Raw genomic sequence first — 72089 nt, 5'->3', positions numbered from 1 at the left:
ATTCTAGGCAGAAAGCGATATTTCCTTTGGCAATTTGAAAGCACATTTAGTACTGTGGTAGAGCAAGTGATAATTACTGTGACAGCCTGACACATTTTTCTTATAGTTTACACAGACAGAAAGGAGCACATGTTCTAACAGCTCCTTCAGACCATGACCATGTGTTACAGGGTGAGTGATTAGACTACAGCAAAGGAAATGAGCCTTGATGACGTTGAATGTGTTTGCGTTACACACTGCTATCTGAAACACCACACAGTGCTGAGTATTACGCATGGGTGTGTAGGAGAAGCTGCTGCATGTGTGCAAAGAGTGTGTTTCTGGAGACTGTGTATTGTCAGCTGCAAAAGTGATCTGCATGGAGACTTCCACAACTGCATGAAGAGTGCAGACATGTGTATAAGACTACATGTGTGGTAAGGGTTAATAAGACTTTTCAACATGTAGGAACCACCTCAGCCATTGCAAGAATTGATGAAAAATCTACCATGCGGTTTTCAAATGTGTTTGCATTGGCCTCACATTTTTGAGATACTGATTTCTGCTGAGTGCTAATCAACACATTTGAAGAAAACAAGCTGGCCCTTTCCTGAATATCCAAGTTTTACAGAACAACAGCAACACAAATTGGAACGCTGACAACAATTCCTGTGTGCACACAGAGTCATGGTGTGATTCTAGGCAGAAAGCGATATTTCCTTTGGCAATTTGAAAGCACATTTAGTACTGTGGTAGAGCAAGTGATAATTACTGTGACAGCCTGACACATTTTTCTTATAGTTTACACAGACAGAAAGGAGCACATGTTCTAACAGCTCTTTGAGACCATGACCAAGTGTTACAGGGTGAGTGATTAGACTACAGCAAAGAAAATGAGCCTTGATGACGTTGAATGTGTTTGTGTTACACACTGCTATCTGAAACACCACACAGTGCTGAGTATTACGCATGGGTGTGTAGGAGAAGCTGCTGTATGTGTGCAAAGAGTGTGTTTCTGGAGACTGTGTATTGTCAGCTGCAAGAGTGATCTGCATGGAGACTTCCACAACTGCATGAAGAGTGCAGACATGTGTATAAGACTACATGTGTGGTAAGGGTTAATAAGACTTTTCAACATGTAGGAACCACCTCAGCCATTGCAAGAATTGATGAAAAATCTACCATGCTATTTTCAAATGTGTTTGCATTTGCCTCACATTTTTGAGATACTGATTTCTGCTGAGTGCTAATCAACACATTTGAAGAAAACAAGCTGGCCCTTTCCTGAATATGCAAGTTTTACAGAACAACAGCAACACAAATTGGAACGCTGACAACAATTCCTGTGTGCACACAGAGGCATGGTGTGATTCTAGGCAGAAAGCGATATTTCCTTTGGCAATTTGAAAGCACATTTAGTACTGTGGTAGAGCAAGTGATAATTACTGTGACAGCCTGACACATTTTTCTTATAGTTTACACAGACAGAAAGGAGCACATGTTCTAACAGCTCCTTCAGACCATGACCATGTGTTACAGGGTGAGTGATTAGACTACAGCAAAGGAAATGAGCCTTGATGACGTTGAATGTGTTTGCGTTACACACTGCTATCTGAAACACCACACAGTGCTGAGTATTACGCATGGGTGTGTAGGAGAAGCTGCTGCATGTGTGCAAAGAGTGTGTTTCTGGAGACTGTGTATTGTCAGCTGCAAAAGTGATCTGCATGGAGACTTCCACAACTGCATGAAGAGTGCAGACATGTGTATAAGACTACATGTGTGGTAAGGGTTAATTAGACTTTTCAACATGTAGGAACCACCTCAGCCATTGCAAGAATTGATGAAAAATCTACCATGCTGTTTTCAAATGTGTTTGCATTTGCCTCACATTTTTGAGATACTGATTTCTGCTGAGTGCTAATCAACACATTTGAAGGAAACAAGCTGGCCCTTTCCTGAATATGCAAGTTTTACAGAACAACAGCAACACAAATTGGAACGCTGACAACAATTCCTGTGTGCACACAGAGGCATGGTGTGATTCTAGGCAGAAAGCGATATTTCCTTTGGCAATTTGAAAGCACATTTAGTACTGTGGTAGAGCAAGTGATAATTACTGTGACAGCCTGACACATTTTTCTTATAGTTTACACAGACAGAAAGGAGCACATGTTCTAACAGCTCCTTGAGACCATGACCATGTGTTACAGGGTGAGTGATTAGACTACAGCAAAGGAAATGAGCCTTGATGACGTTGAATGTGTTTGTGTTACACACTGCTATCTGAAACACCACACAGTGCTGAGTATTACGCATGGGTGTGTAGGAGAAGCTGCTGTATGTGTGCAAAGAGTGTGTTTCTGGAGACTGTGTATTGTCAGCTGCAAGAGCGATCTGCATGGAGACTTCCACAACTGCATGAAGAGAGCAGACATGTGTATAAGACTACATGTGTGGTAAGGGTTAATAAGACTTTTCAACATGTAGGAACCACCTCAGCCATTGCAAGAATTGATGAAAAATCTACCATGCTATTTTCAAATGTGTTTGCATTTGCCTCACATTTTTGAGATACTGATTTCTGCTGAGTGCTAATCAACACATTTGAAGAAAACAAGCTGGCCCTTTCCTGAATATGCAAGTTTTACAGAACAACAGCAACACAAAATGGAACGCTGACAACAATTCCTGTGTGCACACAGAGTTATGGTGTGATTCTAGGCAGAAAGCGATATTTCCTTTGGCAATTTGAAAGCACATTTAGTACTGTGGTAGAGCAAGTGATAATTACTGTGACAGCCTGACACATTTTTCTTATAGTTTACACAGACAGAAAGGAGCACATGTTCTAACAGCTCCTTCAGACCATGACCATGTGTTACAGGGTGAGTGATTAGACTACAGCAAAGGAAATGAGCCTTGATGACGTTGAATGTGTTTGCGTTACACACTGCTATCTGAAACACCACACAGTGCTGAGTATTACGCATGGGTGTGTAGGAGAAGCTGCTGCATGTGTGCAAAGAGTGTGTTTCTGGAGACTGTGTATTGTCAGCTGCAAGAGTGATCTGCATGGAGACTTCCACAACTGCATGAATAGTGCAGACATGTGTATAAGAATACATGTGTAGTAAGGGTTAATTAGACTTTTCAACATGTAGGAACCACCTCAGCCATTGCAAGAATTGATGAAAAATCTACCATGCTGTTTTCAAATGTGTTTGCATTTGCCTCACATTTTTGAGATACTGATTTCTGCTGAGTGCTAATCAACACATTTGAAGGAAACAAGCTGGCCCTTTCCTGAATATGCAAGTTTTACAGAACAACAGCAACACAAATTGGAATGCTGACAACAATTCCTGTGTGCACACAGAGGCATGGTGTGATTCTAGGCAGAAAGCAATATTTCCTTTGGCAATTTGAAAGCACATTTAGTACTGTGGTAGAGCAAGTGATAATTACTGTGACAGCCTGACACATTTTTCTTATAGTTTACACAGACAGAAAGGAGCACATGTTCTAACAGCTCCTTGAGACCATGACCATGTGTTACAGGGTGAGTGATTAGACTACAGCAAAGGAAATGAGCCTTGATGACGTTGAATGTGTTTGTGTTACACACTGCTATCTGAAACACCACACAGTGCTGAGTATTACGCATGGGTGTGTAGGAGAAGCTGCTGCATGTGTGCAAAGAGTGTGTTTCTGGAGACTGTGTATTGTCAGCTGCAAGAGTGATCTGCATGGAGACTTCCACAACTGCATGAAGAGAGCAGACATGTGTATAAGACTACATGTGTGGTAAGGGTTAATAAGACTTTTCAACATGTAGGAACCACCTCAGCCATTGCAAGAATTGATGAAAAATCTACCATGCTATTTTCAAATGTGTTTGCATTGGCCTCACATTTTGGAGATACTGATTTCTGCTTAGTGCTAATCAACACATTTGAAGAAAACAAGCTGGCCCTTTCCTGAATATGCAAGTTTTACAGAACAACAGCAACACAAAATGGAACACTGACAACAATTCCTGTGTGCACACAGAGTTATGGTGTGATTCTAGGCAGAAAGCGATATTTCCTTTGGCAATTTGAAAGCACATTTAGTACTGTGGTAGAGCAAGTGATAATTACTGTGACAGCCTGACACATTTTTCTTATAGTTTACACAGACAGAAAGGAGCACATGTTCTAACAGCTCCTTCAGACCATGACCATGTGTTACAGGGTGAGTGATTAGACTACAGCAAAGGAAATGAGCCTTGATGACGTTGAATGTGTTTGCGTTACACACTGCTATCTGAAACACCACACAGTGCTGAGTATTACGCATGGGTGTGTAGGAGAAGCTGCTGCATGTGTGCAAAGAGTCTGTTTCTGGAGACTGTGTATTGTCAGCTGCAAGAGTGACCTGCATGGAGACTTCCACAACTGCATGGAGAGTGCAGACATGTGTATAAGACTACATGTATGGTAAGGGTTAATTAGACTTTTCAACATGTAGGAACCACCTCAGCCATTGCAAGAATTGATGAAAAATCTACCATGCTATTTTCAAATGTGTCTGCATTTGCCTCACATTTTTGAGATACAGATTTCTGCTGAGTGCTAATCAACACATTTGAAGAAAACAAGCTGGCCCTTTCCTGAATATGCAAGTTTTACAGAACAACAGCAACACAAATTGGAACGCTGACAACAATTCCTGTGTGCATACAGAGTCATGGTGTGATTCTAGGCAGAAGGCGATATTTTCTTTTGCAATTTGAAAGCACATTTAGTACTGTGGTAGAGCAAGTGATAATTACTGTGACAGCCTGACACATTTTTCTTATAGTTTACACAGACAGAAAGGAGCACATGTTCAAACAGCTCCTTGAGACCATGACCATGTGTTACATGGTGAGTGATTAGACTACAGCAAAGGAAATGAGCCTTGATGACGTTGAATGTGTTTGCGTTACACACTGCTATCTGAAACACCACACAGTGCTGAGTGTTACACATGAGTGTGTAGGAGAAGCTGCTGCATGTGTGCAAAGAGTGTGTTTCTGGAGACTGTGTATTGTCAGCTGCAAGATTGACCTGCATGGAGACTTCCACAACTGCATGAAGAGTGCAGACATGTGTATAAGACTACATGTGTGGTAAGGGTTAATTAGACTTTTCAACAGGTAGCAACCACCTCAGCCATTGCAAGAATTGATGAAAAATCTACCATGCTATTTTCAAATGTGTTTGCATTTGCCTCACATTTTTGAGATACTGATTTCTGCTGAGTGCTAATCAACACATTTGAAGAAAACAAGCTGGCCCTTTCCTGAATATGCAAGTTTTACAGAACAACAGCAACACAAATTGGAACGCTGACAACAATTCCTGTGTGCACACAGAGTCATGGTGTGATTCTAGGCAGAAAGCGATATTTCCTTTGGCAATTTGAAAGCACATTTAGTACTGTGGTAGAGCAAGTGATAATTACTGTGACAGCCTGACACATTTTTCTTATAGTTTACACAGACAGAAAGGAGCACATGTTCAAACAGCTCCTTGAGACCATGACCATGTGTTACAGGGTGAGTGATTAGACTACAGCAAAGGAAATGAGCCTTGATGACGTTGAATGTGTTTGCGTTACACACTGCTATCTGAAACACCACACAGTGCTGAGTATTACACATGAGTGTGTAGGAGAAGCTGCTGCATGTGTGCAAAGAGTGTGTTTCTGGAGACTGTGTATTGTCAGCTGCAAGATTGACCTGCATGGAGACTTCCACAACTGCATGAAGAGTGCAGACATGTGTATAAGACTACATGTGTGGTAAGGGTTAATTAGACTTTTCAACAGGTAGCAACCACCTCAGCCATTGCAAGAATTGATGAAAAATCTACCATGCTATTTTCAAATGTGTTTGCATTTGCCTCACATTTTTGAGATACTGTTTTCTGCTGAGTGCTAATCAACACATTTGAAGAAAACAAGCTGGCCCTTTCCTGAATATGCAAGTTTTACAGAACAACAGCAACACAAATTGGAACGCTGACAACAATTCCTGTGTGCACACAGAGTCATGGTGTGATTCTAGGCAGAAAGCGATATTTCCTTTGGCAATTTGAAAGCACATTTAGTACTGTGGTAGAGCAAGTGATAATTACTGTGACAGCCTGACACATTTTTCTTATAGTTTACACAGACAGAAAGGAGCACATGTTCTAACAGCCCCTTGAAACCATGACCATGTGTTACAGGGTGAGTGATTAGATTACAGCAAAGGAAATGAGCCTTGATGACGTTGAATGTGTTTGCGTTACACACTGCTATCTGAAACACCACACAGTGCTGAGTATTACGCATGGGTGTGTAGAAGAAGCTGCTGCATGTGTGCAAAGAGTGTGTTTCTGGAGACTGTGTATTGTCAGCTGCAAGAGTGATCTGCATGGAGACTTCCACAACTGCATGAATAGTGCAGACATGTGTATAAGACTACATTTGTAGTAAGGGTTAATTAGACTTTTCAACATGTAGGAACCACCTCAGCCATTGCAAGAATTGATGAAAAATCTACCATGCTGTTTTCAAATGTGTTTGCATTTGCCTCACATTTTTGAGATACTGATTTCTGCTGAGTGCTAATCAACACATTTGAAGAAAACAAGCTGGCCCTTTCCTGAATATGCAAGTTTTACAGAACAACAGCAACACAAATTGGAACGCTGACAACAATTCCTGTGTGCACACAGAGGCATGGTGTGATTCTAGGCAGAAAGCGATATTTCCTTTGGCAATTTGAAAGCACATTTAGTACTGTGGTAGAGCAAGTGATAATTACTGTGACAGCCTGACACATTTTTCTTATAGTTTACACAGACAGAAAGGAGCACATGTTCAAACAGCTCCTTGAGACCATGACCATGTGTTACAGGGTGAGTGATCAGACTACAGCAAAGGAAATGAGCCTTGATGACGTTGAATGTGTTTGTGTTACACACTGCTATCTGAAACACCACACAGTGCTGAGTATTAAGCATGGGTGTGTAGGAGAAGCTGCTGCATGTGTGCAAAGAGTGTGTTTCTGGAGACTGTGTATTGTCAGCTGCAAGAGTGATCTGCATGGAGGCTTCCACAACTGCATGAAGAGAGCAGACATGTGTATAAGACTACATGTGTGGTAAGGGTTAATTAGACTTTTCAACATGTAGGAACCACCTCAGCCATTGCAAGAATTGATGAAAAATCTACCATGCTATTTTCAAATGTGTTTGCATTTGCCTCACATTTTTGAGATACTGATTTCTGCTGAGTGCTAATCAACACATTTGAAGAAAACAAGCTGGCCCTTTCCTGAATATGCAAGTTTTACAGAACAACAGCAACACAAATTGGAACGCTGACAACAATTCCTGTGTGCACACAGAGGCATGGTGTGATTCTAGGCAGAAAGCGATATTTCCTTTGGCAATTTGAAAGCACATTTAGTACTGTGGTAGAGCAAGTGATAATTACTGTGACAGCCTGACACATTTTTCTTATAGTTTACACAGACAGAAAGGAGCACATGTTCTAACAGCTCCTTCAGACCATGACCATGTGTTACAGGGTGAGTGATTAGACTACAGCAAAGGAAATGAGCCTTGATGACGTTGAATGTGTTTGCGTTACACACTGCTATCTGAAACACCACACAGTGCTGAGTATTACGCATGGGTGTGTAGGAGAAGCTGCTGCATGTGTGCAAAGAGTGTGTTTCTGGAGACTGTGTATTGTCAGCTGCAAAAGTGATCTGCATGGAGACTTCCACAACTGCATGAAGAGTGCAGACATGTGTATAAGACTACATGTGTGGTAAGGGTTAATTAGACTTTTCAACATGTAGGAACCACCTCAGCCATTGCAAGAATTGATGAAAAATCTACCATGCTGTTTTCAAATGTGTTTGCATTTGCCTCACATTTTTGAGATACTGATTTCTGCTGAGTGCTAATCAACACATTTGAAGGAAACAAGCTGGCCCTTTCCTGAATATGCAAGTTTTACAGAACAACAGCAACACAAATTGGAACGCTGACAACAATTCCTGTGTGCACACAGAGGCATGGTGTGATTCTAGGCAGAAAGCGATATTTCCTTTGGCAATTTGAAAGCACATTTAGTACTGTGGTAGAGCAAGTGATAATTACTGTGACAGCCTGACACATTTTTCTTATAGTTTACACAGACAGAAAGGAGCACATGTTCTAACAGCTCCTTGAGACCATGACCATGTGTTACAGGGTGAGTGATTAGACTACAGCAAAGGAAATGAGCCTTGATGACGTTGAATGTGTTTGTGTTACACACTGCTATCTGAAACACCACACAGTGCTGAGTATTACGCATGGGTGTGTAGGAGAAGCTGCTGTATGTGTGCAAAGAGTGTGTTTCTGGAGACTGTGTATTGTCAGCTGCAAGAGCGATCTGCATGGAGACTTCCACAACTGCATGAAGAGAGCAGACATGTGTATAAGACTACATGTGTGGTAAGGGTTAATAAGACTTTTCAACATGTAGGAACCACCTCAGCCATTGCAAGAATTGATGAAAAATCTACCATGCTATTTTCAAATGTGTTTGCATTTGCCTCACATTTTTGAGATACTGATTTCTGCTGAGTGCTAATCAACACATTTGAAGAAAACAAGCTGGCCCTTTCCTGAATATGCAAGTTTTACAGAACAACAGCAACACAAAATGGAACGCTGACAACAATTCCTGTGTGCACACAGAGTCATGGTGTGATTCTAGGCAGAAAGCGATATTTCCTTTGGCAATTTGAAAGCACATTTAGTACTGTGGTAGAGCAAGTGATAATTACTGTGACAGCCTGACACATTTTTCTTATAGTTTACACAGACAGAAAGGAGCACATGTTCTAACAGCTCCTTCAGACCATGACCATGTGTTACAGGGTGAGTGATTAGACTACAGCAAAGGAAATGAGCCTTGATGACGTTGAATGTGTTTGCGTTACACACTGCTATCTGAAACACCACACAGTGCTGAGTATTACGCATGGGTGTGTAGGAGAAGCTGCTGCATGTGTGCAAAGAGTGTGTTTCTGGAGACTGTGTATTGTCAGCTGCAAGAGTGATCTGCATGGAGACTTCCACAACTGCATGAATAGTGCAGACATGTGTATAAGAATACATGTGTAGTAAGGGTAATTAGACTTTTCAACATGTAGGAACCACCTCAGCCATTGCAAGAATTGATGAAAAATCTACCATGCTGTTTTCAAATGTGTTTGCATTTGCCTCACATTTTTGAGATACTGATTTCTGCTGAGTGCTAATCAACACATTTGAAGTAAACAAGCTGGCCCTTTCCTGAATATGCAAGTTTTACAGAACAACAGCAACACAAATTGGAATGCTGACAACAATTCCTGTGTGCACACAGAGGCATGGTGTGATTCTAGGCAGAAAGCAATATTTCCTTTGGCAATTTGAAAGCACATTTAGTACTGTGGTAGAGCAAGTGATAATTACTGTGACAGCCTGACACATTTTTCTTATAGTTTACACAGACAGAAAGGAGCACATGTTCTAACAGCTCCTTGAGACCATGACCATGTGTTACAGGGTGAGTGATTAGACTACAGCAAAGGAAATGAGCCTTGATGACGTTGAATGTGTTTGTGTTACACACTGCTATCTGAAACACCACACAGTGCTGAGTATTACGCATGGGTGTGTAGGAGAAGCTGCTGCATGTGTGCAAAGAGTGTGTTTCTGGAGACTGTGTATTGTCAGCTGCAAGAGTGATCTGCATGGAGACTTCCACAACTGCATGAAGAGAGCAGACATGTGTATAAGATTACATGTGTGGTAAGGGTTAATAAGACTTTTCAACATGTAGGAACCACCTCAGCCATTGCAAGAATTGATGAAAAATCTACCATGCTATTTTCAAATGTGTTTGCATTGGCCTCACATTTTGGAGATACTGATTTCTGCTGAGTGCTAATCAACACATTTGAAGAAAACAAGCTGGCCCTTTCCTGAATATGCAAGTTTTACAGAACAACAGCAACACAAAATGGAACACTGACAACAATTCCTGTGTGCGAACAGAGTTATGGTGTGATTCTAGGCAGAAAGCGATATTTCCTTTGGCAATTTGAAAGCACATTTAGTACTGTGGTAGAGCAAGTGATAATTACTGTGACAGCCTGACACATTTTTCTTATAGTTTACACAGACAGAAAGGAGCACATGTTCTAACAGCTCCTTCAGACCATGACCATGTGTTACAGGGTGAGTGATTAGACTACAGCAAAGGAAATGAGCCTTGATGACGTTGAATGTGTTTGCGTTACACACTGCTATCTGAAACACCACACAGTGCTGAGTATTACGCATGGGTGTGTAGGAGAAGCTGCTGCATGTGTGCAAAGAGTCTGTTTCTGGAGACTGTGTATTGTCAGCTGCAAGAGTGACCTGCATGGAGACTTCCACAACTGCATGGAGAGTGCAGACATGTGTATAAGACTACATGTATGGTAAGGGTTAATTAGACTTTTCAACATGTAGGAACCACCTCAGCCATTGCAAGAATTGATGAAAAATCTACCATGCTATTTTCAAATGTGTCTGCATTTGCCTCACATTTTTGAGATACAGATTTCTGCTGAGTGCTAATCAACACATTTGAAGAAAACAAGCTGGCCCTTTCCTGAATATGCAAGTTTTACAGAACAACAGCAACACAAATTGGAACGCTGACAACAATTCCTGTGTGCATACAGAGTCATGGTGTGATTCTAGGCAGAAGGCGATATTTTCTTTTGCAATTTGAAAGCACATTTAGTACTGTGGTAGAGCAAGTGATAATTACTGTGACAGCCTGACACATTTTTCTTATAGTTTACACAGACAGAAAGGAGCACATGTTCAAACAGCTCCTTGAGACCATGACCATGTGTTACATGGTGAGTGATTAGACTACAGCAAAGGAAATGAGCCTTGATGACGTTGAATGTGTTTGCGTTACACACTGCTATCTAAAACACCACACAGTGCTGAGTATTACACATGAGTGTGTAGGAGAAGCTGCTGCATGTGTGCAAAGAGTGTGTTTCTGGAGACTGTGTATTGTCAGCTGCAAGATTGACCTGCATGGAGACTTCCACAACTGCATGAAGAGTGCAGACATGTGTATAAGACTACATGTGTGGTAAGGGTTAATTAGACTTTTCAACAGGTAGCAACCACCTCAGCCATTGCAAGAATTGATGAAAAATCTACCATGCTATTTTCAAATGTGTTTGCATTTGCCTCACATTTTTGAGATACTGATTTCTGCTGAGTGCTAATCAACACATTTGAAGAAAACAAGCTGGCCCTTTCCTGAATATGCAAGTTTTACAGAACAACAGCAACACAAATTGGAACGCTGACAACAATTCCTGTGTGCACACAGAGTCATGGTGTGATTCTAGGCAGAAAGCGATATTTCCTTTGGCAATTTGAAAGCACATTTAGTACTGTGGTAGAGCAAGTGATAATTACTGTGACAGCCTGACACATTTTTCTTATAGTTTACACAGACAGAAAGGAGCACATGTTCAAACAGCTCCTTGAGACCATGACCATGTGTTACAGGGTGAGTGATTAGACTACAGCAAAGGAAATGAGCCTTGATGACGTTGAATGTGTTTGCGTTACACACTGCTATCTGAAACACCACACAGTGCTGAGTATTACACATGAGTGTGTAGGAGAAGCTGCTGCATGTGTGCAAAGAGTGTGTTTCTGGAGACTGTGTATTGTCAGCTGCAAGATTGACCTGCATGGAGACTTCCACAACTGCATGAAGAGTGCAGACATGTGTATAAGACTACATGTGTGGTAAGGGTTAATTAGACTTTTCAACAGGTAGCAACCACCTCAGCCATTGCAAGAATTGATGAAAAATCTACCATGCTATTTTCAAATGTGTTTGCATTTGCCTCACATTTTTGAGATACTGATTTCTGCTGAGTGCTAATCAACACATTTGAAGAAAACAAGCTGGCCCTTTCCTGAATATGCAAGTTTTACAGAACAACAGCAACACAAATTGGAACGCTGACAACAATTCCTGTGTGCACACAGAGTCATGGTGTGATTCTAGGCAGAAAGCGATATTTCCTTTGGCAATTTGAAAGCACATTTAGTACTGTGGTAGAGCAAGTGATAATTACTGTGACAGCCTGACACATTTTTCTTATAGTTTACACAGACAGAAAGGAGCACATGTGCTAACAGCCCCTTGAAACCATGACCATGTGTTACAGGGTGAGTGATTAGATTACAGCAAAGGAAATGAGCCTTGATGACGTTGAATGTGTTTGCGTTACACACTGCTATCTGAAACACCACACAGTGCTGAGTATTACGCATGGGTGTGTAGAAGAAGCTGCTGCATGTGTGCAAAGAGTGTGTTTCTGGAGACTGTGTATTGTCAGCTGCAAGAGTGATCTGCATGGAGACTTCCACAACTGCATGAATAGTGCAGACATGTGTATAAGACTACATTTGTAGTAAGGGTTAATTAGACTTTTCAACATGTAGGAACCACCTCAGCCATTGCAAGAATTGATGAAAAATCTACCATGCTGTTTTCAAATGTGTTTGCATTTGCCTCACATTTTTGAGATACTGATTTCTGCTGAGTGCTAATCAACACATTTGAAGAAAACAAGCTGGCCCTTTCCTGAATATGCAAGTTTTACAGAACAACAGCAACACAAATTGGAACGCTGACAACAATTCCTGTGTGCACACAGAGGCATGGTGTGATTCTAGGCAGAAAGCGATATTTCCTTTGGCAATTTGAAAGCACATTTAGTACTGTGGTAGAGCAAGTGATAATTACTGTGACAGCCTGACACATTTTTCTTATAGTTTACACAGACAGAAAGGAGCACATGTTCAAACAGCTCCTTGAGACCATGACCATGTGTTACAGGGTGAGTGATCAGACTACAGCAAAGGAAATGAGCCTTGATAACGTTGAATGTGTTTGTGTTACACACTGCTATCTGAAACACCACACAGTGCTGAGTATTAAGCATGGGTGTGTAGGAGAAGCTGCTGCATGTGTGCAAAGAGTGTGTTTCTGGAGACTGTGTATTGTCAGCTGCAAGAGTGATCTGCATGGAGACTTCCACAACTGCATGAAGAGAGCAGACATGTGTATAAGACTACATGTGTGGTAAGGGTTAATTAGACTTTTCAACATGTAGGAACCACCTCAGCCATTGCAAGAATTGATGAAAAATCTACCATGCTATTTTCAAATGTGTTTGCATTTGCCTCACATTTTTGAGATACTGATTTCTGCTGAATGCTAATCAACACATTTGAAGAAAACAAGCTGGCCCTTTCCTGAATATGCAAGTTTTACAGAACAACTGCAACACAAATTGGAACGCTGACAACAATTCCTGTGTGCACACAGAGTCATGGTGTGATTCTAGGCAGAAAGCGATATTTCCTTTGGCAATTTGAAAGCACATTTAGTACTGTGGTAGAGCAAGTGATAATTACTGTGACAGCCTGACACATTTTTCTTATAGTTTACACAGACAGAAAGGAGCACATGTTCTAACAGCTCCTTGAAACCATGACCATGTGTTACAGGGTGAGTGATTAGATTACAGCAAAGGAAATGAGCCTTGATGACGTTGAATGTGTTTGCGTTACACACTGCTATCTGAAACACCACACAGTGCTGAGTATTATGCATGGGTGTGTAGGAGATGCTGCTGCATGTTTTCAAAGAGTGTGTTTCTGGAGACTGTGTTTTGTCAGCTGCAAGAGTGATCTGCATGGAGACTTCCACAACTGCATGAAGAGTGCAGACATGTGTATAAGACTACATGTGTGGTAAGGGTTAATTAGACTTTTCAACATGTAGGAACCACCTCAGCCATTGCAAGAATTGATGAAAAATCTACCATGCTATTTTCAAATGTGTTTGCATTTGCCTCGCATTTTTGAGATACTGATTTCTGCTGAGTGCTAATCAACACATTTGAAGAAAACAAGCTGGCCCTTTCCTGAATATGCAAGTATTACAGAACAACAGCAACACAAATTGGAACGCTGACAACAATTCCTGTGTGCACACTGAGTCATGGTGTGATTCTAGGCAGAAAGCGGTATTTCCTTTGGCAATTTGAAAGCACATTTAGTACTGTGGTAGAGCAAGTGATAATTACTGTGACAACCTGACACATTTTTCTTATAGTTTACACAGACAGAAAGGAGCACATGTTCTAACAGCTCCTTCAGACCATGACCATGTGTTACAGGGTGAGTGATTAGACTACAGCAAAGGAAATGAGCCTTGATGACGTTGAATGTGTTTGCGTTACACACTGCTATCTGAAACACCACACAGTGCTGAGTATTACGCATGGGTGTGTAGGAGAAGCTGCTGCATGTGTGCAAAGAGTGTGTTTCTGGAGACTGTGTATTGTCAGCTGCAAGAGTGATCTGCATGGAGACTTCCACAACTGCATGAAGAGAGCAGACATGTGTATAAGACTACATGTGTGGTAAGGGTTAATAAGACTTTTCAACATGTAGGAACCACCTCAGCCATTGCAAGAATTGATGAAAAATCTACCATGCTATTTTCAAATGTGTTTGCATTTGCCTCACATTTTTGAGATACTGATTTCTGCTGAGTGCTAATCAACACATTTGAAGAAAACAAGCTGGCCCTTTCCTGAATATGCAAGTTTTACAGAACAACAGCAACACAAAATGGAACGCTGACAACAATTCCTGTGTGCACACAGAGTTATGGTGTGATTCTAGGCAGAAAGCGATATTTCCTTTGGCAATTTGAAAGCACATTTAGTACTGTGGTAGAGCAAGTGATAATTACTGTGACAGCCTGACACATTTTTCTTATAGTTTACACAGACAGAAAGGAGCACATGTTCTAACAGCTCCTTCAGACCATGACCATGTGTTACAGGGTGAGTGATTAGACTACAGCAAAGGAAATGAGCCTTGATGACGTTGAATGTGTTTGCGTTACACACTGCTATCTGAAACACCACACAGTGCTGAGTATTACGCATGGGTGTGTAGGAGAAGCTGCTGCATGTGTGCAAAGAGTCTGTTTCTGGAGACTGTGTATTGTCAGCTGCAAGAGTGACCTGCATGGAGACTTCCACAACTGCATGGAGAGTGCAGACATGTGTGTAAGACTACATGTATGGTAAGGGTTAATTAGACTTTTCAACATGTAGGAACCACCTCAGCCATTGCAAGAATTGATGAAAAATCTACCATGCTATTTTCAAATGTGTCTGCATTTGATCACATTTTTGAGATACAGATTTCTGCTGAGTGCTAATCAACACATTTGAAGAAAACAAGCTGGCCCTTTCCTGAATATGCAAGTTTTACAGAACAACAGCAACACAAATTGGAACGCTGACAACAATTCCTGTGTGCACACAGAGTCATGGTGTGATTCTAGGCAGAAGGCGATATTTTCTTTTGCAATTTGAAAGCACATTTAGTACTGTGGTAGAGCAAGTGATAATTACTGTGACAGCCTGACACATTTTTCTTATAGTTTACACAGACAGAAAGGAGCACATGTTCAAACAGCTCCTTGAGACCATGACCCTGTGTTACAGGGTGAGTGATTAGACTACAGCAAAGGAAATGAGCCTTGATGACGTTGAATGTTTTTGCGTTACACACTGCTATCTGAAACACCACACAGTGCTGAGTATTACACATGAGTGTGTAGGAGAAGCTGCTGCATGTGTGCAAAGAGTGTGTTTCTGGAGACTGTGTATTGTCAGCTGCAAGATTGACCTGCATGGAGACTTCCACAACTGCATGAAGAGTGCAGACATGTGTATAAGACTACATGTGTGGTAAGGGTTAATTAGACTTTTCAACAGGTACCAACCACCTCAGCCATTGCAAGAATTGATGAAAAATCTACCATGCTATTTTCAAATGTGTTTGCATTTGCCTCACATTTTTGAGATACTGATTTCTGCTGAGTGCTAATCAACACATTTGAAGAAAACAAGCTGGCCCTTTCCTGAATATGCAAGTTTTACAGAACAACAGCAACACAAATTGGAACGCTGACAACAATTCCTGTGTGCACACAGAGTCATGGTGTGATTCTAGGCAGAAAGCGATATTTCCTTTGGCAATTTGAAAGCACATTTAGTACTGTGGTAGAGCAAGTGATAATTACTGTGACAGCCTGACACATTTTTCTTATAGTTTACACAGACAGAAAGGAGCACATGTTCTAACAGCCCCTTGAAACCATGACCATGTGTTACAGGGTGAGTGATTAGATTACAGCAAAGGAAATGAGCCTTGATGACGTTGAATGTGTTTGCGTTACACACTGCTATCTGAAACACCACACAGTGCTGAGTATTACGCATGGGTGTGTAGAAGAAGCTGCTGCATGTGTGCAAAGAGTGTGTTTCTGGAGACTGTGTATTGTCAGCTGCAAGAGTGATCTGCATGGAGACTTCCACAACTGCATGAAGAGAGCAGACATGTGTATAAGACTACATGTGTGGTAAGGGTTAATAAGACTTTTCAACATGTAGGAACCACCTCAGCCATTGCAAGAATTGATGAAAAATCTACCATGCTATTTTCAAATGTGTTTGCATTTGCCTCACATTTTTGAGATACTGATTTCTGCTGAGTGCTAATCAACACATTTGAAGAAAACAAGCTGGCCCTTTCCTGAATATGCAAGTTTTACAGAACAACAGCAACACAAAATGGAACGCTGACAACAATTCCTGTGTGCACACAGAGGCATGGTGTGATTCTAGGCAGAAAGCGATATTTCCTTTGGCAATTTGAAAGCACATTTAGTACTGTGGTAGAGCAAGTGATAATTACTGTGACAGCCTGACACATTTTTCTTATAGTTTACACAGACAGAAAGGAGCACATGTTCTAACAGCTCCTTCAGACCATGACCATGTGTTACAGGGTGAGTGATTAGACTACAGCAAAGGAAATGAGCCTTGATGACGTTGAATGTGTTTGCGTTACACACTGCTATCTGAAACACCACACAGTGCTGAGTATTACGCATGGGTGTGTAGGAGAAGCTGCTGCATGTGTGCAAAGAGTCTGTTTCTGGAGACTGTGTATTGTCAGCTGCAAGAGTGACCTGCATGGAGACTTCCACAACTGCATGGAGAGTGCAGACATGTGTATAAGACTACATGTATGGTAAGGGTTAATTAGACTTTTCAACATGTAGGAACCACCTCAGCCATTGCAAGAATTGATGAAAAATCTACCATGCTATTTTCAAATGTGTTTGCATTTGCCTCACATTTTTGAGATACTGATTTCTGCTGAGTGCTAATCAACACATTTGAAGGAAACAAGCTGGCCCTTTCCTGAATATGCAAGTTTTACAGAACAACAGCAACACAAATTGGAACGCTGACAACAATTCCTGTGTGCACACAGAGGCATGGTGTGATTCTAGGCAGAAAGCAATATTTCCTTTGGCAATTTGAAAGCACATTTAGTACTGTGGTAGAGCAAGTGATAATTACTGTGACAGCCTGACACATTTTTCTTATAGTTTACACAGACAGAAAGGAGCACATGTTCTAACAGCTCCTTGAAACCATGACCATGTGTTACAGGGTGAGTGATTAGATTACAGCAAAGGAAATGAGCCTTGATGACGTTGAATGTGTTTGCGTTACACACTGCTATCTGAAACACCACACAGTGCTGAGTATAATGCATGGGTGTGTAGGAGATGCTGCTGCATGTTTTCAAAGAGTGTGTTTCTGGAGACTGTGTTTTGTCAGCTGCAAGAGTGATCTGCATGGAGACTTCCACAACTGCATGAAGAGTGCAGACATGTGTATAAGACTACATGTGTGGTAAGGGTTAATTAGACTTTTCAACATGTAGGAACCACCTCAGCCATTGCAAGAATTGATGAAAAATCTACCATGCTATTTTCAAATGTGTTTGCATTTGCCTCACATTTTTGAGATACTGATTTCTGCTGAGTGCTAATCAACACATTTGAAGAAAACAAGCTGACCCTTTCCTGAATATGCAAGTATTACAGAACAACAGCAACACAAATTGGAACGCTGACAACAATTCCTGTGTGCACACAGAGTCATGGTGTGATTCTAGGCAGAAAGCGGTATTTCCTTTGGCAATTTGAAAGCACATTTAGTACTGTGGTAGAGCAAGTGATAATTACTGTGACAACCTGACACATTTTTCTTATAGTTTACATAGACAGAAAGGAGCACATGTTCTAACAGCTCCTTCAGACCATGACCATGTGTTACAGGGTGAGTGATTAGACTACAGCAAAGGAAATGAGCCTTGATGACGTTGAATGTGTTTGCGTTACACACTGCTATCTGAAACACCACACAGTGCTGAGTATTACGCATGGGTGTGTAGGAGAAGCTGCTGCATGTGTGCAAAGAGTCTGTTTCTGGAGACTGTGTATTGTCAGCTGCAAGAGTGACCTGCATGGAGACTTCCACAACTGCATGGAGAGTGCAGACATGTGTATAAGACTACATGTATGGTAAGGGTTAATTAGACTTTTCAACATGTAGGAACCACCTCAGCCATTGCAAGAATTGATGAAAAATCTACCATGCTATTTTCAAATGTGTTTGCATTTGCCTCACATTTTTGAGATACTGATTTCTGCTGAGTGCTAATCAACACATTTGAAGAAAACAAGCTGGCCCTTTCCTGAATATGCAAGTATTACAGAACAACAGCAACACAAATTGGAACGCTGACAACAATTCCTGTGTGCACACAGAGTCATGGTGTGATTCTAGGCAGAAAGCGGTATTTCCTTTGGCAATTTGAAAGCACATTTAGTACTGTGGTAGAGCAAGTGATAATTACTGTGACAACCTGACACATTTTTCTTATAGTTTACACAGACAGAAAGGAGCACATGTTCTAACAGCTCCTTCAGACCATGACCATGTGTTACAGGGTGAGTGATTAGACTACAGCAAAGGAAATGATCCTTGATGACGTTGAATGTGTTTGCGTTACACACTGCTATCTGAAACACCACACAGTGCTGAGTATTACGCATGGGTGTGTAGGAGAAGCTGCTGCATGTGTGCAAAGAGTGTGTTTCTGGAGACTGTGTATTGTCAGCTGCAAGAGTGATCTGCATGGAGACTTCCACAACTGCATGAATAGTGCAGACATGTGTATAAGACTACATGTGTAGTAAGGGTTAATTAGACTTTTCAACATGTAGGAACCACCTCAGCCATTGCAAGAATTGATGAAAAATCTACCATGCTGTTTTCAAATGTGTTTGCATTTGCCTCACATTTTTGAGATACTTATTTCTGCTGAGTGCTAATCAACACATTTGAAGAAAACAAGCTGGCCCTTTCCTGAATATGCAAGTTTTACAGAACAACAGCAACACAAATTGGAACGCTGACAACAATTCCTGTGTGCACACAGAGGCATGGTGTGATTCTAGGCAGAAAGCGATATTTCCTTTGGCAATTTGAAAGCACATTTAGTACTGTGGTAGAGCAAGTGATAATTACTGTGACAGCCTGACAAATTTTTCTTATAGTTTACACAGACAGAAAGGAGCACATGTTCTAACAGCTCCTTGAGACCATGACCATGTGTTACAGGGTGAGTGATTAGACTACAGCAAAGGAAATGAGCCTTGATGACGTTGAATGTGTTTGTGTTACACACTGCTATCTGAAACACCACACAGTGCTGAGTATTACGCATGGGTGTGTAGGAGAAGCTGCTGCATGTGTGCAAAGAGTGTGTTTCTGGAGACTGTGTATTGTCAGCTGCAAGAGTGATCTGCATGGAGACTTCCACAACTGCATGAAGAGAGCAGACATGTGTATAAGACTACATGTGTGGTAAGGGTTAATAAGACTTTTCAACATGTAGGAACCACCTCAGCCATTGCAAGAATTGATGAAAAATCTACCATGCTATTTTCAAATGTGTTTGCATTTGCCTCACATTTTTGAGATACTGATTTCTGCTGAGTGCTAATCAACACATTTGAAGAAAACAAGCTGGCCCTTTCCTGAATATGCAAGTTTTACAGAACAACAGCAACACAAAATGGAACGCTGACAACAATTCCTGTGTGCACACAGAGTTATGGTGTGATTCTAGGCAGAAAGCGATATTTCCTTTGACAATTTGAAAGCACATTTAGTACTGTGGTAGAGCAAGTGATAATTACTGTGACAGCCTGACACATTTTTCTTATAGTTTACACAGACAGAAAGGAGCACATGTTCTAACAGCTCCTTCAGACCATGACCATGTGTTACAGGGTGAGTGATTAGACTACAGCAAAGGAAATGAGCCTTGATGACGTTGAATGTGTTTGCGTTACACACTGCTATCTGAAACACCACACAGTGCTGAGTATTACGCATGGGTGTGTAGGAGAAGCTGCTGCATGTGTGCAAAGAGTCTGTTTCTGGAGACTGTGTATTGTCAGCTGCAAGAGTGACCTGCATGGAGACTTCCACAACTGCATGGAGAGTGCAGACATGTGTATAAGACTACATGTATGGTAAGGGTTAATTAGACTTTTCAACATGTAGGAACCACCTCAGCCATTGCAAGAATTGATGAAAAATCTACCATGCTATTTTCAAATGTGTCTGCATTTGCCTCACATTTTTGAGATACAGATTTCTGCTGAGTGCTAATCAACACATTTGAAGAAAACAAGCTGGCCCTTTCCTGAATATGCAAGTTTTACAGAACAACAGCAACACAAATTGGAACGCTGACAACAATTCCTGTGTGCATACAGAGTCATGGTGTGATTCTAGGCAGAAGGCGATATTTTCTTTTGCAATTTGAAAGCACATTTAGTACTGTGGTAGAGCAAGTGATAATTACTGTGACAGCCTGACACATTTTTCTTATAGTTTACACAGACAGAAAGGAGCACATGTTCAAACAGCTCCTTGAGACCATGACCATGTGTTACATGGTGAGTGATTAGACTACAGCAAAGGAAATGAGCCTTGATGACGTTGAATGTGTTTGCGTTACACACTGCTATCTGAAACACCACACAGTGCTGAGTATTACACATGAGTGTGTAGGAGAAGCTGCTGCATGTGTGCAAAGAGTGTGTTTCTGGAGACTGTGTATTGTCAGCTGCAAGATTGACCTGCATGGAGACTTCCACAACTGCATGAAGAGTGCAGACATGTGTATAAGACTACATGTGTGGTAAGGGTTAATTAGACTTTTCAACAGGTAGCAACCACCTCAGCCATTGCAAGAATTGATGAAAAATCTACCATGCTATTTTCAAATGTGTTTGCATTTGCCTCACATTTTTGAGATACTGATTTCTGCTGAGTGCTAATCAACACATTTGAAGAAAACAAGCTGGCCCTTTCCTGAATATGCAAGTTTTACAGAACAACAGCAACACAAATTGGAACGCTGACAACAATTCCTGTGTGCACACAGAGTCATGGTGTGATTCTAGGCAGAAAGCGATATTTCCTTTGGCAATTTGAAAGCACATTTAGTACTGTGGTAGAGCATGTGATAATTACTGTGACAGCCTGACACATTTTTCTTATAGTTTACACAGACAGAAAGGAGCACATGTTCAAACAGCTCCTTGAGACCATGACCATGTGTTACAGGGTGAGTGATTAGACTACAGCAAAGGAAATGAGCCTTGATGACGTTGAATGTGTTTGCGTTACACACTGCTATCTGAAACACCACACAGTGCTGAGTATTACACATGAGTGTGTAGGAGAAGCTGCTGCATGTGTGCAAAGAGTGTGTTTCTGGAGACTGTGTATTGTCAGCTGCAAGATTGACCTGCATGGAGACTTCCACAACTGCATGAAGAGTGCAGACATGTGTATAAGACTACATGTGTGGTAAGGGTTAATTAGACTTTTCAACAGGTAGCAACCACCTCAGCCATTGCAAGAATTGATGAAAAATCTACCATGCTATTTTCAAATGTGTTTGCATTTGCCTCACATTTTTGAGATACTGATTTCTGCTGAGTGCTAATCAACACATTTGAAGAAAACAAGCTGGCCCTTTCCTGAATATGCAAGTTTTACAGAACAACAGCAACACAAATTGGAACGCTGACAACAATTCCTGTGTGCACACAGAGTCATGGTGTGATTCTAGGCAGAAAGCGATATTTCCTTTGGCAATTTGAAAGCACATTTAGTACTGTGGTAGAGCAAGTGATAATTACTGTGACAGCCTGACACATTTTTCTTATAGTTTACACAGACAGAAAGGAGCACATGTGCTAACAGCCCCTTGAAACCATGACCATGTGTTACAGGGTGAGTGATTAGATTACAGCAAAGGAAATGAGCCTTGATGACGTTGAATGTGTTTGCGTTACACACTGCTATCTGAAACACCACACAGTGCTGAGTATTACGCATGGGTGTGTAGAAGAAGCTGCTGCATGTGTGCAAAGAGTGTGTTTCTGGAGACTGTGTATTGTCAGCTGCAAGAGTGATCTGCATGGAGACTTCCACAACTGCATGAATAGTGCAGACATGTGTATAAGACTACATTTGTAGTAAGGGTTAATTAGACTTTTCAACATGTAGGAACCACCTCAGCCATTGCAAGAATTGATGAAAAATCTACCATGCTGTTTTCAAATGTGTTTGCATTTGCCTCACATTTTTGAGATACTGATTTCTGCTGAGTGCTAATCAACACATTTGAAGAAAACAAGCTGGCCCTTTCCTGAATATGCAAGTTTTACAGAACAACAGCAACACAAATTGGAACGCTGACAACAATTCCTGTGTGCACACAGAGGCATGGTGTGATTCTAGGCAGAAAGCGATATTTCCTTTGGCAATTTGAAAGCACATTTAGTACTGTGGTAGAGCAAGTGATAATTACTGTGACAGCCTGACACATTTTTCTTATAGTTTACACAGACAGAAAGGAGCACATGTTCAAACAGCTCCTTGAGACCATGACCATGTGTTACAGGGTGAGTGATCAGACTACAGCAAAGGAAATGAGCCTTGATGACGTTGAATGTGTTTGTGTTACACACTGCTATCTGAAACACCACACAGTGCTGAGTATTAAGCATGGGTGTGTAGGAGAAGCTGCTGCATGTGTGCAAAGAGTGTGTTTCTGGAGACTGTGTATTGTCAGCTGCAAGAGTGATCTGCATGGAGACTTCCACAACTGCATGAAGAGAGCAGACATGTGTATAAGACTACATGTGTGGTAAGGGTTAATTAGACTTTTCAACATGTAGGAACCACCTCAGCCATTGCAAGAATTGATGAAAAATCTACCATGCTATTTTCAAATGTGTTTGCATTTGCCTCACATTTTTGAGATACTGATTTCTGCTGAGTGCTAATCAACACATTTGAAGAAAACAAGCTGGCCCTTTCCTGAATATGCAAGTTTTACAGAACAACTGCAACACAAATTGGAACGCTGACAACAATTCCTGTGTGCACACAGAGTCATGGTGTGATTCTAGGCAGAAAGCGATATTTCCTTTGGCAATTTGAAAGCACATTTAGTACTGTGGTAGAGCAAGTGATAATTACTGTGACAGCCTGACACATTTTTCTTATAGTTTACACAGACAGAAAGGAGCACATGTTCTAACAGCTCCTTGAAACCATGACCATGTGTTACAGGGTGAGTGATTAGATTACAGAAAAGGAAATGAGCCTTGATGACGTTGAATGTGTTTGCGTTACACACTGCTATCTGAAACACCACCCAGTGCTGAGTATTATGCATGGGTGTGTAGGAGATGCTGCTGCATGTTTTCAAAGAGTGTGTTTCTGGAGACTGTGTTTTGTCAGCTGCAAGAGTGATCTGCATGGAGACTTCCACAACTGCATGAAGAGTGCAGACATGTGTATAAGACTACATGTGTGGTAAGGGTTAATTAGACTTTTCAACATGTAGGAACCACCTCAGCCATTGCAAGAATTGATGAAAAATCTACCATGCTATTTTCAAATGTGTTTGCATTTGCCTCACATTTTTGAGATACTGATTTCTGCTGAGTGCTAATCAACACATTTGAAGAAAACAAGCTGGCCCTTTCCTGAATATGCAAGTATTACAGAACAACAGCAACACAAATTGGAACGCTGACAACAATTCCTGTGTGCACACTGAGTCATGGTGTGATTCTAGGCAGAAAGCGGTATTTCCTTTGGCAATTTGAAAGCACATTTAGTACTGTGGTAGAGCAAGTGATAATTACTGTGACAACCTGACACATTTTTCTTATAGTTTACACAGACAGAAAGGAGCACATGTTCTAACAGCTCCTTCAGACCATGACCATGTGTTACAGGGTGAGTGATTAGACTACAGCAAAGGAAATGAGCCTTGATGACGTTGAATGTGTTTGCGTTACACACTGCTATCTGAAACACCACACAGTGCTGAGTATTACGCATGGGTGTGTAGGAGAAGCTGCTGCATGTGTGCAACGAGTGTGTTTCTGGAGACTGTGTATTGTCAGCTGCAAGAGTGATCTGCATGGAGACTTCCACAACTGCATGAATAGTGCAGACATGTGTATAAGACTACATGTGTAGTAAGGGTTAATTAGACTTTTCAACATGTAGGAACCACCTCAGCCATTGCAAGAATTGATGAAAAATCTACCATGCTGTTTTCAAATGTGTTTGCATTTGCCTCACATTTTTGAGATACTGATTTCTGCTGAGTGCTAATCAACACATTTGAAGAAAACAAGCTGGCCCTTTCCTGAATATGCAAGTTTTACAGAACAACAGCAACACAAATTGGAACGCTGACAACAATTCCTGTGTGCACACAGAGGCATGGTGTGATTCTAGGCAGAAAGCGATATTTCCTTTGGCAATTTGAAAGCACATTTAGTACTGTGGTAGAGCAAGTGATAATTACTGTGACAGCCTGACACATTTTTCTTATAGTTTACACAGACAGAAAGGAGCACATGTTCTAACAGCTCCTTGAGACCATGACCATGTGTTACAGGGTGAGTGATTAGACTACAGCAAAGGAAATGAGCCTTGATGACGTTGAATGTGTTTGTGTTACACACTGCTATCTGAAACACCACACAGTGCTGAGTATTACGCATGGGTGTGTAGGAGAAGCTGCTGCATGTGTGCAAAGAGTGTGTTTCTGGAGACTGTGTATTGTCAGCTGCAAGAGTGATCTGCATGGAGACTTCCACAACTGCATGAAGAGAGCAGACATGTGTATAAGACTACATGTGTGGTAAGGGTTAATAAGACTTTTCAACATGTAGGAACCACCTCAGCCATTGCAAGAATTGATGAAAAATCTACCATGCTATTTTCAAATGTGTCTGCATTTGCCTCACATTTTTGAGATACAGATTTCTGCTGAGTGCTAATCAACACATTTGAAGAAAACAAGCTGGCCCTTTCCTGAATATGCAAGTTTTACAGAACAACAGCAACACAAATTGGAACGCTGACAACAATTCCTGTGTGCATACAGAGTCATGGTGTGATTCTAGGCAGAAGGCGATATTTTCTTTTGCAATTTGAAAGCACATTTAGTACTGTGGTAGAGCAAGTGATAATTACTGTGACAGCCTGACACATTTTTCTTATAGTTTACACAGACAGAAAGGAGCACATGTTCAAACAGCTCCTTGAGACCATGACCATGTGTTACATGGTGAGTGATTAGACTACAGCAAAGGAAATGAGCCTTGATGACGTTGAATGTGTTTGCGTTACACACTGCTATCTGAAACACCACACAGTGCTGAGTATTACACATGAGTGTGTAGGAGAAGCTGCTGCATGTGTGCAAAGAGTGTGTTTCTGGAGACTGTGTATTGTCAGCTGCAAGATTGACCTGCATGGAGACTTCCACAACTGCATGAAGAGTGCAGACATGTGTATAAGACTACATGTGTGGTAAGGGTTAATTAGACTTTTCAACAGGTAGCAACCACCTCAGCCATTGCAAGAATTGATGAAAAATCTACCATGCTATTTTCAAATGTGTTTGCATTTGCCTCACATTTTTGAGATACTGATTTCTGCTGAGTGCTAATCAACACATTTGAAGAAAACAAGCTGGCCCTTTCCTGAATATGCAAGTTTTACAGAACAACAGCAACACAAATTGGAACGCTGACAACAATTCCTGTGTGCACACAGAGTCATGGTGTGATTCTAGGCAGAAAGCGATATTTCCTTTGGCAATTTGAAAGCACATTTAGTACTGTGGTAGAGCATGTGATAATTACTGTGACAGCCTGACACATTTTTCTTATAGTTTACACAGACAGAAAGGAGCACATGTTCAAACAGCTCCTTGAGACCATGACCATGTGTTACAGGGTGAGTGATTAGACTACAGCAAAGGAAATGAGCCTTGATGACGTTGAATGTGTTTGCGTTACACACTGCTATCTGAAACACCACACAGTGCTGAGTATTACACATGAGTGTGTAGGAGAAGCTGCTGCATGTGTGCAAAGAGTGTGTTTCTGGAGACTGTGTATTGTCAGCTGCAAGATTGACCTGCATGGAGACTTCCACAACTGCATGAAGAGTGCAGACATGTGTATAAGACTACATGTGTGGTAAGGGTTAATTAGACTTTTCAACAGGTAGCAACCACCTCAGCCATTGCAAGAATTGATGAAAAATCTACCATGCTATTTTCAAATGTGTTTGCATTTGCCTCACATTTTTGAGATACTGATTTCTGCTGAGTGCTAATCAACACATTTGAAGAAAACAAGCTGGCCCTTTCCTGAATATGCAAGTTTTACAGAACAACAGCAACACAAATTGGAACGCTGACAACAATTCCTGTGTGCACACAGAGTCATGGTGTGATTCTAGGCAGAAAGCGATATTTCCTTTGGCAATTTGAAAGCACATTTAGTACTGTGGTAGAGCAAGTGATAATTACTGTGACAGCCTGACACATTTTTCTTATAGTTTACACAGACAGAAAGGAGCACATGTGCTAACAGCCCCTTGAAACCATGACCATGTGTTACAGGGTGAGTGATTAGATTACAGCAAAGGAAATGAGCCTTGATGACGTTGAATGTGTTTGCGTTACACACTGCTATCTGAAACACCACACAGTGCTGAGTATTACGCATGGGTGTGTAGAAGAAGCTGCTGCATGTGTGCAAAGAGTGTGTTTCTGGAGACTGTGTATTGTCAGCTGCAAGAGTGATCTGCATGGAGACTTCCACAACTGCATGAATAGTGCAGACATGTGTATAAGACTACATTTGTAGTAAGGGTTAATTAGACTTTTCAACATGTAGGAACCACCTCAGCCATTGCAAGAATTGATGAAAAATCTACCATGCTGTTTTCAAATGTGTTTGCATTTGCCTCACATTTTTGAGATACTGATTTCTGCTGAGTGCTAATCAACACATTTGAAGAAAACAAGCTGGCCCTTTCCTGAATATGCAAGTTTTACAGAACAACAGCAACACAAATTGGAACGCTGACAACAATTCCTGTGTGCACACAGAGGCATGGTGTGATTCTAGGCAGAAAGCGATATTTCCTTTGGCAATTTGAAAGCACATTTAGTACTGTGGTAGAGCAAGTGATAATTACTGTGACAGCCTGACACATTTTTCTTATAGTTTACACAGACAGAAAGGAGCACATGTTCAAACAGCTCCTTGAGACCATGACCATGTGTTACAGGGTGAGTGATCAGACTACAGCAAAGGAAATGAGCCTTGATGACGTTGAATGTGTTTGTGTTACACACTGCTATCTGAAACACCACACAGTGCTGAGTATTAAGCATGGGTGTGTAGGAGAAGCTGCTGCATGTGTGCAAAGAGTGTGTTTCTGGAGACTGTGTATTGTCAGCTGCAAGAGTGATCTGCATGGAGACTTCCACAACTGCATGAAGAGAGCAGACATGTGTATAAGACTACATGTGTGGTAAGGGTTAATTAGACTTTTCAACATGTAGGAACCACCTCAGCCATTGCAAGAATTGATGAAAAATCTACCATGCTATTTTCAAATGTGTTTGCATTTGCCTCACATTTTTGAGATACTGATTTCTGCTGAGTGCTAATCAACACATTTGAAGAAAACAAGCTGGCCCTTTCCTGAATATGCAAGTTTTACAGAACAACTGCAACACAAATTGGAACGCTGACAACAATTCCTGTGTGCACACAGAGTCATGGTGTGATTCTAGGCAGAAAGCGATATTTCCTTTGGCAATTTGAAAGCACATTTAGTACTGTGGTAGAGCAAGTGATAATTACTGTGACAGCCTGACACATTTTTCTTATAGTTTACACAGACAGAAAGGAGCACATGTTCTAACAGCTCCTTGAAACCATGACCATGTGTTACAGGGTGAGTGATTAGATTACAGAAAAGGAAATGAGCCTTGATGACGTTGAATGTGTTTGCGTTACACACTGCTATCTGAAACACCACACAGTGCTGAGTATTATGCATGGGTGTGTAGGAGATGCTGCTGCATGTTTTCAAAGAGTGTGTTTCTGGAGACTGTGTTTTGTCAGCTGCAAGAGTGATCTGCATGGAGACTTCCACAACTGCATGAAGAGTGCAGACATGTGTATAAGACTACATGTGTGGTAAGGGTTAATTAGACTTTTCAACATGTAGGAACCACCTCAGCCATTGCAAGAATTGATGAAAAATCTACCATGCTATTTTCAAATGTGTTTGCATTTGCCTCACATTTTTGAGATACTGATTTCTGCTGAGTGCTAATCAACAAATTTGAAGAAAACAAGCTGGCCCTTTCCTGAATATGCAAGTATTACAGAACAACAGCAACACAAATTGGAACGCTGACAACAATTCCTGTGTGCACACTGAGTCATGGTGTGATTCTAGGCAGAAAGCGGTATTTCCTTTGGCAATTTGAAAGCACATTTAGTACTGTGGTAGAGCAAGTGATAATTACTGTGACAACCTGACACATTTTTCTTATAGTTTACACAGACAGAAAGGAGCACATGTTCTAACAGCTCCTTCAGACCATGACCATGTGTTACAGGGTGAGTGATTAGACTACAGCAAAGGAAATGAGCCTTGATGACGTTGAATGTGTTTGCGTTACACACTGCTATCTGAAACACCACACAGTGCTGAGTATTACGCATGGGTGTGTAGGAGAAGCTGCTGCATGTGTGCAACGAGTGTGTTTCTGGAGACTGTGTATTGTCAGCTGCAAGAGTGATCTGCATGGAGACTTCCACAACTGCATGAATAGTGCAGACATGTGTATAAGACTACATGTGTAGTAAGGGTTAATTAGACTTTTCAACATGTAGGAACCACCTCAGCCATTGCAAGAATTGATGAAAAATCTACCATGCTGTTTTCAAATGTGTTTGCATTTGCCTCACATTTTTGAGATACTGATTTCTGCTGAGTGCTAATCAACACATTTGAAGAAAACAAGCTGGCCCTTTCCTGAATATGCAAGTTTTACAGAACAACAGCAACACAAATTGGAACGCTGACAACAATTCCTGTGTGCACACAGAGGCATGGTGTGATTCTAGGCAGAAAGCGATATTTCCTTTGGCAATTTGAAAGCACATTTAGTACTGTGGTAGAGCAAGTGATAATTACTGTGACAGCCTGACACATTTTTCTTATAGTTTACACAGACAGAAAGGAGCACATGTTCTAACAGCTCCTTGAGACCATGACCATGTGTTACAGGGTGAGTGATTAGACTACAGCAAAGGAAATGAGCCTTGATGACGTTGAATGTGTTTGTGTTACACACTGCTATCTGAAACACCACACAGTGCTGAGTATTACGCATGGGTGTGTAGGAGAAGCTGCTGCATGTGTGCAAAGAGTGTGTTTCTGGAGACTGTGTATTGTCAGCTGCAAGAGTGATCTGCATGGAGACTTCCACAACTGCATGAAGAGAGCAGACATGTGTATAAGACTACATGTGTGGTAAGGGTTAATAAGACTTTTCAACATGTAGGAACCACCTCAGCCATTGCAAGAATTGATGAAAAATCTACCATGCTATTTTCAAATGTGTTTGCATTTGCCTCACATTTTTGAGATACTGATTTCTGCTGAGTGCTAATCAACACATTTGAAGAAAACAAGCTGGCCCTTTCCTGAATATGCAAGTTTTACAGAACAACAGCAACACAAAATGGAACGCTGACAACAATTCCTGTGTGCACACAGAGTTATGGTGTGATTCTAGGCAGAAAGCGATATTTCCTTTGGCAATTTGAAAGCACATTTAGTACTGTGGTAGAGCAAGTGATAATTACTGTGACAGCCTGACACATTTTTCTTATAGTTTACACAGACAGAAAGGAGCACATGTTCTAACAGCTCCTTCAGACCATGACCATGTGTTACAGGGTGAGTGATTAGACTACAGCAAAGGAAATGAGCCTTGATGACGTTGAATGTGTTTGCGTTACACACTGCTATCTGAAACACCACACAGTGCTGAGTATTACGCATGGGTGTGTAGGAGAAGCTGCTGCATGTGTGCAAAGAGTCTGTTTCTGGAGACTGTGTATTGTCAGCTGCAAGAGTGACCTGCATGGAGACTTCCACAACTGCATGGAGAGTGCAGACATGTGTGTAAGACTACATGTATGGTAAGGGTTAATTAGACTTTTCAACATGTAGGAACCACCTCAGCCATTGCAAGAATTGATGAAAAATCTACCATGCTATTTTCAAATGTGTCTGCATTTGATCACATTTTTGAGATACAGATTTCTGCTGAGTGCTAATCAACACATTTGAAGAAAACAAGCTGGCCCTTTCCTGAATATGCAAGTTTTACAGAACAACAGCAACACAAATTGGAACGCTGACAACAATTCCTGTGTGCACACAGAGTCATGGTGTGATTCTAGGCAGAAGGCGATATTTTCTTTTGCAATTTGAAAGCACATTTAGTACTGTGGTAGAGCAAGTGATAATTACTGTGACAGCCTGACACATTTTTCTTATAGTTTACACAGACAGAAAGGAGCACATGTTCAAACAGCTCCTTGAGACCATGACCCTGTGTTACAGGGTGAGTGATTAGACTACAGCAAAGGAAATGAGCCTTGATGACGTTGAATGTGTTTGCGTTACACACTGCTATCTGAAACACCACACAGTGCTGAGTATTACACATGAGTGTGTAGGAGAAGCTGCTGCATGTGTGCAAAGAGTGTGTTTCTGGAGACTGTGTATTGTCAGCTGCAAGATTGACCTGCATGGAGACTTCCACAACTGCATGAAGAGTGCAGACATGTGTATAAGACTACATGTGTGGTAAGGGTTAATTAGACTTTTCAACAGGTACCAACCACCTCAGCCATTGCAAGAATTGATGAAAAATCTACCATGCTATTTTCAAATGTGTTTGCATTTGCCTCACATTTTTGAGATACTGATTTCTGCTGAGTGCTAATCAACACATTTGAAGAAAACAAGCTGGCCCTTTCCTGAATATGCAAGTTTTACAGAACAACAGCAACACAAATTGGAACGCTGACAACAATTCCTGTGTGCACACAGAGTCATGGTGTGATTCTAGGCAGAAAGCGATATTTCCTTTGGCAATTTGAAAGCACATTTAGTACTGTGGTAGAGCAAGTGATAATTACTGTGACAGCCTGACACATTTTTCTTATAGTTTACACAGACAGAAAGGAGCACATGTTCTAACAGCCCCTTGAAACCATGACCATGTGTTACAGGGTGAGTGATTAGATTACAGCAAAGGAAATGAGCCTTGATGACGTTGAATGTGTTTGCGTTACACACTGCTATCTGAAACACCACACAGTGCTGAGTATTACGCATGGGTGTGTAGGAGAAGCTGCTGCATGTGTGCAAAGAGTGTGTTTCTGGAGACTGTGTATTGTCAGCTGCAAGAGTGATCTGCATGGAGACTTCCACAACTGCATGAAGAGAGCAGACATGTGTATAAGACTACATGTGTGGTAAGGGTTAATTAGACTTTTCAACATGTAGGAACCACCTCAGCCATTGCAAGAATTGATGAAAAATCTACCATGCTATTTTCAAATGTGTTTGCATTTGCCTCACATTTTTCAGATACTGATTTCTGCTGAGTGCTAATCAACACATTTGAAGAAAACAAGCTGGCCCTTTCCTGAATATGCAAGTTTTACAGAACAACTGCAACACAAATTGGAACGCTGACAACAATTCCTGTGTGCACACAGAGTCATGGTGTGATTCTAGGCAGAAAGCGATATTTCCTTTGGCAATTTGAAAGCACATTTAGTACTGTGGTAGAGCAAGTGATAATTACTGTGACAGCCTGACACATTTTTCTTATAGTTTACACAGACAGAAAGGAGCACATGTTCTAACAGCTCCTTGAAACCATGACCATGTGTTACAGGGTGAGTGATTAGATTACAGCAAAGGAAATGAGCCTTGATGACGTTGAATGTGTTTCCGTTACACACTGCTATCTGAAACACCACACAGTGCTGAGTATTATGCATGGGTGTGTAGGAGATGCTGCTGCATGTTTTCAAAGAGTGTGTTTCTGGAGACTGTGTTTTGTCAGCTGCAAGAGTGATCTGCATGGAGACTTCCACAACTGCATGAAGAGTGCAGACATGTGTATAAGACTACATGTGTGGTAAGGGTTAATTAGACTTTTCAACATGTAGGAACCTCCTCAGCCATTGCAAGAATTGATGAAAAATCTACCATGCTATTTTCAAATGTGTTTGCATTTGCCTCACATTTTTGAGATACTGATTTCTGCTGAGTGCTAATCAACACATTTGAAGAAAACAAGATGGCCCTTTCCTGAATATGCAAGTATTACAGAACAACAGCAACACAAATTGGAACGCTGACAACAATTCCTGTGTGCACACAGAGTCATGGTGTGATTCTAGGCAGAAAGCGGTATTTCCTTTGGCAATTTGAAAGCACATTTAGTACTGTGGTAGAGCAAGTGATAATTACTGTGACAACCTGACACATTTTTCTTATAGTTTACACAGACAGAAAGGAGCACATGTTCTAACAGCTCCTTCAGACCATGACCATGTGTTACAGGGTGAGTGATTAGACTACAGCAAAGGAAATGAGCCTTGATGACGTTGAATGTGTTTGCGTTACACACTGCTATCTGAAACACCACACAGTGCTGAGTATTACGCATGGGTGTGTAGGAGAAGCTGCTGCATGTGTGCAACGAGTGTGTTTCTGGAGACTGTGTATTGTCAGCTGCAAGAGTGATCTGCATGGAGACTTCCACAACTGCATGAATAGTGCAGACATGTGTATAAGACTACATGTGTAGTAAGGGTTAATTAGACTTTTCAACATGTAGGAACCACCTCAGCCATTGCAAGAATTGATGAAAAATCTACCATGCTGTTTTCAAATGTGTTTGCATTTGCCTCACATTTTTGAGATACTGATTTCTGCTGAGTGCTAATCAACACATTTGAAGAAAACAAGCTGGCCCTTTCCTGAATATGCAAGTTTTACAGAACAACAGCAACACAAATTGGAACGCTGACAACAATTCCTGTGTGCACACAGAGGCATGGTGTGATTCTAGGCAGAAAGCGATATTTCCTTTGGCAATTTGAAAGCACATTTAGTACTGTGGTAGAGCAAGTGATAATTACTGTGACAGCCTGACACATTTTTCTTATAGTTTACACAGACAGAAAGGAGCACATGTTCTAACAGCTCCTTGAGACCATGACCATGTGTTACAGGGTGAGTGATTAGACTACAGCAAAGGAAATGAGCCTTGATGACTTTGAATGTGTTTGTGTTACACACTGCTATCTGAAACACCACACAGTGCTGAGTATTACGCATGGGTGTGTAGGAGAAGCTGCTGCATGTGTGCAAAGAGTGTGTTTCTGGAGACTGTGTATTGTCAGCTGCAAGAGTGATCTGCATGGAGACTTCCACAACTGCATGAAGAGAGCAGACATGTGTATAAGACTACATGTGTGGTAAGGGTTAATAAGGCTTTTCAACATGTAGGAACCACCTCAGCCATTGCAAGAATTGATGAAAAATCTACCATGCTATTTTCAAATGTGTTTGCATTTGCCTCACATTTTTGAGATACTGATTTCTGCTGAGTGCTAATCAACACATTTGAAGAAAACAAGCTGGCCCTTTCCTGAATATGCAAGTTTTACAGAACAACAGCAACACAAAATGGAACGCTGACAACAATTCCTGTGTGCACACAGAGTTATGGTGTGATTCTAGGCAGAAAGCGATATTTCCTTTGGCAATTTGAAAGCACATTTAGTACTGTGGTAGAGCAAGTGATAATTACTGTGACAGCCTGACACATTTTTCTTATAGTTTACACAGACAGAAAGGAGCACATGTTCTAACAGCTCCTTCAGACCATGACCATGTGTTACAGGGTGAGTGATTAGACTACAGCAAAGGAAATGAGCCTTGATGACGTTGAATGTGTTTGCGTTACACACTGCTATCTGAAACACCACACAGTGCTGAGTATTACGCATGGGTGTGTAGGAGAAGCTGCTGCATGTGTGCAAAGAGTCTGTTTCTGGAGACTGTGTATTGTCAGCTGCAAGAGTGACCTGCATGGAGACTTCCACAACTGCATGGAGAGTGCAGACATGTGTGTAAGACTACATGTATGGTAAGGGTTAATTAGACTTTTCAACATGTAGGAACCACCTCAGCCATTGCAAGAATTGATGAAAAATCTACCATGCTATTTTCAAATGTGTCTGCATTTGATCACATTTTTGAGATACAGATTTCTGCTGAGTGCTAATCAACACATTTGAAGAAAACAAGCTGGCCCTTTCCTGAATATGCAAGTTTTACAGAACAACAGCAACACAAATTGGAACGCTGACAACAATTCCTGTGTGCACACAGAGTCATGGTGTGATTCTAGGCAGAAGGCGATATTTTCTTTTGCAATTTGAAAGCACATTTAGTACTGTGGTAGAGCAAGTGATAATTACTGTGACAGCCTGACACATTTTTCTTATAGTTTACACAGACAGAAAGGAGCACATGTTCAAACAGCTCCTTGAGACCATGACCCTGTGTTACAGGGTGAGTGATTAGACTACAGCAAAGGAAATGAGCCTTGATGACGTTGAATGTGTTTGCGTTACACACTGCTATCTGAAACACCACACAGTGCTGAGTATTACACATGAGTGTGTAGGAGAAGCTGCTGCATGTGTGCAAAGAGTGTGTTTCTGGAGACTGTGTATTGTCAGCTGCAAGATTGACCTGCATGGAGACTTCCACAACTGCATGAAGAGTGGAGACATGTGTATAAGACTACATGTGTGGTAAGGGTTAATTAGACTTTTCAACAGGTACCAACCACCTCAGCCATTGCAAGAATTGATGAAAAATCTACCATGCTATTTTCAAATGTGTTTGCATTTGCCTCACATTTTTGAGATACTGATTTCTGCTGAGTGCTAATCAACACATTTGAAGAAAACAAGCTGGCCCTTTCCTGAATATGCAAGTTTTACAGAACAACAGCAACACAAATTGGAACGCTGACAACAATTCCTGTGTGCACACAGAGTCATGGTGTGATTCTAGGCAGAAAGCGATATTTCCTTTGGCAATTTGAAAGCACATTTAGTACTGTGGTAGAGCAAGTGATAATTACTGTGACAGCCTGACACATTTTTCTTATAGTTTACACAGACAGAAAGGAGCACATGTTCTAACAGCCCCTTGAAACCATGACCATGTGTTACAGGGTGAGTGATTAGATTACAGCAAAGGAAATGAGCCTTGATGACGTTGAATGTGTTTGCGTTACACACTGCTATCTGAAACACCACACAGTGCTGAGTATTACGCATGGGTGTGTAGAAGAAGCTGCTGCATGTGTGCAAAGAGTGTGTTTCTGGAGACTGTGTATTGTCAGCTGCAAGAGTGATCTGCATGGAGACTTCCACAACTGCATGAAGAGAGCAGACATGTGTATAAGACTACATGTGTGGTAAGGGTTAATAAGACTTTTCAACATGTAGGAACCACCTCAGCCATTGCAAGAATTGATGAAAAATCTACCATGCTATTTTCAAATGTGTTTGCATTTGCCTCACATTTTTGAGATACTGATTTCTGCTGAGTGCTAATCAACACATTTGAAGAAAACAAGCTGGCCCTTTCCTGAATATGCAAGTTTTACAGAACAACAGCAACACAAAATGGAACGCTGACAACAATTCCTGTGTGCACACAGAGTTATGGTGTGATTCTAGGCAGAAAGCGATATTTCCTTTGGCAATTTGAAAGCACATTTAGTACTGTGGTAGAGCAAGTGATAATTACTGTGACAGCCTGACACATTTTTCTTATAGTTTACACAGACATAAAGGAGCACATGTTCTAACAGCTCCTTCAGACCATGACCATGTGTTACAGGGTGAGTGATTAGACTACAGCAAAGGAAATGAGCCTTGATGACGTTGAATGTGTTTGCGTTACACACTGCTATCTGAAACACCACAGAGTGCTGAGTATTACGCATGGGTGTGTAGGAGAAGCTGCTGCATGTGTGCAAAGAGTCTGTTTCTGGAGACTGTGTATTGTCAGCTGCAAGAGTGACCTGCATGGAGACTTCCACAACTGCATGGAGAGTGCAGACATGTGTATAAGACTACATGTATGGTAAGGGTTAATTAGACTTTTCAACATGTAGGAACCACCTCAGCCATTGCAAGAATTGATGAAAAATCTACCATGCTATTTTCAAATGTGTTTGCATTTGCCTCACATTTTTGAGATACTGATTTCTGCTGAGTGCTAATCAACACATTTGAAGAAAACAAGCTGGCCCTTTGCTGAATATGCAAGTTTTACAGAACAACTGCAACACAAATTGGAACGCTGACAACAATTCCTGTGTGCACACAGAGTCATGGTGTGATTCTAGGCAGAAAGCGATATTTCCTTTGGCAATTTGAAAGCACATTTAGTACTGTGGTAGAGCAAGTGATAATTACTGTGACAGCCTGACACATTTTTCTTATAGTTTACACAGACAGAAAGGAGCACATGTTCTAACAGCTCCTTGAAACCATGACCATGTGTTACAGGGTGAGTGATTAGATTACAGCAAAGGAAATGAGCCTTGATGACGTTGAATGTGTTTGCGTTACACACTGCTATCTGAAACACCACACAGTGCTGAGTATTATGCATGGGTGTGTAGGAGATGCTGCTGCATGTTTTCAAAGAGTGTGTTTCTGGAGACTGTGTTTTGTCAGCTGCAAGAGTGATCTGCATGGAGACTTCCACAACTGCATGAAGAGTGCAGACATGTGTATAAGACTACATGTGTGGTAAGGGTTAATTAGACTTTTCAACATGTAGGAACCACCTCAGCCATTGCAAGAATTGATGAAAAATCTACCATGCTATTTTCAAATGTGTTTGCATTTGCCTCACATTTTTGAGATACTGATTTCTGCTGAGTGCTAATCAACACATTTGAAGAAAACAAGCTGGCCCTTTCCTGAATATGCAAGTATTACAGAACAACAGCAACACAAATTGGAACGCTGACAACAATTCCTGTGTGCACACAGAGTCATGGTGTGATTCTAGGCAGAAAGCGGTATTTCCTTTGGCAATTTGAAAGCACATTTAGTACTGTGGTAGAGCAAGTGATAATTACTGTGACAACCTGACACATTTTTCTTATAGTTTACATAGACAGAAAGGAGCACATGTTCTAACAGCTCCTTCAGACCATGACCATGTGTTACAGGGTGAGTGATTAGACTACAGCAAAGGAAATGAGCCTTGATGACGTTGAATGTGTTTGCGTTACACACTGCTATCTGAAACACCACACAGTGCTGAGTATTACGCATGGGTGTGTAGGAGAAGCTGCTGCATGTGTGCAAAGAGTCTGTTTCTGGAGACTGTGTATTGTCAGCTGCAAGAGTGACCTGCATGGAGACTTCCACAACTGCATGGAGAGTGCAGACATGTGTATAAGACTACATGTATGGTAAGGGTTAATTAGACTTTTCAACATGTAGGAACCACCTCAGCCATTGCAAGAATTGGTGAAAAATCTACCATGCTATTTTCAAATGTGTTTGCATTTGCCTCACATTTTTGAGATACTGATTTCTGCTGAGTGCTAATCAACACATTTGAAGAAAACAAGCTGGCCCTTTCCTGAATATGCAAGTATTACAGAACAACAGCAACACAAATTGGAACGCTGACAACAATTCCTGTGTGCACACAGAGTCATGGTGTGATTCTAGGCAGAAAGCGGTATTTCCTTTGGCAATTTGAAAGCACATTTAGTACTGTGGTAGAGCAAGTGATAATTACTGTGACAACCTGACACATTTTTCTTATAGTTTACACAGACAGAAAGGAGCACATGTTCTAACAGCTCCTTCAGACCATGACCATGTGTTACAGGGTGAGTGATTAGACTACAGCAAAGGAAATGATCCTTGATGACGTTGAATGTGTTTGCGTTACACACTGCTATCTGAAACACCACACAGTGCTGAGTATTACGCATGGGTGTGTAGGAGAAGCTGCTGCATGTGTGCAAAGAGTGTGTTTCTGGAGACTGTGTATTGTCAGCTGCAAGAGTGATCTGCATGGAGACTTCCACAACTGCATGAATAGTGCAGACATGTGTATAAGACTACATGTGTAGTAAGGGTTAATTAGACTTTTCAACATGTAGGAACCACCTCAGCCATTGCAAGAATTGATGAAAAATCTACCATGCTGTTTTCAAATGTGTTTGCATTTGCCTCACATTTTTGAGATACTGATTTCTGCTGAGTGCTAATCAACACATTTGAAGAAAACAAGCTGGCCCTTTCCTGAATATGCAAGTTTTACAGAACAACAGCAACACAAATTGGAACGCTGACAACAATTCCTGTGTGCACACAGAGGCATGGTGTGATTCTAGGCAGAAAGCGATATTTCCTTTGGCAATTTGAAAGCACATTTAGTACTGTGGTAGAGCAAGTGATAATTACTGTGACAGCCTGACAAATTTTTCTTATAGTTTACACAGACAGAAAGGAGCACATGTTCTAACAGCTCCTTGAGACCATGACCATGTGTTACAGGGTGAGTGATTAGACTACAGCAAAGGAAATGAGCCTTGATGACGTTGAATGTGTTTGTGTTACACACTGCTATCTGAAACACCACACAGTGCTGAGTATTACGCATGGGTGTGTAGGAGAAGCTGCTGCATGTGTGCAAAGAGTGTGTTTCTGGAGACTGTGTATTGTCAGCTGCAAGAGTGATCTGCATGGAGACTTCCACAACTGCATGAAGAGAGCAGACATGTGTATAAGACTACATGTGTGGTAAGGGTTAATAAGACTTTTCAACATGTAGGAACCACCTCAGCCATTGCAAGAATTGATGAAAAATCTACCATGCTATTTTCAAATGTGTTTGCATTTGCCTCACATTTTTGAGATACTGATTTCTGCTGAGTGCTAATCAACACATTTGAAGAAAACAAGCTGGCCCTTTCCTGAATATGCAAGTTTTACAGAACAACAGCAACACAAAATGGAACGCTGACAACAATTCCTGTGTGCACACAGAGTTATGGTGTGATTCTAGGCAGAAAGCGATATTTCCTTTGACAATTTGAAAGCACATTTAGTACTGTGGTAGAGCAAGTGATAATTACTGTGACAGCCTGACACATTTTTCTTATAGTTTACACAGACAGAAAGGAGCACATGTTCTAACAGCTCCTTCAGACCATGACCATGTGTTACAGGGTGAGTGATTAGACTACAGCAAAGGAAATGAGCCTTGATGACGTTGAATGTGTTTGCGTTACACACTGCTATCTGAAACACCACACAGTGCTGAGTATTACGCATGGGTGTGTAGGAGAAGCTGCTGCATGTGTGCAAAGAGTCTGTTTCTGGAGACTGTGTATTGTCAGCTGCAAGAGTGACCTGCATGGAGACTTCCACAACTGCATGGAGAGTGCAGACATGTGTATAAGACTACATGTATGGTAAGGGTTAATTAGACTTTTCAACATGTAGGAACCACCTTAGCCATTGCAAGAATTGATGAAAAATCTACCATGCTATTTTCAAATGTGTTTGCATTTGCCTCACATTTTTGAGATACTGATTTCTGCTGAGTGCTAATCAACACATTTGAAGAAAACAAGCTGGCCCTTTCCTGAATATGCAAGTTTTACAGAACAACAGCAACACAAATTGGAACGCTGACAACAATTCCTGTGTGCACACAGAGTCATGGTGTGATTCTAGGAAGAAAGCGATATTTCCTTTGGCAATTTGAAAGCACATTTAGTACTGTGGTAGAGCAAGTGATAATTACTGTGACAGCTTGACACATTTTTCGTATAGTTTACACAGACAGAAAGGAGCACATGTTCTAACAGCTCCTTGAGACCATGACCATGTGTTACAGGGTGAGTGATTAGACTACAGCAAAGGAAATGAGCCTTGATGACGTTGAATGTGCTTGAGTTACACACTGCTATCTGAAACACCACACAGTGCTGAGTATTACGCATGGGTGTGTAGGAGAAGCTGCTGCATGTGTGCAAAGAGTGTGTTTCTGGAGACTGTGTATTGTCAGCTGCAAGAGTGATCTGCATGGAGACTTCCACAACTGCATGAATAGTGCAGACATGTGTATAAGAATACATGTGTAGTAAGGGTTAATTAGACTTTTCAACATGTAGGAACCACCTCAGCCATTGCAAGAATTGATGAAAAATCTACCATGCTGTTTTCAAATGTGTTTGCATTTGCCTCACATTTTTGAGATACTGATTTCTGCTGAGTGCTAATCAACACATTTGAAGGAAACAAGCTGGCCCTTTCCTGAATATGCAAGTTTTACAGAACAACAGCAACACAAATTGGAACGCTGACAACAATTCCTGTGTGCACACAGAGGCATGGTGTGATTCTAGGCAGAAAGCAATATTTCCTTTGGCAATTTGAAAGCACATTTAGTACTGTGGTAGAGCAAGTGATAATTACTGTGACAGCCTGACACATTTTTCTTATAGTTTACACAGACAGAAAGGAGCACATGTTCTAACAGCTCCTTGAGAACATGACCATGTGTTACAGGGTGAGTGATTAGACTACAGCAAAGGAAATGAGCCTTGATGACGTTGAATGTGTTTGTGTTACACACTGCTATCTGAAACACCACACAGTGCTGAGTATTACGCATGGGTGTGTAGGAGAAGCTGCTGCATGTGTGCAAAGAGTGTGTTTCTGGAGACTGTGTATTGTCAGCTGCAAGAGTGATCTGCATGGAGACTTCCACAACTGCATGAAGAGAGCAGACATGTGTATAAGACTACATGTGTGGTAAGGGTTAATAAGACTTTTCAACATGTAGGAACCACCTCAGCCATTGCAAGAATTGATGAAAAATCTACCATGCTATTTTCAAATGTGTTTGCATTGGCCTCACATTTTGGAGATACTGATTTCTGCTGAGTGCTAATCAACACATTTGAAGAAAACAAGCTGGCCCTTTCCTGAATATGCAAGTTTTACAGAACAACAGCAACACAAATTGGAACGCTGACAACAATTCCTGTGTGCACACAGAGGCATGGTGTGATTCTAGGCAGAAAGCGATATTTCCTTTGGCAATTTGAAAGCACATTTAGTACTGTGGTAGAGCAAGTGATAATTACTGTGACAGCCTGACACATTTTTCTTATAGTTTACACAGACAGAAAGGAGCACATGTTCTAACAGCTCCTTGAGACCATGACCATGTGTTACAGGGTGAGTGATTAGACTACAGCAAAGGAAATGAGCCTTGATGACGTTGAATGTGTTTGTGTTACACACTGCTATCTGAAACACCACACAGTGCTGAGTATTACGCATGGGTGTGTAGGAGAAGCTGCTGCATGTGTGCAAAGAGTGTGTTTCTGGAGACTGTGTATTGTCAGCTGCAAGAGTGATCTGCATGGAGACTTCCACAACTGCATGAAGAGAGCAGACATGTGTATAAGACTACATGTGTGGTAAGGGTTAATAAGACTTTTCAACATGTAGGAACCACCTCAGCCATTGCAAGAATTGATGAAAAATCTACCATGCTATTTTCAAATGTGTTTGCATTTGCCTCACATTTTTGAGATACTGATTTCTGCTGAGTGCTAATCAACACATTTGAAGAAAACAAGCTGGCCCTTTCCTGAATATGCAAGTTTTACAGAACAACAGCAACACAAAATGGAACGCTGACAACAATTCCTGTGTGCACACAGAGTTATGGTGTGATTCTAGGCAGAAAGCGATATTTCCTTTGACAATTTGAAAGCACATTTAGTACTGTGGTAGAGCAAGTGATAATTACTGTGACAGCCTGACACATTTTTCTTATAGTTTACACAGACAGAAAGGAGCACATGTTCTAACAGCTCCTTCAGACCATGACCATGTGTTACAGGGTGAGTGATTAGACTACAGCAAAGGAAATGAGCCTTGATGACGTTGAATGTGTTTGCGTTACACACTGCTATCTGAAACACCACACAGTGCTGAGTATTACGCATGGGTGTGTAGGAGAAGCTGCTGCATGTGTGCAAAGAGTCTGTTTCTGGAGACTGTGTATTGTCAGCTGCAAGAGTGACCTGCATGGAGACTTCCACAACTGCATGGAGAGTGCAGACATGTGTATCAGACTACATGTATGGTAAGGGTTAATTAGACTTTTCAACATGTAGGAACCACCTTAGCCATTGCAAGAATTGATGAAAAATCTACCATGCTATTTTCAAATGTGTTTGCATTTGCCTCACATTTTTGAGATACTGATTTCTGCTGAGTGCTAATCAACACATTTGAAGAAAACAATCTGGCCCTTTCCTGAATATGCAAGTTTTACAGAACAACAGCAACACAAATTGGAACGCTGACAACAATTCCTGTGTGCACACAGAGTCATGGTGTGATTCTAGGAAGAAAGCGATATTTCCTTTGGCAATTTGAAAGCACATTTAGTACTGTGGTAGAGCAAGTGATAATTACTGTGACAGCTTGACACATTTTTCGTATAGTTTACACAGACAGAAAGGAGCACATGTTCTAACAGCTCCTTGAGACCATGACCATGTGTTACAGGGTGAGTGATTAGACTACAGCAAAGGAAATGAGCCTTGATGACGTTGAATGTGTTTGAGTTACACACTGCTATCTGAACCACCACACAGTGCTGAGTATTACGCATGGGTGTGTAGGAGAAGCTGCTGCATGTGTGCAAAGAGTGTGTTTCTGGAGACTGTGTATTGTCAGCTGCAAGAGTGATCTGCATGGAGACTTCCACAACTGCATGAATAGCGCAGACATGTGTATAAGAATACATGTGTAGTAAGGGTTAATTAGACTTTTCAACATGTAGGAACCACCTCAGCCATTGCAAGAATTGATGAAAAATCTACCATGCTGTTTTCAAATGTGTTTGCATTTGCCTCACATTTTTGAGATACTGATTTCTGCTGAGTGCTAATCAACACATTTGAAGGAAACAAGCTGGCCCTTTCCTGAATATGCAAGTTTTACAGAACAACAGCAACACAAATTGGAACGCTGACAACAATTCCTGTGTGCACACAGAGGCATGGTGTGATTCTAGGCAGAAAGCAATATTTCCTTTGGCAATTTGAAAGCACATTTAGTACTGTGGTAGAGCAAGTGATAATTACTGCGACAGCCTGACACATTTTTCTTATAGTTTACACAGACAGAAAGGAGCACATGTTCTAACAGCTCCTTGAGACCATGACCATGTGTTACAGGGTGAGTGATTAGACTACAGCAAACGAAATGAGCCTTGATGACGTTGAATGTGTTTGTGTTACACACTGCTATCTGAAACACCACACAGTGCTGAGTATTACGCATGGGTGTGTAGGAGAAGCTGCTGCATGTGTGCAAAGAGTGTGTTTCTGGAGACTGTGTATTGTCAGCTGCAAGAGTGATCTGCATGGAGACTTCCACAACTGCATGAAGAGAGCAGACATGTGTATAAGACTACATGTGTGGTAAGGGTTAATAAGACTTTTCCACATGTAGGAACCACCTCAGCCATTGCAAGAATTGATGAAAAATCTACCATGCTATTTTCAAATGTGTTTGCATTGGCCTCACATTTTGGAGATACTGATTTCTGCTGAGTGCTAATCAACACATTTGAAGAAAACAAGCTGGCCCTTTCCTGAATATGCAAGTTTTACAGAACAACAGCAACACAAAATGGAACACTGACAACAATTCCTGTGTGCACACAGAGTTATGGTGTGATTCTAGGCAGAAAGCGATATTTCCTTTGACAATTTGAAAGCACATTTAGTACTGTGGTAGAGCAAGTGATAATTACTGTGACAGCCTGACACATTTTTCTTATAGTTTACACAGACAGAAAGGAGCACATGTTCTAACAGCTCCTTCAGACCATGACCATGTGTTACAGGGTGAGTGATTAGACTACAGCAAAGGAAATGAGCCTTGATGACGTTGAATGTGTTTGCGTTACACACTGCTATCTGAAACACCACACAGTGCTGAGTATTACGCATGGGTGTGTAGGAGAAGCTGCTGCATGTGTGCAAAGAGTCTGTTTCTGGAGACTGTGTATTGTCAGCTGCAAGAGTGACCTGCATGGAGACTTCCACAACTGCATGGAGAGTGCAGACATGTGTATAAGACTACATGTATGGTAAGGGTTAATTAGACTTTTCAACATGTAGGAACCACCTCAGCCATTGCAAGAATTGATGAAAAATCTACCATGCTATTTTCAAATGTGTCTGCATTTGCCTCACATTTTTGAGATACAGATTTCTGCTGAGTGCTAATCAACACATTTGAAGAAAACAAGCTGGCCCTTTCCTGAATATGCAAGTTTTACAGAACAACAGCAACACAAATTGGAACGCTGACAACAATTCCTGTGTGCACACAGAGTCATGGTGTGATTCTAGGCAGAAGGCGATATTTTCTTTTGCAATTTGAAAGCACATTTAGTACTGTGGTAGAGCAAGTGATAATTACTGTGACAGCCTGACACATTTTTCTTATAGTTTACACAGACAGAAAGGAGCACATGTTCAAACAGCTCCTTGAGACCATGACCCTGTGTTACAGGGTGAGTGATTAGACTACAGCAAAGGAAATGAGCCTTGATGACGTTGAATGTGTTTGCGTTACACACTGCTATCTGAAACACCACACAGTGCTGAGTATTACACATGAGTGTGTAGGAGAAGCTGCTGCATGTGTGCAAAGAGTGTGTTTCTGGAGACTGTGTATTGTCAGCTGCAAGATTGACCTGCATGGAGACTTCCACAACTGCATGAAGAGTGCAGACATGTGTATAAGACTACATGTGTGGTAAGGGTTAATTAGACTTTTCAACAGGTACCAACCACCTCAGCCATTGCAAGAATTGATGAAAAATCTACCATGCTATTTTCAAATGTGTTTGCATTTGCCTCACATTTTTGAGATACTGATTTCTGCTGAGTGCTAATCAACACATTTGAAGAAAACAAGCTGGCCCTTTCCTGAATATGCAAGTTTTACAGAACAACAGCAACACAAATTGGAACGCTGACAACAATTCCTGTGTGCACACAGAGTCATGGTGTGATTCTAGGCAGAAAGCGATATTTCCTTTGGCAATTTGAAAGCACATTTAGTACTGTGGTAGAGCAAGTGATAATTACTGTGACAGCCTGACACATTTTTCTTATAGTTTACACAGACAGAAAGGAGCACATGTTCTAACGGCCCCTTGAAACCATGACCATGTGTTACAGGGTGAGTGATTAGATTACAGCAAAGGAAATGAGCCTTGATGACGTTGAATGTGTTTGCGTTACACACTGCTATCTGAAACACCACACAGTGCTGAGTATTACGCATGGGTGTGTAGGAGAAGCTGCTGCATGTGTGCAAAGAGTCTGTTTCTGGAGACTGTGTATTGTCAGCTGCAAGAGTGACCTGCATGGAGACTTCCACAACTGCATGGAGAGTGCAGACATGTGTATAAGACTACATGTATGGTAAGGGTTAATTAGACTTTTCAACATGTAGGAACCACCTCAGCCATTGCAAGAATTGATAAAAAATCTACCATGCTATTTTCAAATGTGTTTGCATTTGCCTCACATTTTTGAGATACTGATTTCTGCTGAGTGCTAATCAACACATTTGAAGAAAACAAGCTGGCCCTTTCCTGAATATGCAAGTTTTACAGAACAACTGCAACACAAATTGGAACGCTGACAACAATTCCTGTGTGCACACAGAGTCATGGTGTGATTCTAGGCAGAAAGCGATATTTCCTTTGGCAATTTGAAAGCACATTTAGTACTGTGGTAGAGCAAGTGATAATTACTGTGACAGCCTGACACATTTTTCTTATAGTTTACACAGACAGAAAGGAGCACATGTTCTAACAGCTCCTTGAAACCATGACCATGTGTTACAGGGTGAGTGATTAGATTACAGCAAAGGAAATGAGCCTTGATGACGTTGAATGTGTTTGCGTTACACACTGCTATCTGAAACACCACACAGTGCTGAGTATTATGCATGGGTGTGTAGGAGATGCTGCTGCATGTTTTCAAAGAGTGTGTTTCTGGAGACTGTGTTTTGTCAGCTGCAAGAGTGATCTGCATGGAGACTTCCACAACTGCATGAAGAGTGCAGACATGTGTATAAGACTACATGTGTGGTAAGGGTTAATTAGACTTTTCAACATGTAGGAACCACCTCAGCCATTGCAAGAATTGATGAAAAATCTACCATGCTATTTTCAAATGTGTTTGCATTTGCCTCACATTTTTGAGATACTGATTTCTGCTGAGTGCTAATCAACACATTTGAAGAAAACAAGCTGGCCCTTTCCTGAATATGCAAGTATTACAGAACAACAGCAACACAAATTGGAACGCTGACAACAATTCCTGTGTGCACACAGAGTCATGGTGTGATTCTAGGCAGAAAGCGGTATTTCCTTTGGCAATTTGAAAGCACATTTAGTACTGTGGTAGAGCAAGTGATAATTACTGTGACAACCTGACACATTTTTCTTATAGTTTACACAGACAGAAAGGAGCACATGTTCTAACAGCTCCTTCAGACCATGACCATGTGTTACAGGGTGAGTGATTAGACTACAGCAAAGGAAATGAGCCTTGATGACGTTGAATGTGTTTGCGTTACACACTGCTATCTGAAACACCACACAGTGCTGAGTATTACGCATGGGTGTGTAGGAGAAGCTGCTGCATGTGTGCAAAGAGTCTGTTTCTGGAGACTGTGTATTGTCAGCTGCAAGAGTGACCTGCATGGAGACTTCCACAACTGCATGGAGAGTGCAGACATGTGTATAAGACTACATGTATGGTAAGGGTTAATTAGACTTTTCAACATGTAGGAACCACCTCAGCCATTGCAAGAATTGATGAAAAATCTACCATGCTATTTTCAAATGTGTTTGCATTTGCCTCACATTTTTGAGATACTGATTTCTGCTGAGTGCTAATCAACACATTTGAAGAAAACAAGCTGGCCCTTTCCTGAATATGCAAGTTTTACAGAACAACTGCAACACAAATTGGAACGCTGACAACAATTCCTGTGTGCACACAGAGTCATGGTGTGATTCTAGGCAGAAAGCGATATTTCCTTTGGCAATTTGAAAGCACATTTAGTACTGTGGTAGAGCAAGTGATAATTACTGTGACAGCCTGACACATTTTTCTTATAGTTTACACAGACAGAAAGGAGCACATGTTCTAACAGCTCCTTGAAACCATGACCATGTGTTACAGGGTGAGTGATTAGATTACAGCAAAGGAAATGAGCCTTGATGACGTTGAATGTGTTTGCGTTACACACTGCTATCTGAAAAACCACACAGTGCTGAGTATTATGCATGGGTGTGTAGGAGATGCTGCTGCATGTTTTCAAAGAGTGTGTTTCTGGAGACTGTGTTTTGTCAGCTGCAAGAGTGATCTGCATGGAGACTTCCACAACTGCATGAAGAGTGCAGACATGTGTATAAGACTACATTTGTGGTAAGGGTTAATTAGACTTTTCAACATGTAGGAACCACCTCAGCCATTGCAAGAATTGATGAAAAATCTACCATGCTATTTTCAAATGTGTTTGCATTTGCCTCACATTTTTAAGATACTGATTTCTGCTGAGTGCTAATCAACACATTTGAAGAAAACAAGCTGGCCCTTTCCTGAATATGCAAGTTTTACAGAACAACAGCAACACAAAATGGAACACTGACAACAATTCCTGTGTGCACACAGAGTCATGGTGTGATTCTAGGCAGAAAGCGGTATTTCCTTTGGCAATTTGAAAGCACATTTAGTACTGTGGTAGAGCAAGTGATAATTACTGTGACAACCTGACACATTTTTCTTATAGTTTACACAGACAGAAAGGAGCACATGTTCTAACAGCTCCTTCAGACCATGACCATGTGTTACAGGGTGAGTGATTAGACTACAGCAAAGGAAATGAGCCTTGATTACGTTGAATGTGTTTGCGTTACACACTGCTATCTGAAACACCACACAGTGCTGAGTATTACGCATGGGTGTGTAGGAGAAGCTGCTGCATGTGTGCAAAGAGTGTGTTTCTGGAGACTGTGTATTGTCAGCTGCAAGAGTGATCTGCATGGAGACTTCCACAACTGCATGAATAGTGCAGACATGTGTATAAGACTACATGTGTAGTAAGGGTTAATTAGACTTTTCAACATGTAGGAACCACCTCAGCCATTGCAAGAATTGATGAAAAATCTACCATGCTGTTTTCAAATGTGTTTGCATTTGCCTCACATTTTTGAGATACTGATTTCTGCTGAGTGCTAATCAACACATTTGAAGAAAACAAGCTGGCCCTTTCCTGAATATGCAAGTTTTACAGAACAACAGCAACACAAATTGGAACGCTGACAACAATTCCTGTGTGCACACAGAGGCATGGTGTGATTCTAGGCAGAAAGCGATATTTCCTTTGGCAATTTGAAAGCACATTTAGTACTGTGGTAGAGCAAGTGATAATTACTGTGACAGCCTGACTCATTTTCTTATAGTTTACACAGACAGAAAGGAGCACATGTTCTAACAGCTCCTTGAGACCATGACCATGTGTTACAGGGTGAGTGATTAGACTACAGCAAAGGAAATGAGCCTTGATGACGTTGAATGTGTTTGTGTTACACACTGCTATCTGAAACACCACACAGTGCTGAGTATTACGCATGGGTGTGTAGGAGAAGCTGCTGCATGTGTGCAAAGAGTGTGTTTCTGGAGACTGTGTATTGTCAGCTGCAAGAGTGATCTGCATGGAGACTTCCACAACTGCATGAAGAGAGCAGACATGTGTATAAGACTACATGTGTGGTAAGGGTTAATAAGACTTTTCAACATGTAGGAACCACCTCAGCCATTGCAAGAATTGATGAAAAATCTACCATGCTATTTTCAAATGTGTTTGCATTTGCCTCACATTTTTGAGATACTGATTTCTGCTGAGTGCTAATCAACACATTTGAAGAAAACAAGCTGGCCCTTTCCTGAATATGCAAGTTTTACAGAACAACAGCAACACAAAATGGAACGCTGACAACAATTCCTGTGTGCACACAGAGTTATGGTGTGATTCTAGGCAGAAAGCGATATTTCCTTTGACAATTTGAAAGCACATTTAGTACTGTGGTAGAGCAAGTGATAATTACTGTGACAGCCTGACACATTTTTCTTATAGTTTACACAGACAGAAAGGAGCACATGTTCTAACAGCTCCTTCAGACCATGACCATGTGTTACAGGGTGAGTGATTAGACTACAGCAAAGGAAATGAGCCTTGATGACGTTGAATGTGTTTGCGTTACACACTGCTATCTGAAACACCACACAGTGCTGAGTATTACGCATGGGTGTGTAGGAGAAGCTGCTGCATGTGTGCAAAGAGTCTGTTTCTGGAGACTGTGTATTGTCAGCTGCAAGAGTGACCTGCATGGAGACTTCCACAACTGCATGGAGAGTGCAGACATGTGTATAAGACTACATGTATGGTAAGGGTTAATTAGACTTTTCAACATGTAGGAACCACCTTAGCCATTGCAAGAATTGATGAAAAATCTACCATGCTATTTTCAAATGTGTTTGCATTTGCCTCACATTTTTGAGATACTGATTTCTGCTGAGTGCTAATCAACACATTTGAAGAAAACAAGCTGGCCCTTTCCTGAATATGCAAGTTTTACAGAACAACAGCAACACAAATTGGAATGCTGACAACAATTCCTGTGTGCACACAGAGTCATGGTGTGATTCTAGGAAGAAAGCGATATTTCCTTTGGCAATTTGAAAGCACATTTAGTACTGTGGTAGAGCAAGTGATAATTACTGTGACAGCTTGACACATTTTTCGTATAGTTTACACAGACAGAAAGGAGCACATGTTCTAACAGCTCCTTGAGACCATGACCATGTGTTACAGGGTGAGTGATTAGACTACAGCAAAGGAAATGAGCCTTGATGACGTTGAATGTGTTTGAGTTACACACTGCTATCTGAAACACCACACAGTGCTGAGTATTACGCATGGGTGTGTAGGAGAAGCTGCTGCATGTGTGCAAAGAGTGTGTTTCTGGAGACTGTGTATTGTCAGCTGCAAGAGTGATCTGCATGGAGACTTCCACAACTGCATGAATAGTGCAGACATGTGTATAAGAATACATGTGTAGTAAGGGTTAATTAGACTTTTCAACATGTAGGAACCACCTCAGCCATTGCAAGAATTGATGAAAAATCTACCATGCTGTTTTCAAATGTGTTTGCATTTGCCTCACATTTTTGAGATACTGATTTCTGCTGAGTGCTAATCAACACATTTGAAGGAAACAAGCTGGCCCTTTCCTGAATATGCAAGTTTTACAGAACAACAGCAACACAAATTGGAACGCTGACAACAATTCCTGTGTGCACACAGAGTCATGGTGTGATTCTAGGAAGAAAGCGATATTTCCTTTGGCAATTTGAAAGCACATTTAGTACTGTGGTAGAGCAAGTGATAATTACTGTGACAGCTTGACACATTTTTCGTATAGTTTACACAGACAGAAAGGAGCACATGTTCTAACAGCTCCTTGAGACCATGACCATGTGTTACAGGGTGAGTGATTAGACTACAGCAAAGGAAATGAGCCTTGATGACGTTGAATGTGTTTGAGTTACACACTGCTATCTGAAACACCACACAGTGCTGAGTATTACGCATGGGTGTGTAGGAGAAGCTGCTGCATGTGTGCAAAGAGTGTGTTTCTGGAGACTGTGTATTGTCAGCTGCAAGAGTGATCTGCATGGAGACTTCCACAACTGCATGAATAGTGCAGACATGTGTATAAGAATACATGTGTAGTAAGGGTTAATTAGACTTTTCAACATGTAGGAACCACCTCAGCCATTGCAAGAATTGATGAAAAATCTACCATGCTGTTTTCAAATGTGTTTGCATTTGCCTCACATTTTTGAGATACTGATTTCTGCTGAGTGCTAATCAACACATTTGAAGGAAACAAGCTGGCCCTTTCCTGAATATGCAAGTTTTACAGAACAACAGCAACACAAATTGGAACGCTGACAACAATTCCTGTGTGCACACAGAGGCATGGTGTGATTCTAGGCAGAAAGCAATATTTCCTTTGGCAATTTGAAAGCACATTTAGTACTGTGGTAGAGCAAGTGATAATTACTGTGACAGCCTGACACATTTTTCTTATAGTTTACACAGACAGAAAGGAGCATATGTTCTAACAGCTCCTTGAGACCATGACCATGTGTTACAGGGTGAGTGATTAGACTACAGCAAAGAAAATGAGCCTTGATGACGTTGAATGTGTTTGTGTTACACACTGCTATCTGAAACACCACACAGTGCTGAGTATTACGCATGGGTGTGTAGGAGAAGCTGCTGCATGTGTGCAAAGAGTGTGTTTCTGGAGACTGTGTATTGTCAGCTGCAAGAGTGATCTGCATGGAGACTTCCACAACTGCATGAAGAGAGCAGACATGTGTATAAGACTACATGTGTGGTAAGGGTTAATAAGACTTTTCAACATGTAGGAACCACCTCAGCCATTGCAAGAATTGATGAAAAATCTACCATGCTATTTTCAAATGTGTTTGCATTTGCCTCACATTTTTGAGATACTGATTTCTGCTGAGTGCTAATCAACACATTTGAAGAAAACAAGCTGGCCCTTTCCTGAATATGCAAGTTTTACAGAACAACAGCAACACAAAATGGAACGCTGACAACAATTCCTGTGTGCACACAGAGTTATGGTGTGATTCTAGGCAGAAAGCGATATTTCCTTTGACAATTTGAAAGCACATTTAGTACTGTGGTAGAGCAAGTGATAATTACTGTGACAGCCTGACACATTTTTCTTATAGTTTACACAGACAGAAAGGAGCACATGTTCTAACAGCTCCTTCAGACCATGACCATGTGTTACAGGGTGAGTGATTAGACTACAGCAAAGGAAATGATCCTTGATGACGTTGAATGTGTTTGCGTTACACACTGCTATCTGAAACACCACACAGTGCTGAGTATTATGCATGGGTGTGTAGGAGAAGCTGCTGCATGTGTGCAAAGAGTCTGTTTCTGGAGACTGTGTATTGTCAGCTGCAAGAGTGACCTGCATGGAGACTTCCACAACTGCATGGAGAGTGCAGACATGTGTATAAGACTACATGTATGGTAAGGGTTAATTAGACTTTTCAACATGTAGGAACCACCTTAGCCATTGCAAGAATTGATGAAAAATCTACCATGCTATTTTCAAATGTGTTTGCATTTGCCTCACATTTTTGAGATACTGATTTCTGCTGAGTGCTAATCAACACATTTGAAGGAAACAAGCTGGCCCTTTCCTGAATATGCAAGTTTTACAGAACAACAGCAACACAAATTGGAACGCTGACAACAATTCCTGTGTGCACACAGAGTCATGGTGTGATTCTAGGAAGAAAGCGATATTTCCTTTGGCAATTTGAAAGCACATTTAGTACTGTGGTAGAGCAAGTGATAATTACTGTGACAGCTTGACACATTTTTCGTATAGTTTACACAGACAGAAAGGAGCACATGTTCTAACAGCTCCTTGAGACCATGACCATGTGTTACAGGGTGAGTGATTAGACTACAGCAAAGGAAATGAGCCTTGATGACGTTGAATGTGTTTGAGTTACACACTGCTATCTGAAACACCACACAGTGCTGAGTATTACGCATGGGTGTGTAGGAGAAGCTGCTGCATGTGTGCAAAGAGTGTGTTTCTGGAGACTGTGTATTGTCAGCTGCAAGAGTGATCTGCATGGAGACTTCCACAACTGCATGAATAGTGCAGACATGTGTATAAGAATACATGTGTAGTAAGGGTTAATTAGACTTTTCAACATGTAGGAACCACCTCAGCCATTGCAAGAATTGATGAAAAATCTACCATGCTGTTTTCAAATGTGTTTGCATTTGCCTCACATTTTTGAGATACTGATTTCTGCTGAGTGCTAATCAACACATTTGAAGGAAACAAGCTGGCCCTTTCCTGAATATGCAAGTTTTACAGAACAACAGCAACACAAATTGGAACGCTGACAACAATTCCTGTGTGCACACAGAGGCATGGTGTGATTCTAGGCAGAAAGCAATATTTCCTTTGGCAATTTGAAAGCACATTTAGTACTGTGGTAGAGCAAGTGATAATTACTGTGACAGCCTGACACATTTTTCTTATAGTTTACACAGACAGAAAGGAGCACATGTTCTAACAGCTCCTTGAGACCATGACCATGTGTTACAGGGTGAGTGATTAGACTACAGCAAAGGAAATGAGCCTTGATGACGTTGAATGTGTTTGTGTTACACACTGCTATCTGAAACACCACACAGTGCTGAGTATTACGCATGGGTGTGTAGGAGAAGCTGCTGCATGTGTGCAAAGCGTGTGTTTCTGGAGACTGTGTATTGTCAGCTGCAAGAGTGATCTGCATGGAGACTTCCACAACTGCATGAAGAGAGCAGACATGTGTATAAGACTACATGTGTGGTAAGGGTTAATAAGACTTTTCAACATGTAGGAACCACCTCAGCCATTGCAAGAATTGATGAAAAATCTACCATGCTATTTTCAAATGTGTTTGCATTGGCCTCACATTTTGGAGATACTGATTTCTGCTGAGTGCTAATCAACACATTTGAAGAAAACAAGCTGGCCCTTTCCTGAATATGCAAGTTTTACAGAACAACAGCAACACAAAATGGAACACTGACAACAATTCCTGTGTGCACACAGAGTTATGGTGTGATTCTAGGCAGAAAGCGATATTTCCTTTGGCAATTTGAAAGCACATTTAGTACTGTGGTAGAGCAAGTGATAATTACTGTGACAGCCTGACACATTTTTCTTATAGTTTACACAGACAGAAAGGAGCACATGTTCTAACAGCTCCTTCAGACCATGACCATGTGTTACAGGGTGAGTGATTAGACTACAGCAAAGGAAATGAGCCTTGATGACGTTGAATGTGTTTGCGTTACACACTGCTATCTGAAACACCACACAGTGCTGAGTATTACGCATGGGTGTGTAGGAGAAGCTGCTGCATGTGTGCAAAGAGTCTGTTTCTGGAGACTGTGTATTGTCAGCTGCAAGAGTGACCTGCATGGAGACTTCCACAACTGCATGGAGAGTGCAGACATGTGTATAAGACTACATGTATGGTAAGGGTTAATTAAACTTTTCAACATGTAGGAACCACCTCAGCCATTGCAAGAATTGATGAAAAATCTACCATGCTATTTTCAAATGTGTCTGCATTTGCCTCACATTTTTGAGATACTGATTTCTGCTGAGTGCTAATCAACACATTTGAAGAAAACAAGCTGGCCCTTTCCTGAATATGCAAGTTTTACAGAACAACAGCAACACAAAATGGAACGCTGACAACAATTCCTGTGTGCACACAGAGTTATGGTGTGATTCTAGGCAGAAAGCGATATTTCCTTTGACAATTTGAAAGCACATTTAGTACTGTGGTAGAGCAAGTGATAATTACTGTGACAGCCTGACACATTTTTCTTATAGTTTACACAGACAGAAAGGAGCACATGTTCTAACAGCTCCTTCAGACCATGACCATGTGTTACAGGGTGAGTGATTAGACTACAGCAAAGGAAATGAGCCTTGATGACGTTGAATGTGTTTGCGTTACACACTGCTATCTGAAACACCACACAGTGCTGAGTATTATGCATGGGTGTGTAGGAGAAGCTGCTGCATGTGTGCAAAGAGTGTGTTTCTGGAGACTGTGTATTGTCAGCTGCAAGAGTGATCTGCATGGAGACTTCCACAACTGCATGAATAGTGCAGACATGTGTATAAGAATACATGTGTAGTAAGGGTTAATTAGACTTTTCAACATGTAGGAACCACCTCAGCCATTGCAAGAATTGATGAAAAATCTACCATGCTGTTTTCAAATGTGTTTGCATTTGCCTCACATTTTTGAGATACTGATTTCTGCTGAGTGCTAATCAACACATTTGAAGGAAACAAGCTGGCCCTTTCCTGAATATGCAAGTTTTACAGAACAACAGCAACACAAATTGGAACGCTGACAACAATTCCTGTGTGCACACAGAGGCATGGTGTGATTCTAGGCAGAAAGCAATATTTCCTTTGGCAATTTGAAAGCACATTTAGTACTGTGGTAGATCAAGTGATAATTACTGTGACAGCCTGACACATTTTTCTTATAGTTTACACAGACAGAAAGGAGCACATGTTCTAACAGCTCCTTGAGACCATGACCATGTGTTACAGGGTGAGTGATTAGACTACAGCAAAGAAAATGAGCCTTGATGACGTTGAATGTGTTTGTGTTACACACTGCTATCTGAAACACCACACAGTGCTGAGTATTACGCATGGGTGTGTAGGAGAAGCTGCTGCATGTGTGCAAAGAGTGTGTTTCTGGAGACTGTGTATTGTCAGCTGCAAGAGTGATCTGCATGGAGACTTCCACAACTGCATGAAGAGAGCAGATATGTGTATAAGACTACATGTGTGGTAAGGGTTAATAAGACTTTTCAACATGTAGGAACCACCTCAGCCATTGCAAGAATTGATGAAAAATCTACCATGCTATTTTCAAATGTGTTTGCATTTGCCTCACATTTTTGAGATACTGATTTCTGCTGAGTGCTAATCAACACATTTGAAGAAAACAAGCTGGCCCTTTCCTGAATATGCAAGTTTTACAGAACAACAGCAACACAAAATGGAACGCTGACAACAATTCCTGTGTGCACACAGAGTTATGGTGTGATTCTAGGCAGAAAGCGATATTTCCTTTGACAATTTGAAAGCACATTTAGTACTGTGGTAGAGCAAGTGATAATTACTGTGACAGCCTGACACATTTTTCTTATAGTTTACACAGACAGAAAGGAGCACATGTTCTAACAGCTCCTTCAGACCATGACCATGTGTTACAGGGTGAGTGATTAGACTACAGCAAAGGAAATGAGCCTTGATGACGTTGAATGTGTTTGCGTTACACACTGCTATCTGAAACACCACACAGTGCTGAGTATTATGCATGGGTGTGTAGGAGAAGCTGCTGCATGTGTGCAAAGAGTCTGTTTCTGGAGACTGTGTATTGTCAGCTGCAAGAGTGACCTGCATGGAGACTTCCACAACTGCATGGAGAGTGCAGACATGTGTATAAGACTACATGTATGGTAAGGGTTAATTAGACTTTTCAACATGTAGGAACCACCTTAGCCATTGCAAGAATTGATGAAAAATCTACCATGCTATTTTCAAATGTGTTTGCATTTGCCTCACATTTTTGAGATACTGATTTCTGCTGAGTGCTAATCAACACATTTGAAGGAAACAAGCTGGCCCTTTCCTGAATATGCAAGTTTTACAGAACAACAGCAACACAAATTGGAACGCTGACAACAATTCCTGTGTGCACACAGAGTCATGGTGTGATTCTAGGAAGAAAGCGATATTTCCTTTGGCAATTTGAAAGCACATTTAGTACTGTGGTAGAGCAAGTGATAATTACTGTGACAGCTTGACACATTTTTCGTATAGTTTACACAGACAGAAAGGAGCACATGTTCTAACAGCTCCTTGAGACCATGACCATGTGTTACAGGGTGAGTGATTAGACTACAGCAAAGGAAATGAGCCTTGATGACGTTGAATGTGTTTGAGTTACACACTGCTATCTGAAACACCACACAGTGCTGAGTATTACGCATGGGTGTGTAGGAGAAGCTGCTGCATGTGTGCAAAGAGTGTGTTTCTGGAGACTGTGTATTGTCAGCTGCAAGAGTGATCTGCATGGAGACTTCCACAACTGCATGAATAGTGCAGACATGTGTATAAGAATACATGTGTAGTAAGGGTTAATTAGACTTTTCAACATGTAGGAACCACCTCAGCCATTGCAAGAATTGATGAAAAATCTACCATGCTGTTTTCAAATGTGTTTGCATTTGCCTCACATTTTTGAGATACTGATTTCTGCTGAGTGCTAATCAACACATTTGAAGGAAACAAGCTGGCCCTTTCCTGAATATGCAAGTTTTACAGAACAACAGCAACACAAATTGGAACGCTGACAACAATTCCTGTGTGCACACAGAGGCATGGTGTGATTCTAGGCAGAAAGCAATATTTCCTTTGGCAATTTGAAAGCACATTTAGTACTGTGGTAGAGCAAGTGATAATTACTGTGACAGCCTGACACATTTTTCTTATAGTTTACACAGACAGAAAGGAGCACATGTTCTAACAGCTCCTTGAGACCATGACCATGTGTTACAGGGTGAGTGATTAGACTACAGCAAAGGAAATGAGCCTTGATGACGTTGAATGTGTTTGTGTTACACACTGCTATCTGAAACACCACACAGTGCTGAGTATTACGCATGGGTGTGTAGGAGAAGCTGCTGCATGTGTGCAAAGCGTGTGTTTCTGGAGACTGTGTATTGTCAGCTGCAAGAGTGATCTGCATGGAGACTTCCACAACTGCATGAAGAGAGCAGACATGTGTATAAGACTACATGTGTGGTAAGGGTTAATAAGACTTTTCAACATGTAGGAACCACCTCAGCCATTGCAAGAATTGATGAAAAATCTACCATGCTATTTTCAAATGTGTTTGCATTGGTCTCACATTTTGGAGATACTGATTTCTGCTGAGTGCTAATCAACACATTTGAAGAAAACAAGCTGGCCCTTTCCTGAATATGCAAGTTTTACAGAACAACAGCAACACAAAATGGAACACTGACAACAATTCCTGTGTGCACACAGAGTTATGGTGTGATTCTAGGCAGAAAGCGATATTTCCTTTGGCAATTTGAAAGCACATTTAGTACTGTGGTAGAGCAAGTGATAATTACTGTGACAGCCTGACACATTTTTCTTATAGTTTACACCGACAGAAAGGAGCACATGTTCTAACAGCTCCTTCAGACCATGACCATGTGTTACAGGGTGAGTGATTAGACTACAGCAAAGGAAATGAGCCTTGATGACGTTGAATGTGTTTGCGTTACACACTGCTATCTGAAACACCACACAGTGCTGAGTATTACGCATGGGTGTGTAGGAGAAGCTGCTGCATGTGTGCAAAGAGTCTGTTTCTGGAGACTGTGTATTGTCAGCTGCAAGAGTGACCTGCATGGAGACTTCCACAACTGCATGGAGAGTGCAGACATGTGTATAAGACTACATGTATGGTAAGGGTTAATTAAACTTTTCAACATGTAGGAACCACCTCAGCCATTGCAAGAATTGATGAAAAATCTACCATGCTATTTTCAAATGTGTCTGCATTTGCCTCACATTTTTGAGATACTGATTTCTGCTGAGTGCTAATCAACACATTTGAAGAAAACAAGCTGGCCCTTTCCTGAATATGCAAGTTTTACAGAACAACAGCAACACAAAATGGAACGCTGACAACAATTCCTGTGTGCACACAGAGTTATGGTGTGATTCTAGGCAGAAAGCGATATTTCCTTTGACAATTTGAAAGCACATTTAGTACTGTGGTAGAGCAAGTGATAATTACTGTGACAGCCTGACACATTTTTCTTATAGTTTACACAGACAGAAAGGAGCACATGTTCTAACAGCTCCTTCAGACCATGACCATGTGTTACAGGGTGAGTGATTAGACTACAGCAAAGGAAATGAGCCTTGATGACGTTGAATGTGTTTGCGTTACACACTGCTATCTGAAACACCACACAGTGCTGAGTATTACGCATGGGTGTGTAGGAGAAGCTGCTGCATGTGTGCAAAGAGTCTGTTTCTGGAGACTGTGTATTGTCAGCTGCAAGAGTGACCTGCATGGAGACTTCCACAACTGCATGGAGAGTGCAGACATGTGTATAAGACTACATGTATGGTAAGGGTTAATTAGACTTTTCAACATGTAGGAACCACCTTAGCCATTGCAAGAATTGATGAAAAATCTACCATGCTATTTTCAAATGTGTTTGCATTTGCCTCACATTTTTGAGATACTGATTTCTGCTGAGTGCTAATCAACACATTTGAAGAAAACAAGCTGGCCCTTTCCTGAATATGCAAGTTTTACAGAACAACAGCAACACAAATTGGAACGCTGACAACAATTCCTGTGTGCACACAGAGTCATGGTGTGATTCTAGGAAGAAAGCGATATTTCCTTTGGCAATTTGAAAGCACATTTAGTACTGTGGTAGAGCAAGTGATAATTACTGTGACAGCTTGACACATTTTTCGTATAGTTTACACAGACAGAAAGGAGCACATGTTCTAACAGCTCCTTGAGACCATGACCATGTGTTACAGGGTGAGTGATTAGACTACAGCAAAGGAAATGAGCCTTGATGACGTTGAATGTGTTTGAGTTACACACTGCTATCTGAAACACCACACAGTGCTGAGTATTACGCATGGGTGTGTAGGAGAAGCTGCTGCATGTGTGCAAAGAGTGTGTTTCTGGAGACTGTGTATTGTCAGCTGCAAGAGTGATCTGCATGGAGACTTCCACAACTGCATGAATAGTGCAGACATGTGTATAAGAATACATGTGTAGTAAGGGTTAATTAGACTTTTCAACATGTAGGAACCACCTCAGCCATTGCAAGAATTGATGAAAAATCTACCATGCTGTTTTCAAATGTGTTTGCATTTGCCTCACATTTTTGAGATACTGATTTCTGCTGAGTGCTAATCAACACATTTGAAGGAAACAAGCTGGCCCTTTCCTGAATATGCAAGTTTTACAGAACAACAGCAACACAAATTGGAACGCTGACAACAATTCCTGTGTGCACACAGAGGCATGGTGTGATTCTAGGCAGAAAGCAATATTTCCTTTGGCAATTTGAAAGCACATTTAGTACTGTGGTAGAGCAAGTGATAATTACTGTGACAGCCTGACACATTTTTCTTATAGTTTACACAGACAGAAAGGAGCACATGTTCTAACAGCTCCTTGAGACCATGACCATGTGTTACAGGGTGAGTGATTAGACTACAGCAAAGAAAATGAGCCTGGATGACGTTGAATGTGTTTGTGTTACACACTGCTATCTGAAACACCACACAGTGCTGAGTATTACGCATGGGTGTGTAGGAGAAGCTGCTGCATGTGTGCAAAGAGTGTGTTTCTGGAGACTGTGTATTGTCAGCTGCAAGAGTGATCTGCATGGAGACTTCCACAACTGCATGAAGAGAGCAGACATGTGTATAAGACTACATGTGTGGTAAGGGTTAATAAGACTTTTCAACATGTAGGAACCACCTCAGCCATTGCAAGAATTGATGAAAAATCTACCATGCTATTTTCAAATGTGTTTGCATTTGCCTCACATTTTTGAGATACTGATTTCTGCTGAGTGCTAATCAACACATTTGAAGAAAACAAGCTGGCCCTTTCCTGAATATGCAAGTTTTACAGAACAACAGCAACACAAAATGGAACGCTGACAACAATTCCTGTGTGCACACAGAGTTATGGTGTGATTCTAGGCAGAAAGCGATATTTCCTTTGACAATTTGAAAGCACATTTAGTACTGTGGTAGAGCAAGTGATAATTACTGTGACAGCCTGACACATTTTTCTTATAGTTTACACAGACAGAAAGGAGCACATGTTCTAACAGCTCCTTCAGACCATGACCATGTGTTACAGGGTGAGTGATTAGACTACAGCAAAGGAAATGAGCCTTGATGACGTTGAATGTGTTTGCGTTACACACTGCTATCTGAAACACCACACAGTGCTGAGTATTATGCATGGGTGTGTAGGAGAAGCTGCTGCATGTGTGCAAAGAGTCTGTTTCTGGAGACTGTGTATTGTCAGCTGCAAGAGTGACCTGCATGGAGACTTCCACAACTGCATGGAGAGTGCAGACATGTGTATAAGACTACATGTATGGTAAGGGTTAATTAGACTTTTCAACATGTAGGAACCACCTTAGCCATTGCAAGAATTGATGAAAAATCTACCATGCTATTTTCAAATGTGTTTGCATTTGCCTCACATTTTTGAGATACTGATTTCTGCTGAGTGCTAATCAACACATTTGAAGGAAACAAGCTGGCCCTTTCCTGAATATGCAAGTTTTACAGAACAACAGCAACACAAATTGGAACGCTGACAACAATTCCTGTGTGCACACAGAGTCATGGTGTGATTCTAGGAAGAAAGCGATATTTCCTTTGGCAATTTGAAAGCACATTTAGTACTGTGGTAGAGCAAGTGATAATTACTGTGACAGCTTGACACATTTTTCGTATAGTTTACACAGACAGAAAGGAGCACATGTTCTAACAGCTCCTTGAGACCATGACCATGTGTTACAGGGTGAGTGATTAGACTACAGCAAAGGAAATGAGCCTTGATGACGTTGAATGTGTTTGAGTTACACACTGCTATCTGAAACACCACACAGTGCTGAGTATTACGCATGGGTGTGTAGGAGAAGCTGCTGCATGTGTGCAAAGAGTGTGTTTCTGGAGACTGTGTATTGTCAGCTGCAAGAGTGATCTGCATGGAGACTTCCACAACTGCATGAATAGTGCAGACATGTGTATAAGAATACATGTGTAGTAAGGGTTAATTAGACTTTTCAACATGTAGGAACCACCTCAGCCATTGCAAGAATTGATGAAAAATCTACCATGCTGTTTTCAAATGTGTTTGCATTTGCCTCACATTTTTGAGATACTGATTTCTGCTGAGTGCTAATCAACACATTTGAAGGAAACAAGCTGGCCCTTTCCTGAATATGCAAGTTTTACAGAACAACAGCAACACAAATTGGAACGCTGACAACAATTCCTGTGTGCACACAGAGGCATGGTGTGATTCTAGGCAGAAAGCAATATTTCCTTTGGCAATTTGAAAGCACATTTAGTACTGTGGTAGAGCAAGTGATAATTACTGTGACAGCCTGACACATTTTTCTTATAGTTTACACAGACAGAAAGGAGCACATGTTCTAACAGCTCCTTGAGACCATGACCATGTGTTACAGGGTGAGTGATTAGACTACAGCAAAGGAAATGAGCCTTGATGACGTTGAATGTGTTTGTGTTACACACTGCTATCTGAAACACCACACAGTGCTGAGTATTACGCATGGGTGTGTAGGAGAAGCTGCTGCATGTGTGCAAAGCGTGTGTTTCTGGAGACTGTGTATTGTCAGCTGCAAGAGTGATCTGCATGGAGACTTCCACAACTGCATGAAGAGAGCAGACATGTGTATAAGACTACATGTGTGGTAAGGGTTAATAAGACTTTTCAACATGTAGGAACCACCTCAGCCATTGCAAGAATTGATGAAAAATCTACCATGCTATTTTCAAATGTGTTTGCATTGGCCTCACATTTTGGAGACACTGATTTCTGCTGAGTGCTAATCAACACATTTGAAGAAAACAAGCTGGCCCTTTCCTGAATATGCAAGTTTTACAGAACAACAGCAACACAAAATGGAACACTGACAACAATTCCTGTGTGCACACAGAGTTATGGTGTGATTCTAGGCAGAAAGCGATATTTCCTTTGGCAATTTGAAAGCACATTTAGTACTGTGGTAGAGCAAGTGATAATTACTGTGACAGCCTGACACATTTTTCTTATAGTTTACACAGACAGAAAGGAGCACATGTTCTAACAGCTCCTTCAGACCATGACCATGTGTTACAGGGTGAGTGATTAGACTACAGCAAAGGAAATGAGCCTTGATGACGTTGAATGTGTTTGCGTTACACACTGCTATCTGAAACACCACACAGTGCTGAGTATTACGCATGGGTGTGTAGGAGAAGCTGCTGCATGTGTGCAAAGAGTCTGTTTCTGGAGACTGTGTATTGTCAGCTGCAAGAGTGACCTGCATGGAGACTTCCACAACTGCATGGAGAGTGCAGACATGTGTATAAGACTACATGTATGGTAAGGGTTAATTAAACTTTTCAACATGTAGGAACCACCTCAGCCATTGCAAGAATTGATGAAAAATCTACCATGCTATTTTCAAATGTGTCTGCATTTGCCTCACATTTTTGAGATACAGATTTCTGCTGAGTGCTAATCAACACATTTGAAGAAAACAAGCTGGCCCTTTCCTGAATATGCAAGTTTTACAGAACAACAGCAACACAAATTGGAACGCTGACAACAATTCCTGTGTGCACACAGAGTCATGGTGTGATTCTAGGCAGAAGGCGATATTTTCTTTTGCAATTTGAAAGCACATTTAGTACTGTGGTAGAGCAAGTGATAATTACTGTGACAGCCTGACACATTTTTCTTATAGTTTACACAGACAGAAAGGAGCACATGTTCAAACAGCTCCTTGAGACCATGACCATGTGTTACAGGGTGAGTGATTAGACTACAGCAAAGGAAATGAGCCTTGATGACGTTGAATGTGTTTGCGTTACACACTGCTATCTGAAACACCACACAGTGCAGAGTATTACACATAAGTGTGTAGGAGAAGCTGCTGCATGTGTGCAAAGAGTGTGTTTCTGGAGACTGTGTATTGTCAGCTGCAAGATTGACCTGCATGGAGACTTCCACAACTGCATGAAGAGTGCAGACATGTGTATAAGACTACATGTGTGGTAAGGGTTAATTAGACTTTTCAACAGGTAGCAACCACTTCAGCCATTGCAAGAATTGATGAAAAATCTACCATGCTATTTTCAAATGTGTTTGCATTTGCCTCACATTTTTGAGATACTGATTTCTGCTGAGTGCTAATCAACACATTTGAAGAAAACAAGCTGGCCCTTTCCTGAATATGCAAGTATTACAGAACAACAGCAACACAAATTGGAACGCTGACAACAATTCCTGTGTGCACACAGAGTCATGGTGTGATTCTAGGCAGAAAGCGGTATTTCCTTTGGCAATTTGAAAGCACATTTAGTACTGTGGTAGAGCAAGTGATAATTACTGTGACAACCTGACACATTTTTCTTATAGTTTACACAGACAGAAAGGAGCACATGTTCTAACAGCTCCTTCAGACCATGACCATGTGTTACAGGGTGAGTGATTAGACTACAGCAAAGGAAATGAGCCTTGATGACGTTGAATGTGTTTGCGTTACACACTGCTATCTGAAACACCACACAGTGCTGAGTATTACGCATGGGTGTGTAGGAGAAGCTGCTGCATGTGTGCAAAGAGTGTGTTTCTGGAGACTGTGTATTGTCAGCTGCAAGAGTGATCTGCATGGAGACTTCCACAACTGCATGAATAGTGCAGACATGTGTATAAGACTACATGTGTAGTATGGGTTAATTAGACTTTTCAACATGTAGGAACCACCTCAGCCATTGCAAGAATTGATGAAAAATCTACCATGCTGTTTTCAAATGTGTTTGCATTTGCCTCACATTTTTGAGATACTGATTTCTGCTGAGTGCTAATCAACACATTTGAAGAAAACAAGCTGGCCCTTTCCTGAATATGCAAGTTTTACAGAACAACAGCAACACAAATTGGAACGCTGACAACAATTCCTGTGTGCACACAGAGGCATGGTGTGATTCTAGGCAGAAAGCGATATTTCCTTTGGCAATTTGAAAGCACATTTAGTACTGTGGTAGAGCAAGTGATAATTACTGTGACAGCCTGACACATTTTTCTTATAGTTTACACAGACAGAAAGGAGCACATGTTCTAACAGCTCCTTGAGACCATGACCATGTGTTACAGGGTGAGTGATTAGACTACAGCAAAGGAAATGAGCCTTGATGACGTTGAATGTGTTTGCGTTACACACTGCTATCTGAAACACCACACAGTGCTGAGTATTACGCATGGGTGTGTAGGAGAAGCTGCTGCATGTGTGCAAAGAGTGTGTTTCTGGAGACTGTGTATTGTCAGCTGCAAGAGTGATCTGCATGGAGACTTCCACAACTGCATGAAGAGAGCAGACATGTGTATAAGACTACATGTGTGGTAAGGGTTAATAAGACTTTTCAACATGTAGGAACCACCTCAGCCATTGCAAGAATTGATGAAAAATCTACCATGCTATTTTCAAATGTGTTTGCATTTGCCTCACATTTTTGAGATACTGATTTCTGCTGAGTGCTAATCAACACATTTGAAGAAAACAAGCTGGCCCTTTCCTGAATATGCAAGTTTTACAGAACAACAGCAACACAAAATGGAACGCTGACAACAATTCCTGTGTGCACACAGAGTTATGGTGTGATTCTAGGCAGAAAGCGATATTTCCTTTGCCAATTTGAAAGCACATTTAGTACTGTGGTAGAGCAAGTGATAATTACTGTGACAGCCTGACACATTTTTCTTATAGTTTACACAGACAGAAAGGAGCACATGTTCTAACAGCTCCTTCAGACCATGACCATGTGTTACAGGGTGAGTGATTAGATTACAGCAAAGGAAAGGAGCCTTGATGACGTTGAATGTGTTTGCGTTACACACTGCTATCTGAAACACCACACAGTGCTGAGTATTACGCATGGGTGTGTAGGAGAAGCTGCTGCATGTGTGCAAAGAGTGTGTTTCTGGAGACTGTGTATTGTCAGCTGCAAGAGTGATCTGCATGGAGACTTCCACAACTGCATGAAGAGAGCAGACATGTGTATAAGACTACATGTGTGGTAAGGGTTAATAAGACTTTTCAACATGTAGGAACCACCTCAGCCATTGCAAGAATTGATGAAAAATCTACCATGCTATTTTCAAATGTGTTTGCATTTGCCTCACATTTTTGAGATACTGATTTCTGCTGAGTGCTAATCAACACATTTGAAGAAAACAAGCTGGCCCTTTCCTGAATATGCACGTTTTACAGAACAACAACAACACAAAATGGAACGCTTACAACAATTCCTGTGTGCACACAGAGTTATGGTGTGATTCTAGGCAGAAAGCGATATTTCCTTTGGCAATTTGAAAGCACATTTAGTACTGTGGTAGAGCAAGTGATAATTACTGTGACAGCCTGACACATTTTTCTTATAGTTTACACAGACAGAAAGGAGCACATGTTCTAACAGCTCCTTCAGACCATGACCATGTGTTACAGGGTGAGTGATTAGACTACAGCAAAGGAAATGAGCCTTGATGACGTTGAATGTGTTTGCGTTACACACTGCTATCTGAAACACCACACAGTGCTGAGTATTACGCATGGGTGTGTAGGAGAAGCTGCTGCATGTGTGCAAAGAGTCTGTTTCTGGAGACTGTGTATTGTCAGCTGCAAGAGTGACCTGCATGGAGACTTCCACAACTGCATGGAGATTGCAGACATGTGTATAAGACTACATGTGTAGTAAGGGTTAATTAGACTTTTCAACATGTAGGAACCACCTCAGCCATTGCAAGAATTGATGAAAAATCTACCATGCTGTTTTCAAATGTGTTTGCATTTGCCTCACATTTTCGAGATACTGATTTCTGCTGAGTGCTAATCAACACATTTGAAGAAAACAAGCTGGCCCTTTCCTGAATATGCAAGTTTTACAGAACAACAGCAACACAAATTGGAACGCTGACAACAATTCCTGTGTGCACACAGAGGCATGGTGTGATTCTAGGCAGAAAGCGATATTTCCTTTGGCAATTTGAAAGCACATTTAGTACTGTGGTAGAGCAAGTGATAATTACTGTGACAGCTTGACACATTTTTCGTATAGTTTACACAGACAGAAAGGAGCACATGTTCTAACAGCTCCTTGAGACCATGACCATGTGTTACAGGGTGAGTGATTAGACTACAGCAAAGGAAATGAGCCTTGATGACGTTGAATGTGTTTGAGTTACACACTGCTATCTGAAACACCACACAGTGCTGAGTATTACGCATGGGTGTGTAGGAGAAGCTGCTGCATGTGTGCAAAGAGTGTGTTTCTGGAGACTGTGTATTGTCAGCTGCAAGAGTGATCTGCATGGAGACTTCCACAACTGCATGAATAGTGCAGACATGTGTATAAGACTACATGTGTAGTAAGGGTTAATTAGACTTTTCAACATGTAGGAACCACCTCAGCCATTGCAAGAATTGATGAAAAATCTACCATGCTGTTTTCAAATGTGTTTGCATTTGCCTCACATTTTTGAGATACTGATTTCTGCTGAGTGCTAATCAACACATTTGAAGAAAACAAGCTGGCCCTTTCCTGAATATGCTAGTTTTACAGAACAACAGCAACACAAAATGGAACGCTGACAACAATTCCTGTGTGCACACAGAGTTATGGTGTGATTCTAGGCAGAAAGCGATATTTCCTTTGGCAATTTGAAAGCACATTTAGTACTGTGGTAGAGCAAGTGATAATTACTGTGACAGCCTGACACATTTTTCTTATAGTTTACACAGACAGAAAGGAGCACATGTTCTAACAGCTCCTTCAGACCATGACCATGTGTTACAGGGTGAGTGATTAGACTACAGCAAAGGAAATGAGCCTTGATGACGTTGAATGTGTTTGCGTTACACACTGCTATCTGAAACACCACACAGTGCTGAGTATTACGCATGGGTGTGTAGGAGAAGCTGCTGCATGTGTGCAAAAAGTCTGTTTCTGGAGACTGTGTATTGTCAGCTGCAGAGTGACCTGCATGGAGACTTCCACAACTGCATGGAGAGTGCAGACATGTGTATAAGACTACATGTATGGTAAGGGTTAATTAGACTTTTCAACATGTAGGAACCACCTCAGCCATTGCAAGAATTGATGAAAAATCTACCATGCTGTTTTCAAATGTGTTTGCATTTGCCTCACATTTTTGAGATACTGATTTCTGCTGAGTGCTGATCAACACATTTGAAGGAAACAAGCTGGCCCTTTCCTGAATATGCAAGTTTTACAGAACAACAGCAACACAAATTGGAACGCTGACAACAATTCCTGTGTGCACACAGAGGCATGGTGTGATTCTAGGCAGAAAGCAATATTTCCTTTGGCAATTTGAAAGCACATTTAGTACTGTGGTAGAGCAAGTGATAATTACTGTGACAGCCTGACACATTTTTCTTATAGTTTACACAGACAGAAAGGAGCACATGTTCTAACAGCTCCTTGAGACCATGACCATGTGTTACAGGGTGAGTGATTAGACTACAGCAAAGGAAATGAGCCTTGATGACGTTGAATGTGTTTGTGTTACACACTGCTATCTGAAACACCACACAGTGCTGAGTATTACGCATGGGTGTGTAGGAGAAGCTGCTGCATGTGTGCAAAGCGTGTGTTTCTGGAGACTGTGTATTGTCAGCTGCAAGAGTGATCTGCATGGAGACTTCCACAACTGCATGAAGAGAGCAGACATGTGTATAAGACTACATGTGTGGTAAGGGTTAATAAGACTTTTCAACATGTAGGAACCACCTCAGCCATTGCAAGAATTGATGAAAAATCTACCATGCTATTTTCAAATGTGTTTGCATTGGCCTCACATTTTGGAGATACTGATTTCTGCTGAGTGCTAATCAACACATTTGAAGAAAACAAGCTGGCCCTTTCCTGAATATGCAAGTTTTACAGAACAACAGCAACACAAAATGGAACACTGACAACAATTCCTGTGTGCACACAGAGTTATGGTGTGATTCTAGGCAGAAAGCGATATTTCCTTTGGCAATTTGAAAGCACATTTAGTACTGTGGTAGAGCAAGTGATAATTACTGTGACAGCCTGACACATTTTTCTTATAGTTTACACAGACAGAAAGGAGCACATGTTCTAACAGCTCCTTCAGACCATGACCATGTGTTACAGGGTGAGTGATTAGACTACAGCAAAGGAAATGAGCCTTGATGACGTTGAATGTGTTTGCGTTACACACTGCTATCTGAAACACCACACAGTGCTGAGTATTACGCATGGGTGTGTAGGAGAAGCTGCTGCATGTGTGCAAAGAGTCTGTTTCTGGAGACTGTGTATTGTCAGCTGCAAGAGTGACCTGCATGGAGACTTCCACAACTGCATGGAGAGTGCAGACATGTGTATAAGACTACATGTATGGTAAGGGTTAATTAAACTTTTCAACATGTAGGAACCACCTCAGCCATTGCAAGAATTGATGAAAAATCTACCATGCTATTTTCAAATGTGTCTGCATTTGCCTCACATTTTTGAGATACAGATTTCTGCTGAGTGCTAATCAACACATTTGAAGAAAACAAGCTGGCCCTTTCCTGAATATGCAAGTTTTACAGAACAACAGCAACACAAATTGGAACGCTGACAACAATTCCTGTGTGCACACAGAGTCATGGTGTGATTCTAGGCAGAAGGCGATATTTTCTTTTGCAATTTGAAAGCACATTTAGTACTGTGGTAGAGCAAGTGATAATTACTGTGACAGCCTGACACATTTTTCTTATAGTTTACACAGACAGAAAGGAGCACATGTTCAAACAGCTCCTTGAGACCATGACCATGTGTTACAGGGTGAGTGATTAGACTACAGCAAAGGAAATGAGCCTTGATGACGTTGAATGTGTTTGCGTTACACACTGCTATCTGAAACACCACACAGTGCAGAGTATTACACATAAGTGTGTAGGAGAAGCTGCTGCATGTGTGCAAAGAGTGTGTTTCTGGAGACTGTGTATTGTCAGCTGCAAGATTGACCTGCATGGAGACTTCCACAACTGCATGAAGAGTGCAGACATGTGTATAAGACTACATGTGTGGTAAGGGTTAATTAGACTTTTCAACAGGTAGCAACCACTTCAGCCATTGCAAGAATTGATGAAAAATCTACCATGCTATTTTCAAATGTGTTTGCATTTGCCTCACATTTTTGAGATACTGATTTCTGCTGAGTGCTAATCAACACATTTGAAGAAAACAAGCTGGCCCTTTCCTGAATATGCAAGTATTACAGAACAACAGCAACACAAATTGGAACGCTGACAACAATTCCTGTGTGCACACAGAGTCATGGTGTGATTCTAGGCAAAAAGCGGTATTTCCTTTGGCAATTTGAAAGCACATTTAGTACTGTGGTAGAGCAAGTGATAATTACTGTGACAACCTGACACATTTTTCTTATAGTTTACACAGACAGAAAGGAGCACATGTTCTAACAGCTCCTTCAGACCATGACCATGTGTTACAGGGTGAGTGATTAGACTACAGCAAAGGAAATGAGCCTTGATGACGTTGAATGTGTTTGCGTTACACACTGCTATCTGAAACACCACACAGTGCTGAGTATTACGCATGGGTGTGTAGGAGAAGCTGCTGCATGTGTGCAAAGAGTGTGTTTCTGGAGACTGTGTATTGTCAGCTGCAAGAGTGATCTGCATGGAGACTTCCACAACTGCATGAATAGTGCAGACATGTGTATAAGACTACATGTGTAGTATGGGTTAATTAGACTTTTCAACATGTAGGAACCACCTCAGCCATTGCAAGAATTGATGAAAAATCTACCATGCTGTTTTCAAATGTGTTTGCATTTGCCTCACATTTTTGAGATACTGATTTCTGCTGAGTGCTAATCAACACATTTGAAGAAAACAAGCTGGCCCTTTCCTGAATATGCAAGTTTTACAGAACAACAGCAACACAAATTGGAACGCTGACAACAATTCCTGTGTGCACACAGAGGCATGGTGTGATTCTAGGCAGAAAGCGATATTTCCTTTGGCAATTTGAAAGCACATTTAGTACTGTGGTAGAGCAAGTGATAATTACTGTGACAGCCTGACACATTTTTCTTATAGTTTACACAGACAGAAAGGAGCACATGTTCTAACAGCTCCTTGAGACCATGACCATGTGTTACAGGGTGAGTGATTAGACTACAGCAAAGGAAATGAGCCTTGATGACGTTGAATGTGTTTGTGTTACACACTGCTATCTGAAACACCACACAGTGCTGAGTATTACGCATGGGTGTGTAGGAGAAGCTGCTGCATGTGTGCAAAGAGTGTGTTTCTGGAGACTGTGTATTGTCAGCTGCAAGAGTGATCTGCATGGAGACTTCCACAACTGCATGAAGAGAGCAGACATGTGTATAAGACTACATGTGTGGTAAGGGTTAATAAGACTTTTCAACATGTAGGAACCACCTCAGCCATTGCAAGAATTGATGAAAAATCTACCATGCTATTTTCAAATGTGTTTGCATTTGCCTCACATTTTTGAGATACTGATTTCTGCTGAGTGCTAATCAACACATTTGAAGAAAACAAGCTGGCCCTTTCCTGAATATGCAAGTTTTACAGAACAACAGCAACACAAAATGGAACGCTGACAACAATTCCTG

Source organism: Triturus cristatus, chromosome 10, assembly GCF_964204655.1.
Source record: "Triturus cristatus chromosome 10, aTriCri1.1, whole genome shotgun sequence".
In the NCBI taxonomy this organism is placed as follows: domain Eukaryota; kingdom Metazoa; phylum Chordata; class Amphibia; order Caudata; family Salamandridae; genus Triturus; species Triturus cristatus.
The sequence above is the reverse complement of the archived record's forward strand: the minus strand, read 5'-3'. Positions refer to the sequence as shown.